This window comes from Pinus tabuliformis, chromosome Q, assembly GCF_031772625.1.
Source record: "Pinus tabuliformis cultivar Carrire ecotype Pingquan chromosome Q, CPIR1, whole genome shotgun sequence".
NCBI classification, from domain to species: Eukaryota; Viridiplantae; Streptophyta; class Pinopsida; order Pinales; family Pinaceae; genus Pinus; species Pinus tabuliformis.
The window spans coordinates 1,001,449,361-1,001,521,449 of record NC_142296.1 but is presented as its reverse complement, the minus strand read 5'-3'; the positions used below and the strand labels follow the sequence as shown (position 1 = coordinate 1,001,521,449).

Below are 72,089 nucleotides of genomic sequence, written 5' to 3'. Positions count from 1 at the left end.
ATCAAGGAGCAGTATTACCCTGTCAAGATCTATGAAGATAAGTACATAAAGTGGACCACACTACGACAAGGAAGGGACCAAGACAGGTCAAAGTTCACAAATACTTTTCATACCCTTCACAAAAAGTTGGGCATAAAGGATTCGATCTACATCTGGTACTCAAGTATCACAGTTGTCTCCACAAATACATCCATGATGAGATGGAGTTCCTGTAAATCTCCTCGCTTAGATCTGCCTACTGATATGTTGTCAAGATCAAGAAAAAGTTTAAACAGAAGAAGTGAGACTTTGGATCTGTGAATTTGAAGTAGGGGAAAGGCACCCCTAAACTACATAACAAAGGAAAAATCCAATCCAAGGTGACCCAGGACAACTTGTTGAAGCCACAAAAAAAGAAAAACACCATGAAGACAAATAAGGACACAAGAAAGTGGTGTGAGTTCCATAAGAGCCCCACTCACAATAAAAGTGAGTGTCAAGCCAAGCAGTCACTAGTGGCTGAGATGAAGGCTTCAAATTCAGATGCATGTTCAAACTCTAAGTCAAAACCCGACAAGGGGAATGAGAAAAGGAAGCATATTATTAATGCAGAGCCCGATGCCCTTGTTGCCACCACCAAGATCTAGAAGATTGAACCTGAAGATCCAAAGGAGGGGAAGCATCTCTTCCACTCACATATGTGGGTGAAGCATTCACCGCTGCAATTCATTGCCGATAGTGGGAGCCAAAATAACCTCATTTTAGAAAATGTCATGAAGTGGTTGGGCCTATCGACCATACCACACCTGTAACCATACACCATCGGGTGGCTTCACCAAGGAAAATATATCCACGTTAGCTAGCAATGTCGCCTTCCCTACAACATCAAACACTTCATGGATGAGGTATTGTGTGATGTTTCTTCTCTTGAAGTTTGTGATGTATTATTAGGTGAACCACACTTGTGGAAGCGTTATTCTATGTATGAATTTAGGCCTTGCACTATTATTATTTCTTTTGGAAATAAGTTATACAGGATAATGGAGGTAGCCCCACCTACCACCATCTCTTTAATCTCAGCTAAGAAATGCAGTAAGATCATCTCCCAGATCGAGAAATTTGTTTTCTTTCTAATTTGCTCTCAGAGTAAGGGGAAGATCATGGCCACATCCATGGCCCCCGGGAAGGGTTCTTCCATGCAGCAGAAGTAGGTGGATAAGGTTGTGGAAGAATACAGGGACATCTTCTCCTCACCCACAAGGGTACCCTTGCACTATCAGGTCAAGCATTTGATCGATCTGACTCTTGTAGCACCTATACCCAATGGGCCAATATATCGCCACTCCATTTGGGAAAATGAAGAGTTCAACCAGAAAATCTAGGATTTGGTGCAAAAAGGGAACATCCAACCAAGTTCCTCGCCCTGTGGGAGCCCGATTGTACTTGTACAAAAGAAGAATGGGACCTGGATGCTCTACACTGATTATTGAGAACTAAAACAAAACATTGTCTAGAATAGGTATCCAATCCCATGGATTCATGACCTTCTGGACCAAATCAAGGGGGGAAACTCTTTCAACAATATAGATCTTAAGTTCGTCTATAACCAAGTTTCAATAGAGCCGAAAAATGTATGGAAGGTTTCCTTTAAATCTAAGGAAGGCCTTTTTGAATGGCTGGTTACGCCCTTTCGGTTGACAAATGCCCCTACTACTTTTATGAGGCTAATGGATGATATCTGGATGATATCCTCATATTCAACAATATTTGGGAAGAACACTTGCAACACAATCAATGGGTCCTTGAAAACCCTACAACAACACAAACTATGTGCCAACTTGGAAAAATGCACCTTTGGCATGAGCCAAGTCTAATATTTGGGTTATAGCATAGATGAGTGATGTGTGCATGTGGGTTTGACTAAGATCCAAGTCATTCAAGATTGGACAGCCCTAACCACTCTAAAAGAGCTTCACATCTTTTTAGGTCTTGCAAATATTTATCGAAGTTTCATGTTAGGATTCTTCCATATCACTTGGACTTTGAGTCGGATTACCAAGGGTGGAGCGAAAGAAATTTTTTCCTAGTCCAAGTCTTAACAGAAGGAATTTATTGAGTTGAAGCGTTGCCTCTGCTCTGCACCAATACTCACATATCCAGACCTGCAACAACCATTTGAAATTGAGATAGATGCCTCCAACTATGCTATTGTTGCAGTCCTCACCTGACACGACATCTAGTGGCCTATCATAGTGAGACACTTTTTGATACAATTTGGAATTACCCAACCTACAACAAAGATATGTATTCCATCATGTAGGTTTATCGACAATGGAAGCATTACATTCTAAGAAAGGAGATGGTTATCCACACCGATCACTAACCTCTTCAGTTATACATACACAAGGGAAGTTTCATAACAATTTCCATTAGAAGTGGTCTACATATTTGAAACAATTCCACTTGAACATTGAATACAAAAATGGTAGCGCCAATCATGTTGTAGGTTTCTTCAACCAGCCCCCAGTTGTAGCACTGGCTATTGTTCTCAACTCTAGTGTCCACAATACCTCTAAATGGCTATAATTGTACAAAAATGATCCATGGTTTTCCTCCACATACAAGATTTTAGTGGATGGAAACCAAGTTCTTGATTTCCACCTCCAGGACATATTATTATGCTACTTGGGCCACCTTTGTGTTCCTTCAATTGAGTGTGACAAGTTGATTTAGGAGGCACACTACAGTTGTATCGCATGACACTTTAGTGTGGAGAAAACTGTGGTTGTACTATAACGTACTTTTATTGCCAAAAATCCAACAAGATGTTGGGAAATATATTAGATCCTCCATTTCCTACGCTATCACTAAGCCAATCATAAAGAAGCAAGGCTTGCACGCTCCTCTGCCTACTCCCAGCCATCCTTGGGAATCCATCTCCATGGACTATCTATCTGGCCTCCCTTCTACCAAGCATGGTAATGACTTTGTATTTTTGGTCGTGGATAGATTTTCTAAGATAACTATATTGGCGACCTGAAAGAAGAGTATCAAAGTAGAGAACACTGCAAAACTCTTCTTTGAACGACTGTGGGTACATTTTGGGATCCCACAGACCGTTATATCAAATCAAGATAGCAGTTTCCTAAGAAAATTCTAGTTAAGCCTCTGGACCCTAATGGACACCAAGTACACCAGGTCGACTCCATTCCATCCTCAGACTGATGGCCAAACAAAGGTTCTCAACAACATGATAGTTGACATACTTCGCATGTGAAATTCCAAGAATCCACAAACTTGGGATGAGATCCTTCCCTATGTGCAACACAATTATAATAGAGCTCTCCATAGCTCGAATAGTCCTAGTCCCTCTCAAGTGGATCTAAGATTTCAACCATTGTGTCTGATTGATGTTGACATGCCTCATGCGACTACATAGACATAATCTATACATGTACTAGTCAAGGATAATAAAGCAATCAAATTTATTGGAGGCATCCAACACATTTTCCAACAGGTTCAAGACATGTTGGAGAAGTCTAATGGTAAGTACAAGCAACGGCATGATCAAGATCAAGTGCCACACAAGTTTCAGGTGGGTGACAAAGCTTAGTTCCATTTGCAAAAAGAATGCCTTACCAAAGCCCATGGGAAGCTTAGACCACTCTGATATGGGCCTTACACCATTACCATGGATGTGGGGGACAACTCTTTTGAGCTCAACATTCCCCCATTCCTTGGCCTGCACCCAGTGTTCAATGTGGACCACCTTTGGCCATACTTTCCACCATTATTGGACACATCAGACATTACAAAACAACTCACACCAATAGAGCTAAACCCAAAGTACATGGAATATGCCACAACTAATTGTATCATGGACACATGGATCAAGAACACTCGCTAGCAGAATATCCAACTGTATTGGGTTGTAAAATATGGCCAGCTTCTACACCAAGGCAAATGGCTTACTAGGGACCAAGTTCAATAGAAGTTCCCCATCTCATGGAGGCACTCAATGTAATGGGGTCCATTTCTCCCTAAGAGGGGAGGAATGATATAGAAGCATATTGGTGGATACCCACCTATCTGACTTGGAACCCCACCATTGTACCATTATTTTTTCAATTTCTGTAATTGTAGCACAATTTACTATTTTTGGCAGTTTTTCAGGCCTTGAACTTCTGGAGCCGTTTTGAGGCCCTAAGCAATGGTTATTTTGCTGAAAAGTAAAATGTGTCTTTCATTAATATTTATAGTCAAAAGTTATACTCCTCGAATAGATATTTCTAATGAGGTATTGTGGACATCAAACGAAGATCATATGTCAAAGTTACGACCTCGGGAACTTGATGTGCCAATTTACCCCAATGGGGCCCATAGTTTTGGCACTTCATCTCCTAGGCTTAGTTTTTTGGATGCTTAGTGTTTTCAATTATTTCTCAATGATAAATAGACCTTTGAGCCTCATTTTAACACAGTTCAGAGGCATGTAGCCGCGACATCTATTCTCAGAGATAAGCTACCCATCATCCAAGCTAGTTTATTTCCATTACGTATGTAAGCATGTTTCAGTGCTCTGAAATTAATGAAATGAAGTTTTATTTCTCTTGTATCTCTATTTTTATGTTTATATTTGTATTATGTTGCGTTCCTACATAATTTTGGATCAATCTTACCTGAAAAGGTCTGTCACAAACAACATGTTTCTATCTTTCCTAACACTTGCTAAGGAGTTCGGTGTAGATGGACACACATCTGCGAGAAGCTTTCGAGGTTTGTTCAAAGATGGTTCTCATCGAAAGGTTAAGAATGTGAATTTTTAAAAATTAGTAACTACGACATATCTTTCTGCTGACACGAAATACCTTTAGTTTTTTGTGCAATTTATACAAGCTTTTATCTTTTCCATTGCACAACATTTTATATTTGTTTTAATCAATCACCTCTTTGTGATTGCAGGTTGGGAATAATTATGGTGGATACATTGGAAATTACATTATACGTGACCCCGTTCTTTTAGCTAGTTAGGTTAGGAGTAGGTTTAGTTTCATTTTAGTTTATCTGCACATTCATCTTGTATTCGTTTCCTGTAGTTTCTCTTGTGTTTTCTGGTTTTGGTTTCGCATCATGTTTAGGTTTAGCCACTTTCTATATTGTCTTTTGGTTTTGTTCCCTTATTGTCTGTTGTATTTCCTTTTTTTTTTGAGACCTTGCATGAAGATTCCCTATTGGATCAAAAGGGAATGTGGCAAAATAGAAAATGACTTTGTGAAACTACAACATTTGGCTAACTCTTTGTCCTTCTTCCTTGTCTTGGTTACATCTTTTAGTCAATGATGTTCTGATGGAAAATATGACCCTTGCATTAATAAATCCTTGTTTTGAACCATGACCTCCATCTCTATTTTGAAAACCTCATCCCTAAACTCGGGTTTTTATGTTTTAGTGTTTTCAGGCTAATCCAATTGAGTAAAGAAGGATAAGGGAAAAATCTAAACGAGCAAACCAAAATCAAAGGTCTCTGCATGTTTCTCTAAAGGAACAACCTCTCCTTCTCCCAATAAGTTGGGATCCGTCTTCCGCCCATAAATAAATAAGTGTCAATGCATAGTGCTATTTAAATAAATAAATAAAGACAAAAGAAGAGAAAAGCTTCCTACACAGAATGGTGAAGCAAGCAACTTCGCCAAGGTACTGTCCAGGCTCACTGGCAGTAGAGCAATGTTTGTGTTCCTGAAGTGACTCGTCTAGGGTATTGTCTAGGCTTGTTGGCAGTGGAGCAACACCAGAGATGAAAAACTATACTCTGAAAATATAAAGATCGCAAAATTCATTACCCTATCCTGATTCGAAACATTGTGTGATCACTGATCTTATGTTTGTGTTTAACCGAGTAAAGTAATGAAGGTGATTATGTTTATGCATGGGGTAATTGGGAAAGCCATGGTAATATTAATGATAAATCAGTACTTCCTAAAGAACTAGACCTTGCATGAAAGAATTGACCAAGGAAGAGAAGTTGGAGTTCTACCAATGTGTCGCCAAGTGTTTTCGATGCAACAAACACCCTCTAAAATTTTCCTACACTCAAATTTTGGATCCTACTACATAATTTTTGATTGGTTATTCTATAGTCACTTCTTGTTTATTTCATGCTTTTGAGCTCCATTCTTGGATTGGAAGTGTCGAGGATACTTGCTCACACATGCTCAGTCTATAATAAGTTCATGAGCGCATTCTTTCAAGCAAGCTTGAACAAGCATAGAACAGTCCATAAAGATTGTTCATGTGTGACTTCCAATCCATATCTATAGTAAGTGCACATTGACATCGAAAATTTCTCACTTCTAGTTGTGTTTGTAATTCTATTTCGGTGAGTTTTGCAAACTGCCGCTTTCACACACCTTTGTTTTCGTAAGTATCGTTTTAATGTTTTCGGCTGTCACTTTTTCTTTCTTTCACTCTAATTAGTATCATTTTCATGTTATCTTCACCGTGGCATGTGTTTCTTTCACTATCATTCACATATCGCAAGTGTCATTTGCACTTTATAACTTTTCGTCTTCTAGAATGTGAAGTATTGCACAATGTACATAACCTTGTTTTGGTGGTTTCAAGAGGGTTTCCTTGTGTAAATGAGTCAATCTTACCATGTAAACCAGTGTCACACTCATTTCCAAAGTTTTAAGCAATGACACACAAGTTCTGTTGTGGTTGTCGCAAAGTGTATCTTTAGTGTTGCACTTGTTGTAAGTTGTCATTAAGGTTGTTGCACTCGGGGAAGTATGTTTTTAATATGTTCTAAATGATCTATGTTGTGTTGTCAACCACTCTAAGTGTGTGATCATAGTCAAGTCCTATAACTATTAACATCAGTTTTGTTGATCCCACACATAGCCAATTTTTAGAAAATTCCCAGAACAACCTCATCCCTCAAGCTGCAATATTTCCTCTTGAAACTTCCCAATGTGTAGTTCATGCCTTCCATGATTCGCACTGCGCAATTTCAATGCTCAAGCCCAAGCCTTGGCCTCAAAAATTGCACAATTGAGCCCTCCAACCTAGCCCTAACTGTGCATTGTGCAGTATCTGAGCTCAAGCCAAAAACTTGAGCTCCTGAACTATGTAATCACCAAGTGTTCTTTGTCTCCTAGAACTGCACAGTTGATAGAAACAGTGCAAAACCCTGCAGCTTGACTCACAGAGCCTTAAAACTGCACAATTTGCCTACATAGTCTAGCTTGAACTATGTATTTCATAGTCCCAAGGCTCAATCCTAACTCTTGACTGCCTAAACTACACAATTGCACAATCATTGAGCCTCACCCTCATCCTGCCACCCATTTCTAGTTCAATCAGTGGATTAGTGTGCAACATCTTAAACTAGGGGCTTATCAGACTAATGTCATTGTGTCATGAATGGATTGAAGATGTAGGAAATCTATCATGCTATGGAAAGATGGTGATGAAGGATATGGAGAATGAGGACATGCTAGAAGACACATATGGAGCTGAATAGAAAAGAAGATCATTAGACAAGAATATGAAGGAACATTGGGCTACAACATAAGACCAAAGATTAGGACCGCATGAAGACTCCATCTAATTTACAACCCTTTGGAGGGTAGATATGAAGAATAAAGCATATCTCTCATGAAGATGAAGCATTGGACACATCCCTTATTGAAGACAGAAAGAAATATGTAGCAATAAGGACAACTTGGAACTGCCACACTATCATGCAGTCCTTATCGTTAGTTTCATGTCATGTCCTATCATTAGTCATCATGTGCCACATAATTCGTGGATTATGTAATTTTATATTGGAAAATGTATTGTAAAGTGGAAGTCCAAAGAACACATTCAAAATATGAAGAGTCATGTAAAGTTGAAATTCCATAAGAAGTCAAACAGTCATGGGGGTAGTCAAAGAGTCACAAGTGTTGAAAATGTAACAAGAAAATCCTAATTTAATTTTTTCCTTGAATTAAATTGTAATTCCACATCTCATGATGACTTGTGATAGTTAACTAAGTTAATTTGTCTTAGCTAGCTTAGTTAATTCGAGTTGAGGGTCTAACTAGAGTCATGTAGAGTGTCCCCTACTTTACAAAATCCCTGTTTGAGTTTATTTTGAGTTGTAATTATTTAATTCAGTCTAACTGAGTTAAATTCAGTTAAACTAGTTCCAACTGATGGAGGAATTAGTGGGAGATATAGTAGTGGGGTGTACCCTACAGTAGTGGGGTGTAAACAATAGTGATCAACTAGTAAACTGAAGATTAACTCATAATTAACTCATGCATGTCAGATCAGATAAAGACCCATTTGAGATTAGAGTTCTAGGGCATTGTACTGTCAGTTGTATAATTATTTGAATTGTACAAGTGGTGCATGCAATTAGAGGAAGGGCTATGAGTATTATACAATTTTGAGGAGCTTGGTAGGCAGAAGAATTGGCTAAGTATTGGCTTGAGCATGTCTGGGAAGCAGTGAGATAGATTGAGATAGTGCATAAGTTTCTCCGCTTGAGGAAACCATTATAATCTTCTCATATTTTCTAATTAATGCAATATACAGATAGTAGGGATTTTTAGCCGTGGCTTTCCCCAGAAATCATTGTGTTATGTGTGATTGAATTCTTTATCCTATATTCTTCTTGATTTCATTGATCATTTATTGTTTTCAATGGTGAGTAGAGTAGATTCAAGTCAATTGTTTTAGCATATTACAATCTACAGTTTGAATATACAAGGAATGTCTACATGGTATCAGAGATGAAATCACTATAGAAGAGGAGAACATGAGTTTGTATTTTGCACGAGAAAATGAATTTGCAGTATTATACTACAGAGCTAGCAGGATTTTGTTTTATGGATCGAAACTTGAATATGTCCTTGAGGGTAGTTCGAACTATATTTCTTGGAAGGATAGGATGGAGGTAGTGTTGGAAGACAACGAGATTAAGGAATTCATAGACAAAGATATGCTTCAGCCAGTTTATGCTCAAGATACGGTAGAGTGGAGAAATTGTGTAGCAAAGGCGAGAAGGATTATCCTAGAAGGAGTTCAAAATCATATTGTCTCAAACCTCCATGGTAAGGAAACTCCATTTGAAATGCGAAAATCTTTGACAGACCTATTTTAAAACAACAGTAACCACAGGAAGTTGGCACTAAAGGACAAGCTTAGAAAAATCAAGATGGAGAAAGGCAACACAATATCAAAGTACTTGACCGAGTTCACCCAATGTTGGGATGAGGTTGGAAGTGTCGGTGTTATAGTTTCTGAAGATGATCTAGTGAGCCTAGCACTTCTAGGCCTTCCCAAGATCTAGCACAACTACCAAGACTTCGTTATTGGGAGGGAGAAGATACTAGAGTGGGAGTAATTATGGTCTGACTTGGTACAAGAAGAGATTCAGCGGAACACTAGAGATGGATCCTCATCCAAGCTTGATGATGAGGAGAACTGTGCCTTAGATGGAAAGGCAAATAAAGGGAAGGGGAAGTCATCCCATTCCAAACCAGATTCCACTTAGGGAGGCAAGAAGAAGAACATGTTGATAATTAAATTCTTTCACTGTGACAAGTTGGGACACTATGCCACAAATTGTTCGCACAAGAAGGTTGGTAAGAAGCCCCCAGGAGGAGTGGTAGGTGAAGCTCTTGCTTCACAATTTGAGCTAGACTTCACCCTCATCGCTTGCATGGTGACATCAGTGATGGGTAGTGTGTGGTACCTAGATAATGGAGCAAAGAGTTCTTCAGTGACTTGGAGGAGAAGAAGCTCCATATGCACGTTGATATGGGAGATGATGGAGCAAAGAGTTCTTCAGTGACTTGGAGGAGAAGAAGCTCCATATGCACGTTGATATGGGAGATGATGGGAGGTATAGCATGACCGACATTGGTACTGTTACCTTTCAGTGGGAGTTTGGTTCTTCTCTCACATTAAAAGATGTCATGTATGTTATGGGTTTGAAGCAGAATTTGGTTTCAGTTTCCATGTTAGAGGACCATGGTTACAATGTGATATTTAGCAAGGGAAAGGATTTCCTTCATCACATAGCCTCGGGACAAGTGAAGCAGATTAGGGTTAGGGTGAAGAACCTCCACAAATTGGATGTAGAAGATTGTGCTGCTTTGAGAAAAAAACAAGAGAAGGTGCAAAATTGAGACATCGATGAGTTGTCACATAGAATGTTGGGTCACTTGCACCATGGAGCTTTGAAGATCATGCTGCAAATTTCTACAGGACTTTCCAAGGGTGCACTAGAGAAGAGAGACAAAGGGTGTACATTGGAGAAGTACACCAAATCTTCCTTTCATGATAAGGAAAGTCAAGCGTAAGAGATCCTTGATAGAGTTAACTCAGATGTGTGTGGACCATTCTCAATAGCATCCACGGCCAAGCACAGGTATTATGTACTATTTACTGATGATTTTTCTCGTAAGTGTTGGATTTTCTTCCTGTAGAAGAAAGATCATATGTTTGCTAAATTTTATGAATTTAAAGCACTTGTCGAGAAAGCTACTGGGAGGAAAGTTAAAGCTTCCATAAGTGATAATGGTGGAGAATATGTGTCGAATGAATTCAACAACTTTTGTGCATCAAAAGGCATTCGATGGGAGTTAATTACACCTCATAACCCAAAGCAGAATGTGGTAGCAGAAAGGAAAAATAGAAGTATTGTAGGAGCTGCACAAGTCATGTTACATTATCAGGACCTATCGTTACACTTGTGGGCTGAAGCATGAAACACAACTTTTTATTTTCATAACAGAAGCCCTAATCAAATTTTCGGTATGAGCACACCAGAATAAGTTTTTTCAAGTAAGAAACCAAATGTGGCACACGTCAGGATCTTTGGTTCATCAGTCTACTTTCATGTTACCAATGATGCACAGATTAAGTTGGGTATATTTGTGGGGTACACTGATACACCTCACAACTATCGGTTGTACCTACCATCCAAGAGGATGACAATGGTTCGTAGAGATGTGAAGTTAGATGAAAAGGAGGCCACGATATGTTCCCTTGAGAGGGAGCTTCAGTTACATGCAGATGAGGAGCTTTTAGCTCCAAAGGAGGAACCTCAGGATGATGTGGAGTAACCACATGCAGAGCAGTAGAGAGTGGAAGCACCCACTCATGTAGAGACTTCTAGAAATGGGAACAACCAAATACGGGAACAACAGAGAAGATGGAAAATTGATGCATGATGCTAGAGAGAATGTGGAAACACCCACATTGCAGCGTAGGCAAAGGAGGTCACCAGATCAATACACTAGCTACACGACTCTAATGAGCGAGAGTGTAGAGGTTGAGCCATCCTCATTCGAGGAAGCAATGTATCAACCAGTATAGGTTGATCCCATGGTTGAAACAGTGTTTAGGAAGTGGTCCCAAGACTAGCAGACAATTTAGTGGTGAGTTCTAGATGACTTTACAAGGTAAAGAAAGTATCATATGGGAGTGTGGAGAAACACAAGGCTATATTTGTGGCCAGAGCATTCTCTCAAGTGGAGGGAATTGATTACAATGATACCTTTTCTCCAGTAGCAAGGTACTCTTCAATAAGATCTATTCTAGCATTGTTAGTGAAGATGGGATGGAAGATACATCAAATGGATGCAAAAACAGTGTTCCTCAACAGTGTGATTGAGGAAGAGGTGTATATTGAGCATCCAAAAGGATTTGAGACCTTCAACAGAGAGTTTCATGTGTGCAGACTCAAACAAGCGTGGTATGGACTAAAATAAGCAGCCGGTGCTTAGTACACCGGGATTGACATCTATTTCACCAAGTAGGGCTTCATCAAAAGTGAAGTAGATGTGAACCTTTACCATATTGTGGTTGAAGGTAAATTTCAAGAATGGATGCTATAGAGTCAAGAGCAATTTGTCTTCCCCTTAGAATCTCTCATAGAAGCAACAGATAATTTTCATGAAAACAAGAAGCTTGGAAAGGGAGGATTTGGCACTGTATACAAGGTATTTACCTACCTATTATTGTTTTTAAGGTTTAATCCACGAAATTGTATGGCTTGGTGTGGGTTTTACCTTGGGTTATTGATGGGGCTAATTTTTTCAAGAAATAACAAGAGATGAAAAAGAAATAGCAGTAAAGAAGTTGTCTGTAAAATCTCGACAGGCCAAACGAGAGTTTATGAATGAAGTAAAGCTTGTGGCCAATGTTCAACACCGAAAGTTGGTGAAGCTACTTGGATGTTGTGCTGTGGGACTAGAAAGGTTTCTTGCCTATGAGTATTTGCCGAACAAGAGTCTTGACACTTTTCTGTTTGGTAGGTCATTTTGGATTATTTTTTTGTTTCAGGGAAAGGTCTTAAATCTGCCATAAATTTAATCATATTAATTATTTTAAATTTTGGAATTTGCTATTTTTGAAATACAAATACAGATCCAGAGAAGAAAAGACATCTTGATTGGAAATAGCTCGTGGTCTTCTTTATCTTCACGAAGATTTACAGTTGCGTATCATTCATAGAGACATTAAAGCAAACAACATTTTGCTTGATGAAAGGCTGAATCCAAAGATAGCAGACTTTGGGCTAGCAAGGCTCTTTTCTAAAGACGAGACTCATATCCAAACCAGAGTTGCAGGGACATAGTAAGACCATTTCTCACTGCCCTTCTCGATGCAATTTGTTAAAACTTATTAGTCAATTTGTTAACTGTTGACAGTGGAACATTTCCGCAATCGTATGCCACAAATACCCCAACTTATTAGAAGATTTTTGGAGTGTGCAGCGGTTACTTGGCGCCAGAGTATGCAATGCAGGGGAAACTATCCGTTAAAGTTGATGTCCATAATTTTGGAGTGTTAGCCCTCGAGATTGTGAGTGGGAGGAAAAACAGTGATATAAATTTTGCTTGAGAAATGCAAAACCTATTAGAATGTGTGAGACTTCAATTCATATTTTTTTGTATGAGTAACTGTGGATTGCTAGAAATCACAATATAAATGATTTACCTTTTATGGGATGCAGGCATGGAGATTATAAAAGAAAGGGCTTTTTGTTTGGATATGATTGATTCGACAGTAGAAGAAACATGCAGTCAGGAGGAAGCTGTAAGATGCATTCACGTTGCCCTATTATGCACACAAGCTGATGCAGGCATCCGTCCGGCAATGTCTAATGTTATACTCATGATCTCCAGCTCTTCTGTAACGTTACCAAATCCAACCCAACCAGCATTTGTGAAAAGTAGTGAGAGTAACCTGGGAGGATCCACAGACACCAGCTCTGGTAGTGGGATTGACGGGCCACACTTGTGATCCAACATTCCTAGCATTTGTGAAAAGTAGTGAGAGTAACCTAGGAGGATCCACAACCAGCATAGATCACACAAAGATAGTGATTAGACAGAGAATTATTAGAAAACAGTTCTAGACCTTAGTTGGGAAAAAAGATGACAAATATCTCTCCAAGGTTAACTAGAACTCATTCCCTGCCAAAATAAATTCATTTCAAGTCAAAAATAATTTAAAAATATGATGTAAATATATTTGGATTTTAGGAGTATTTGGGAAAGTTTTTAGTTGAAGCAGGAACAAATATTTTTCACTGTGTCATGTAAAGTTTTGGGATAATGCTATGTGCTCTATCCTAAACCTTCAAAAAATTATGATAGCTATAATCTTCCAGTTTAGGCCAGATCCTAACTTTATTAATATAATTTCAATACTCATTTCTTATAAAAAAAAATTAATTTAATGGAAATTCAATTAATTTCTTTATTTTAAAATTTATTATAATTTTTTAATTAATTTAATAATTTTTAAATTAAATATAATTATTATTTAAACATTAAAAATTATAAATAAAATATTTCAAAACTAACCTTATTTATAATTTAAAACGTCTTTTTGCAATTGATTAATAATATGTTTTGAAAGATGGTTTATTTATGATTCTTCCTTATCCTATTCAAATGCCAACATTGCAATAAGAGCATTTATGATCCTGTATTAGCTATGTGCAAATGTCCTAGCTATAATAAGTGTTGCTATAATGAATGCAATGTTTCTATATATATTTACAGGATGTTAAATTAATTATTTATAAAAATATTATTAGTGCAATGACATTAGTAAATGTGGTTGAAACTTATTAGTTGGCATATAAAAAATGGAAATGTTGTCAATCAAAATATATCAACAATATTTGCTAATGTAGTTATGTTAATTGGCAATTGACTTGATGCATAAACTATTGCTGACTATAATTAAAATTTAATCATAATGTTCAAGTTTGTAGTAGCTATAATGAGTGCAATGTTCACCTTTGTAATAGCTATAATGAGTGTAATGTTTTTATATATATCTACAAAATGTTAAATTAATTATCTATAAAAATATTATTAGCACAATGACATTTGTAAATGTGGTTGATACTCATTAGTTGGCATATAAAAAATGGAAGATGATTTCAATCAAAATATATCAACCACATTTACTAATGTAGTTATGTTAATTGACAATTGACTTGATTCATAAACCATTGTTGCCTATAGTTCACATTGGTTGACTATAATTAAAATTTAATCATAATGTTTAATTTAAATATTATGTGAAATTCCCAACAACATTAAGTGACATGATTTTTTATCACCATTTAGATTGAAAGTGGAACTATATCTACAAAATGTTAAATTAATTATCCATAAAAATATCATTATCAAAATGACATTAGTAAATGTGGAGGATGGAAGATGTTGTCAATCAAAATATATTAACCACATAGTTATGTGAATTGACAATTAACTTGATTCATAAACCATTATTGACTATAGTTCACATTGGTGGACTATAAATAAAATTTAATCCTAATATTTAATTTAAGTACTATGTGAAATTCCTAGCAACATTAAGTGAAATGAATTTTTATCACCATTCATATTCAAAGTGGAACTATGCCCCCACATTTTGATCCATTCTAAAATGACAAACTGTATAATGAAAGATAAGGGAAATTTTACAACACAATCCATAAGTCCTCGCGTCCATGACTATCGCAAAAAGTTAAAAAGAACTTAAGTTTTAAGCCTTAACTAATTGCGATTGCAATTAAGCTCGAACCCGACGGGATTCAAAAATTCAATCCATAAAATCCCACGTCTGCACGCTATCGCAAAAGTTTAAAATTCGAAGTCCATACTCCTGCCGAACGCCAATTGCGATATGCGATTAAGCCAGGACCCAACAGGATTATAAAATCCATTCCATAAATCCTCATGTATGGAGCTATCGCAGTTTCCAAAAATCCACGCCCCACTACATACTATCGATTATGATATGCGATATAACCAGACCCATCGGGATTATACAATGAAATTAAATTAAATATCATGTCCACACAATGTCAAATTTCCAAGGGTCATGCCTCATTTGAATAAGATTGTGATATCCTTCCTCATCCCAATTGCAATATGACATCATGAATGACGTCAAATCCATGTCATCCTCCACGACAACTACCACATCATCACCACATCACCCGCCATGTCATCTACCATGTCACCCTCCACGTCACATCATGACATCATTCGTGACATCACTGCCACGTCACCCTGGGACCTCGCAATCACAAGTTTCAAAGGGACACGACTTATAACAAATTCTTCATCCCGGCCTAAAAAGCGATTGTGATTTTGTGATAAGACCGTAAAGTCTAACTTGTCTTACCACAGACCTCACTCCACATTACTCTCCATGATGGTTGTATTCGAAATTTATTGTGATCTACGTTTTTCCTGATTTCCCACAAAACATGATTTGTTTCAAATAAAACGTGCTTATCAGTTTCATTTATTTGCAGCTTATCGATTCATGTTTTTCTTGTTCAGGTTCATGACAAAAGAGGACAGTTGTGCTAACAAGCAGTAGTTCAGCTCAAACAGACAAACAAGCATCCAGATAATCTAATGGAACAAACAAAGTTGATGAAGACAACAAATCACATTTAGAAATTTCGACCAAAAATCTGTTTTTCTTTAATCATTGTTGAAGGTATCTGTTTAAATGCCCTCAACGCTCTACACAATAGATTCAGTTGTTTTTTGTTATTTAAGCTTACTTGTTGTATCAAATAAGGGTCCCGAATTTTATGAACAAAGGCTTACGAAAGCTCGCACTATTGTACTTTCATACTTTTCTCAATACTCCTGGAATCATCTTTGTGGGAAGGAATAAACTGTTGCTATTTTTTTATGAGCTGAGTAAAGTACATCTGATATTTCTATCTTTGTACCTCTATCTTTTTCATGAATAAATAGTGAATTTATCTTTTTTTAGATTGCTTATTACACGTTATTTAAAGAACAATGTTACATGTATTCATTTTTGATCATGCTGCCATTGATATTTTTAAATACATGTTCAGCAATTTGCTTTGATATTCCAAATGTGATATGAGTTATACACATTATTTTGATTAACCATTTAATCAAAGTAATCATCTTGAAATATTTTCATTTCCATTGATGTTTGAGCAATCTATATTGTCATTTACTAACGAAAATCATTATAAATCGCATCCAGATAAATATTAAACAATCTCGGGTTATAGAGTAGATTAATACATAGGTTTTCCATTTTCATCACTGCAAATCCATCTATTTCACTTCACTATAAGCATTACACATTCATTCAATAACCTTTTATTGGGAAACTGGTCCCATTATCTCCAGTTAGAGCCACTGCCTAAACGGAAATTGAGTTGTCTTAAGGTCCTAACCGGGTGGTTTTCCCCCTGTGTTGAAGCAATGATTTTTTAGGCTTCAACAAGTCCTTAGACACAATGCTACAACTATCACCTACTATACTCAAGTACATATCAACTGTCTCAACATATATGTGTTAGTAAAATCATCTTAAAACAAAATCATTTGAACACATACTCATATTATGCAATTCATCAAACATTCAACCACCTTGCAACATACCATGTTAAATAAATTAACTAGACAACATAATCAAATAGTCAAGCACCAAATATACGACATAATAAAACTCATACCTTACTGTATCTTAGGGGAGGCTATCTTGTCTGCACAATCAAGCTAGTTAGCATGATATAACTTCTCAACACATCAGCTTAAACATAAATAAGATCATGCTATCCATAACAATCACTAACTAACATGTTCACATCCTAACTCATAAACAATTATCATTTATGCATAAAAATCACATATGTACGATCGGTCTAGATTAGTATGACACCAAATCACAAATATGTCGGCTCATACCTAAATATCACAATCATAACCATATGCATAGGCCAAGCCAGGTTAACACAATACATATAACATCAAGATCTTCAACGTAATGAACATAACCATCACGCATATGGCCAATCTAAATTACAACATCAAGATCTTAATTAGATAACCCTAATCATCAAGTTATCTATTGTAAAAAAACAATAGAAATGCATACAAATACATGTTACTATCATTCTTGACTATCTGACACATGTGCATATAACTACACTAATAAACTAACATCTATCATGAATGTAATCATAACATCAAAAGGCATGTAAATAAACCTAATGCATATAATAACCCTTAACTTACATACATGCATGCCAACATACAATACCTGTATGATGATCTTCTCTTACCCCAAAGTCTAATGTTGCAACATCATTATGATGATCTACATCTCTTGTTCTATCTCAGCCAACACATTAGCATCATAACATACCAATATCACCCTGATGACCTAAATTGCATACCATGACTTCATAAGGCATGTTTGACCTACTATTCAAGCATAATTATAACCAAGAGTATACATGAATGACAATTGCATATATACATATAACACATGAGTACCAAACTATATTCACATCATTCTAGCTAGAGTCCATTCATCAATGCATGACCATATCAACTTGACAAACCATGACCTCATGCATGAAAACAACCATTACTCCATTATACACATTACCATATGCAACCATCAACATGTATAAGCAATGCCTAATCAACTACACATACGCATGAATGCACGTAGTTGAGCATAAGCGATCAATTCTTGTAACCAACCAACTACAAGACTGATACATGTAATCAAACATACAATAATGTAGCCTAACATACAAGGATATAATTAGGTGACATAAAATCATCATGTAAGCGACATGTAACAATATGTAACCAGTCATATACTCATGACGATGCATTCCACAAAATCAACATCAAATTCTCCATGACAACCTTACTACAACCATAAAAATCATTAAGAAAATGCAACAAGCACATGGAATGCAAGTGTAAGAGACACACATTTAACTGACATGCATGCATGACCAACACACACCGCTCATCGAGTATGATGGGTGAACTTGGCTTTGGTACCACCCTATAACACACTCCTCACACATCTACCCAAGTAACTAGTTAACCGTGGTAAACATGTGATGAGAGGCTACTATGATTGGATTCGACCTCCTATGTGAACTTAAGGAAGTGGAATCGATGGAACACATCAACCAACCTATCCACATCAACAACCAAACCCTCAGTAGACATGTTAGACACTCAGACATATTGTACCTAGGTCCCACTAATGTTCTAGACATCTTAAGCCTCATTCACTCTCATGCAATAGGCATGAGAGCATCCAAAAACCCATATTCGCTCTCACAGGCTTTCTTTCCAGTGTTATGCCATCCACCCTAGGATTTGAGCCACTTTTTGAGGCCCAGAGCCTAGGTCACTACCCATAATGGAATGATAGCTTAATATTAGTCAAAGAACAGGGAAAAAATGATGCAAAAGCAATAAGTTAAACAAGACCTTAATCAGATCCCTACTAGCCGTGACAAGCATTTCCTCAAACATATCATCAATGTGTAACCTATAGGTGTAAATAATAGAATTAAGTGTAGGGATATCATACTTATATGAGAATCTCTATGAACCATTGTTCCCTCATGCCATTGGATGCATTACCATCTATTAGGCCATAGAAACATTATCCATTCATTTACAAGCAAAAACATGTTGAGATCCATACATAGTTGATGTCATAAAACACACATATAACCAACATAATAGCAATAGAAATACTCATGAAAGTACAACAATATAAACCACATATAATCCATCAAAATTCTCATAGAAATATAATGAGAAATATCATTTCATTAATGATGCAAAAACCAAACCCGGGATGGGATTTCCATGTTCCACGCAGCCATAGAATGGTTGAGCCAAATCTCTCTTCAGCCATTCACCCCCATGCCATATTCCAAGCATGAATGTGGGACTCAAACCAAAATAACCAACCAAGCCATACTGAGGCTAAACCACCTCACCCTCATCAATAGAAAACCAAGCTTTACCGTAATCCATCCCATATCACTAGGCCAACACAATGAACACATCATAAAATACTTTACCATGATCTCCACCAGATCACTAGGCCAACAAGCATGGATGCCACCAGATTTCTCCACTTACACCATGAGGAATTTTCCTATCTCCTAGTCTCTCAGACTTTACCAAAATCCAAACCCGGATCACTAGGCTCTAAATCGAGACCCACTCTCCATGATTTACCACATATCCCAAACTAGGGATTACTAGGTCCAACGGAGAAAAAACCACCTCTTGGCTTTACCATATATCCCACTATTCATCTACAAGTATTCCTATGCCCACTGAGGAAACATAATCATGGCTTTACCGCAACCCACAATATGGCTCAGGGGTCACTAAGCCAGTGGCTTTACCATGATCCATAGTCAGGTTCAGGGACCACTAGGTCATGTGCTCTATCATTCAGAGATCCACACCACTCAGCTTCAGATCCATCCGGCAATCCAGCTCAACCAAAACATGAGAACCCCATCACACCATGGCTATCCAGAAATTGAAAGGCTAGGATGAAAACATTGTTACAACTGGCAAAACCCATTCCACAATAGAAAAAAACCACATGCAATACCATGCATGCCAAATCTAGCAAGGAAAATACACATGCAAATTGATACCTGCAAAGAATCTTGTTTTAGCTACTTAGTATTGCCTTTCACTACTTGATCTTTGCTTCCTCTTGCCTTCTTTGCCTTTCTTGATCCATGCATAACCATAGAAAAACCTTAACACTAACTAGGAGCTTAACATTGACTAAGAAGCTTAACACTGACTACGAAGCTTGCCAACTAATCCTCAGAAGCCCTTTTATGAATGAGGCCTCTATTTTATTCATTTTCCATTTTTTTACTTCATTTTATTCCTCAAATGCAACCTTTGAAATTTCACCTTGTTTTTCTCCTAATTTTCATTATTTTCATAAATAAATGTGCAATAATGCCATTTTGCCTTTCCAAAGCCTTAGACATTGCCTTTGTCAATTTCCTTAGCCATAAACAACCAAATGAACACCCACACTAGGATGTCTTTCCCACAATTCAGCTTCGAATATCTGTCCCATAAACTGTGGTCTTATATATTTTTACATGAGTTTTTAACCAGGGTTGTTACAACATACGATTGAACACTCACCAGGCACACCCCCTTGTTTTTCAAAGGTAAATTTGCACTCCTCTCTCTTGCTGATAGTTAGAGTCTAGGAAAATTTGTAAGAATATATGGTAGTCAGACCGATACCCTAGATGGGGTTCCTAGTCTATATGGTGTGAGGTCTAATTAAGACTTCACATCAAGGAGACCCACTTGGTTGATGGATTTCCAACACCCTCAAAAAATGGCGCTAGAAGGAGGGAATATGACAAGTTTTGCCCATTAAGTTTGTTTTGAATATCCTATCTTAAATGACCCTTTCCCAAATCATAATCCTATAGTGTTTTTCTAACCTACATCCTAATAAACTTTCAATCTTCGTGGAACTTGTTCATGCCTTGTATCAATTCAAGTTTAATGGCAAGGGTGGTATGTTTTTATCCAGACACATAAATGATTTTCTTGGGTTTTGTAAATCTCTTGAAATCGATGATGAAGATGTTATCTATAATTTATTCACCCTCACTCTTGAAGGTCGTGTTGATCAATGGTGTCATACCTTACCATCTTCTTCCATTCACTTTTTTCATCAATTTACTTAGGAGCTTCACCAATATTTTGATTGGTATTATTTCTAAGATGTTCACAAAAGGATCAATCCATTTAGAATGGAACTTGATGAATTAGTTGAGGGTTTTTCAAATAGATTCCTTCATTTATGTTATGAGTTTCCTGAAGAAGATATCGATCAGAATTTCTGTAAACAAAAGTTTGAACATTTGGTTTGGATTTCTTTGAATCAATTTGAATCTAAACCTCCTAATTTTTTTACTTCCCCAACTCTTGTAAACCATGAGACACCTCTAATTTCAGAGGAGGAACCTATTACTCCATTTTTTCCTTTTCATCCTCCCTTTCCAATCCTGATGTGGTGCCTCCTTGCAATGATTGTAAAGTTGGGAATTCCACAAATAAAATTCATGATTCATCTTCTCATTCTTCTTCTTCTTTTCATGATTCAGATTCAATGAAGGAAATTCCAGAATGGCTCATGAAGCCTACTGTGAAGACTAACTCCTCCATTCTACAGGATGATGTTACTGTTCATAACTCTAGTCTCGAATTTGATTTGGATTCTGCTATCCCCTATCATCTACATGCCATGACTCTTTGTGCCATGATCTTCTTGAGCAATCTGTTCCACCAACTAGTTTCTCACACTCTTTTGATTTTCAAGTGGCTAGATTACAAAGTTAGAGGAGCAGGAATGTGAGGGCTCTTTCAATCTTTTTCAAAATCCTTCGTGTGAATATGGTGTCTCCTAATTCTTGGTTAATATCGAACATTTTAATCTCAGTAGTGAATCTAATGAAATAAAATTGTTTAGATCTGCAGTCTTGGGAAACAGTCATTCTGATTATGATGACTTTTTTGATGTATGTAATGATGAATGCCCAAGTGAATCAACTAATATTTAGGTATCTCATGAATATTTTAATTTATATCTAAAATCTAATTTGGTTAAAAAATATGTTATTATAAAAACTTCCTCTTCATTTCACTGTCCCTTGTGTTCTATTGTTTGCGATGCATATACTTGTGACGGAGATACTCCATGCTCTCCAGGTTCTTCATCTAATCAATTATCTTCTCAATTGACACAAGATGTGAGATTATCCATGATTAAAATGAAAAAATTCAAATCATTGAGTATTCTTTCCATCCCCCATCATCTCTTATCTTGCATGAAGACAACTCTTCAAACTAGCTTGCTCACGAAATTTCCCCAATTCATTTATTTTCGGGTTTGCGATAAGAAGAATATTTCGATTTCAGTAATTTAGTTGTTGAAGTTGAAAAATCCAGTCGAATCAGTGACAAATATGGTTGCCATCTAGTGAACAGTGGTCTTATTGAAACCAGTGGTAGCAGTTATCTTCACACTATGCTCGATTTAGTTCAATCTTTAGGATCCAATTTTACAATCCTTAAAATTTTCAGGACTTGTCAGGAATTCGAGGCACTTCATCTTCCATTGATGGTTATGTCAGGATCTCGTGACTCTGGTAAGCCTGTTGAACTAAGTAAGATCTGGTTTATTTCGCACAATCCTTCGAGTCTTTGCATGGTTTCACTCAATGTAAATCATTTTATGAAAGATATTTGGTATTTCTGATGTAATCTTTCAAACTTTCGAGATTTGGTTTCTGATTGGATTTAGGAATATTCTTCAGTTCATCCATCTTCATGAAAATATCTCGCATCAAACTCTGGGTTGGTTTGGGTATCTCTCATAAAGTCATGGAATTGCAAAGGTGGTCATTACAAAGATCATTTTGGATGAAGGAAACATGCCTATTGGATTCATTTTTTAATAGACAACTCCTAATTTTTCTTTCAAATGTTGTATTGCAAATATTTTCCTTCATCACACCTAAAATCCTCTTGAGTGATAATGAATGCACGATTTATCACACAAATCAAATTATTCTCCATTCGCTATGTCTTGACTAGTCTCATTGGTTTATTGTGTTGGCATCCCTTTTAAATTCGTTTGATTATTATGTTGCTTATACAATTTCTCACCAGTTATAGGAAAATGGTTTGTCACATTCGATCTATGAGGAAGTTGGTTCGATTATTCAAAGAATTTGTAGAGTTGTTCAAATTAATTCATCTTTGTTAATTACAAATTGAGAATCTGATGCTTAAATCAACCCATCTGATCATTATTCTCTCTTTGATGACTATCATTCAACTTATCATTTTCCCACCATCACATCCAGTGACAATTTTTTTACATCCTTTGATATTTATGGTTCAACATTTTACTATTCAGATATTTGTCGAGTAGTGGAGGCACTCCAGCCTTCGTTGATGATTATGTCAGGTCCTCACTATTTTGGAATGCTGCCTAGACATGATCATATATATTTTCCCTCACAAGATTCTCAGCGTAATCCCGTTCCTCTAATTGAAAATTCATCTTTTCAAAGATTAGAGGGTTTTCAAATGGATTATTATGAATTTATGGTCCAATCACTGAATGGTTGGAACTATATTACCTGGAAGGCTCTGTTACAAACAACAAGGTTCAATCTTTCCTCTCACTTACAAAGGAGTTCGATGTAGATCGAGACACATCCATGAGAAGCTTTTGAGGTTTTTTGAATGATGGTTCTCATCGAAAGGGTCAGAATGTGTGATTGTTTAAAAGTAGTAACTACAGAATATCTTTCTATTGACAAGAAAGACCTCCAGTCTTTTGTGCAAGTTATACAAGCTTTTATCTTATCCATTGCACACCAATTTATATTTTTTTAATCGATCAAAACTTTGTGATTGCATGCCGAGAAAAATTATAGTGGCTACATTGGAAATTCCATTATTCGTGACCTCGATCTTCTAGTTGGTTAGGTGAGGAATATCTCTAGCTGAATTTTAATTTACTTGCACACTCATCTTGCATTTGTTTCCTATAGTTTATCTTGTGTTTTTTGGTTTTGGTTTCGCATCATGTTTTGGTTTAGCTACTTTTCGTCTTGTTTTCTAGTTTTGTTCCCTTGTTGTGTGTTGTGTTTCCTTTCTTTTTGTGGGACCTTTCATGAAGATTCCCTATTGGATCATAAGGAAATGTGGCAAAATAGAAAAGGAATTTGTGACACTGCAACATTTTGTTAACTCTCTATCCTTCTTCCTTGTCTTGGTTACATATTTTGGTCGATGATGTTCTGACGGAAAATATGATCCTTGCGTTAAGAAATCTTTGTGTCGAAACATGAACTCCACTTCTATCATGGAAACCTCATCCCTACACTCGAGTTTTTATGTTTCATTGATTCAGGCTAATCCAAACGAGTAGACAAGGACAAGGGAAAAATCTAAACGAACATACCTAAATCAGAAGTCTCTATCGGATTATTTGAAGGAATAACCTCTCCTACTCTCAATAAGCCAGGATCCCTCTTCTGCCCATAAATAAATAAGTGCCAATGCATATTCATCTTTAAATAAATAAATAAAGGTGAAAGAAGAGAAAGGCTTCTTGTGCAGAGAGGTGAATCAAGAACCTTCGACTGGGTACTATCCACGCTCGCTCGCAGCAGAGCAATGTTTGTGTTCCTGAAATGACTTTTTTGGGGTACTGTCCAGGCCTGCTGGTAGCAGAGCAACATGAGAGATGAAAAATTGTACTCTAAAAATATAAATCTTGTGAACTTCATTACCATATCCCGTTTTGAAACATTGTGTGATCACTGATCTTATGTTTGTGTTTAACCGAGTAAAGGTATGAAGGGGACTATGTTTATGCATAGGGTAAGTGGGAAATCCATCCTAATATGAATGATGAATCAATAATTCTTGAAGAACTAGACCCTGCATGAAAGAATTGACCAAGGAAGAGAAGTTGGAGTTTTACCAATGTGTCACCAAGTGTTGTCGCTGCCACAAACACCCTCCAAAATTTTCCTACACTAAAATTTTAGAGCCTACTATGGATATTTCAATTGGTCATTCCATAGTCACTTCTTGGTTAGCTGATGCTTTTGAGCTCTCTTCTTGGATTAGAAGTGTCAAGGGTACTTTCTCACACATGCTCAATCTGTAACAAGTTCATGACCACATTCTTTCACATAAGCTAGAACAATCATAGCACAGTCCATCAAGAGTGTGCATGTGTGATGTCCAATCCATGTCGACAATTAGTGCGCACTGACATTGACAATTTCTCACTTCTAGCTACATTTGTACTTCTATTTTGATGAATTTTGCAAGCTGTCCCTTTTGCACACCCTTATTTTTGTGAGTATTGTTTCCATGTTTTCGGTTGTTGCTTTTTATTTCTTTCACCCTAATTAGTATCATTTTCATGTTATATTGGCTTTGTCATGTGTTTCTTTCACTATCATTCGCATATCACAAGTGCCGTTAACACTTTAGCACTTATCGTCTTATCACATGTTATGTATCACAAAATGTACATAAGCTTGTTTTGGTTGTTTCAAGAGGTTCTCCTTGTGTAAATGAGTTGATTTTACCATGTAAACCTTTGTCACAATCATTTCCACATTTTTAAGCATTGTTTCACAAGTTTCATTATGGTCATTGCAAAGTGTATATTTAGTGTCGCACTTGTCGTAAGTTGTCATGAAGGTTGTCACACTAAGGGAAGTATGTTATTAATGTGTTTCGGATGATTTATGTTGTGTCATCAAGTACTCTAAGTGTGTGATCATAGTTAATTCCTATCACTATTGACATGAGTTTCAAGGATCCCACACTTAGCCCAATTTCATAAAATTCCCAACAACTTAGCCTCATTCAACCTTCCTGAATTGTGCATTGCGCAACCCCGACCCTTAAGCTACAACCATTCCTATTGACACTGCTCAATGCACATTTGTTGCCTTCTAAGAATGAGCACTCTGAAATTTCAGTGCTCAAGCCCAAGCCTTGGCCTCCAAAATTGTGCAATTCAACCTTCCAACCCATCTCAACTGTGCATTATGTAGTCTCTGAGCTTAATCCCAAACCTTGATGTCCTAAACTTCGCAATCACCAAGTTTTCTCTGTCTCCTAGAACTGCGCAGTTGAGAGAAATAGTGCAAAACCCTGCAGCCTGACTCACGGATCCTCAAAATTGTGCAATATGCTTGCACAGTCGAGCTTGAACTGCACATTGCATAGTCCCAAGGCTTAAGCCTAATCCTTGATTTCTTGAGCTGCACAATTGCATCGTCACTGATCCTCTCGCTCAGCTTGCCACTTGGTTCTAGCTCAATCAATGGCTTATTATGAAACATCTTTGGCTAGGGGTTTATTGTATTGATGTCATCGTGTCATGAGTGGATTGCAGATGCAGGAACTCTATCATGCGATAGCAATATGATGAAGAAGGAGATGGAGAATGAGGACATGCTAGAAGACACATATGGAGATGAAGAGATAAGAAGATCATCAAACAAGAAGACGAAGGAACATTAGGCTACAAAAGGATACTAAAGATCAGAATTGCATGAAAACTCCATCTGATTTATAATCCTTTTGAGGGTAGATATGAAGAACAAATCATATCTCTCATGAAGATGAAGCTTTGGACAAATCTCTTATTGAAGGCAAAAAGAAAGTAGCAAGGACATCTTGGCACTACCACATCATCATGTAGTCCATGTCATCAGTGTCATGTCATGGCCTGTCACGAGTCGTCATGTACCACATCATTTGCGGATTGTGTAATTTTATATTGGAAATTTCATTTTAAAATGGAAGTCCAAAGGACACATTTAGAATATGAAGAGTCATGTAAAGTAAAAAAGTCATAGGAAGTTAAAAAATCATGGGGGTAGTCAAAGAGTCACAAGGAAGGTGAAGCATCATCCCTTGGTTACATATACACCCTCATTGCGTAAGCAAAGGAATTTTTTACCTTGGCTCCTCCCGCAAGGCATTAAAGATACAAAATAGTTCTTTTGGGGAGCAAGGAGTGGCTCCAACTCTCCAATATTGGAGCTAGTGGTGTTCATTGTATACATGTGTCTTGGAACTTTTACTTAATATTAGAATTCTTATGGCCAACATGATCTTCATGCATGGATTATGAATATTTGTAGTACTATTCTCTGAATGTTTGTAATTCATGTTTGCTTTCATCTGTGCTAAAGCAGTTGAACTATTTTAGTTATTTTGGTACTTATCATATTGAGAATGTGATGTAATGGTTTTTATCGTAGTCTCATCCTCGTAGACTATTTCGGTGGATATTAGACAAATATTTCTTGTTGTAATGGTTGCAATGAAATTCACATATTTGTGGACTATTCCACTGGATGTTGAGCAGATTCCTATTGTTTATGTGTGTCTCTACTAGGGTGGTACTATTACCTATCTCTTAGAGGCTCACTTCTCTTCCCCCTCTGCATTAAGAGAAATTTGACACACATATGATCGAACACTCACCAGACACACCCCCTTACTTTTCGAAGACACATTTGTACTTCGCTCTCTTGGTGACAATTAGAACCAAGGCAAACTTGTAAGAATATATGGAAACCATGCTGATACCCCGAATGGGGCTCTTATTCCAAACAATGTGAGGTCTAATTGGGGCTTCACATTAGGGAAACTTTCTTGGTTGACATATTTCCAACACCATCAACAAATTCAAATAATTTATTTTTAAAATCATTGTAATAACATACATGTTGATTGCACTAAAAGGCACTTTCTACAAGCTAATATGAAGCATATTTGTAATTCTTTCCATGCTCAATATTAAATTGGTACATGATATATTTTAGTTCATTTTAAGTATCAAAGTCTCGCATTATAGTAATATTGTACTTATATCATGTTATGACTAAGCTCTTGTAGATGACCTCAAAATAAATAAAATTGAATAAAACTTATTTCAATTTCATTTGTGTTTTTTAATTGAACCTTGAGATAATCAAGTAAATTTAAGAAAGTTCATATTTAATTATATATAAAATTATAGAAACATATATCTTTAATTTTTTTTTGGTACATTAAATTCCAATACATATAATAAAATATCATGTTATGACTAAGCTCTTGTAGATGACCTCAAAAAAAAAATTGAGTAAAACTTTTTTCAATTTCACTTGTGTTTTTTAATTGAACCTTGAGATAGGCAAGTCAATTTAGGAAAGTTCATATTTAATTATATATAAAATTATAGGAACACATATCATTAATTGTTTTTTTGTATATTAAATTCCAATACATAAGACTTAAATATCATTTTATGGCTAAGCTCTTGCAGATAACCTAAATAAATAAAATTGAATAAAACTTATTTGTTGTTTACCAAACATTTTTTAAAATTGAATTTAAAACATATTTCAATCTTATTTCTATTTTTTAATTCAACCATCATATATTTTAGTTCATTTTAAGTATCAAAGTAACTTGCATCATAACTTAATATTGTACTTATTTTCTCAGTCTATGAAACTAGAACTCAAAATTGTTATATTTTTTAATAAAATTTATACTATATAGAATTCTTTTAAAATAGCAAAACGATTTTAAAAGATCCATAAACTTAAAAAAATAATGAATATTCATTAACAAGATTTATAAATTGAAAATAAGCATCCATAAATTAAAATAATGTTCATTTACACCCATAAATTGTCCATGTATAAAAATGTACAAAGTCTATATCACATGTGAATGCGCCCTATGAAAAGGGCCTAAAAATATACAAACTATCCACTCCAAGTACCATCAAAACTCCTATGTGAGTTCTGCTGAACAAAGTAAGCATCTATAATCTGGTACTGCAATATAAAACATTTAAATTCAAACTAATTAGATCATTATTCGTATAAAATAAGCAATATGGAAATAAATGATTTTGACCCACATTTTTAATTACATAATGAATCTACTAATCTCACTCGAGTCCAAATGCAAGTCATCTAAGATGGGGGTTTGATGAATATAGGTTTGATACTCCTCTACATGTGGCTCAAAGATTGGGGCCTACATTGATGGACATGCATTATCAATGCCTCTATATCCAACATCCCACTCATGCATCCACATAATTGCGACATCAAAAACATTTTGCATATGGGCATGTGTACAAGTGGTGTTAGATCCCTATAATACTACTGATTACCCCATTAATATTGTAGTTTTATCCCTTATTAATATTGTTGTGCCCCTATTTCCCCCATATTGTTACTATTGTGCCCCATAGAAACCCTCTATTGTTATTTTTGGGGCTTTATAGTATTATTGTTAGGTCGGCTAAGTTATATTGTGACTCCTTATACTCCTATATATAGAAAGGAGGTTTTGTCATTTGTATCATCCAAGAATTATTCATTTATGTAATGTAAAGGAGGCTGCCCCCTCGAAGAGGCTGAATTCTAAGGTTTTGATCTATCTTTTCTATCTTTTCTTGAGCTGGTTTCATAACATTTGGTATCAGAGTTTTGGATTCTAGGGTTTCGCTGCTCCAAACAGGTCATCGTGGAATTTTCGCTATAACTTCTTTTTTTGTGATGTTTCAAAAGCTAAAAAAAAAAACCATTTGAGAATACATCACGCTAAATCTCGGGTCCAAACTTCAGAGATTTTCTCTCTATATTTACGGAGATATGATCTAAGGAAGTTGGTCTTTCTGCAGACTCCTGAATTACATTCCAAACAGGTGACCTGGGGAAAATCGTCATAACTTTCTCTCTAAGCATCGGATTTAAATTTCGTAAGAAGGTACAGAAAGAGGACGGACTGTAGTTTTCATGTATATATTTTTCAGAGCCAAAGGTAGAAACAGTGACTCGTGGCACGTCATACAAGTTCACTCTACTGAACTAGTCTATAATCAGGTCACTGTGGGAGATTTGGCATAACTCTTCCGTGGAGAATCCAATTTGGATAATACTGGTGGCATTGGAAAGAGGACACAGAAGGATATTGCAAGTTTCAATTTCAGAACTAGATGATTCGAAATTACAGAGATACATCAGATTCAATATCAAGGTCCTACAAAGTGAAAAAAGGTGTGTAGTTTTTTTAAATTTTTGCATAAGCTTGGTTTGAAAAATTAGTTTGAAGGAATTCAAAGGGCATAGTAAAGCATTATTATCGGTAATTGATGAACCGAGGGAAGAAAATGCAAACACCTAGTCGGCAACCTGAAAGCTCTAGCATGACTCATGAATAAGAGGAAGAAATGAAACATGATATATCAAAATTACGAGACCAAGTGCAACAAGTGTCACTTGCACAAAAAGCAACATAATCTAAGATGGATGGTTTAAAGAAAGATGTAGAAGCTAAGATGGATGGTTTAAAGAAATGCGTAGAAGCTAAGATAGATTATTTAAAGACAAGCATGGAAGATTTGAAGACATGCATGGAAGATTTGAAGGCAGATTTGAAGACAGATTTGAAAAAGTTTCTACAAGAAATGCTTACTAATGGTGAAAGGGTAGTAAAGGAAAATCATGACGAGAACAAAAGAAATGTTAATCATGATTTCATAGACTCTAATGTTGGATCGAACACCCACCATATTCCAAAAATTGATATGAGGAAGTTTGATGGCAAGGATCCCGCAACATGGATATTACAGATGGAGCAATTTTTCCATCTCAATAATGTGCAAAACCCACAAAAGGTACATATTGCAACTTTATATTTGGAACCAAATCAGTTTGTATGGTATCAATGGATTTTCTCTCGTAAAAAAATTATCACTTGGGCAATTTCTACGGAAGAATTGACAACACATTATGAGGATACAAAAAGCAACACTTTTTTTAGCCAATTGATAAGTCTCAAACAAAAGGGTTCAATAATGGAGCACATTGAGGAGTTCCAAAAATTGAACATAAGGGTAAAAAATATTCCAGAGGAGCATAGGATTGATGCGTTCATAGAGACTTTAAAGGATAATATCCAACATGATGTTTGCCTTTGGGAACCTGATTCATTAGAGAAGGCATTCAGGTTAGCAAGAAAAATGGAAAGCAAAATTATGGCAACCAGGAAGCATACCACTCACAACTATAAAGATGGAAGTGTTGTTGCCCCTAGTCTTCCACAACCTATAAGGTTGGCACCACAACAATTGGAAGAAAAAAGAGCAAAAGCACTTTGTTACAGTTGTGATAGCAAATACACCAAAGGTCATAAGTGTGCTGAGAAGAAATTATTCTACATAGATTGTGAAGAGGAAGAAGAAAAGGAGCAAGAAAGGTCAAAAGAGGAGGATATACTCCAGGAACAAAGCCTAGATAAAGAAGAAATGAATCCAACCATATCTTGTAATGCATTAGCGGGAATTACCACTCCTCAAACCATCAAGATAGAAGGACAAATCAAGAAGAAAAAGGTAATAGTGTTGATTGATTCAGGAAGTACCCATAATTTTATTCATTGTAAGGTAGCAAAAGAATTGAATTGCTTTTTATATCCAGCACCAGAGTTTCAAGTGATGGTTGCAAATGGAGGAACAATAAATTGCTCTGGAAAGTGCCATAATATCAAGCTATCCATGGGAGAATATGTATTGACTAGCCCAATGCTTTCCATTCCAATGGGAGGTGCTGATGTTGTACTAGGAGTCCAATGGATGCAATCCTTGGGTACAATATCTTTTAATTTTCAAGAACTTTTCATGAAATTTTATGCGGAAGGAAAGGAAGTTGAATTAAGGGGTATTGCAAGGAAACCGGGAAAGATAATCAGCTCTAACGGTATGACAAAGCTTCTAAAAAAGGAACAAAGAGGTGTAATTGCACAATTATGTTTGCTATATGTTTGCACATCGGAATAATATATTTCTCCAGATCTCCAAAAAGTCTTGGACAATCATTCCAAGGTATTTGAGACTCCCAAAGGTCTCCCACCTATTCGTGATCATGATCATGCTATTCATATGATTCCAGGAAGTGTTCCTCCAAACATCAGGCCGTACAGATATCCCTATGCCCAAAAGAGTGAAATTGAACATATGGTTGCAGAAATGCTAGAGGTTGTTATAATTCAACCTAGTCAAAGTTCTTTCTCTGCTCCAGTAGTATCGGTGCACAAGAAGGATGGATCATGGCGCATGTGTCCGGATTATAGGGAGCTCAACAAGCTCACTACTAAAGATAAGTTTCCCATTCCTGTCATTGATCAATTATTGGATGAATTGCATGGATCAATTTACTTCACCAAGTTGGATCTTCGTTCAGGATATCATCAAATCAGAATGAAGACTGAAGACATCTCGAAAACATCATTTAGAATTCATGAGGGTCATTATGAATTTTTGGTCATGCCTTTTGGCCTTACCAATGCACCTTCTACATTTCAAGGTTTGATGAATTCCATTTTCAAACCCTTCCTTAGAAAATTTGTGTTAGTATTTTTTGATGATATACTAATCTATAACAAGTCTTGGAAGGATCATGTTGAACATGTTGACAGGGTGCTACAACTATTGGAGGAGAAACAATTATATGCAAAAAGATCCAAATGTTTCTTTGGAGTACAAGAGGTGGAATATCTGGGTCATATTGTATCTCATGAAGGAGTTAAGGTAGACCCTAGCAAAATTAAATCCATTAAGAAATGGAAAATCCCCACATCCATAAAGCATCTGCGAGGATTTCTCGGGTTGACAGGGTATTATCGCAAGTTTGTTAAGAATTATGGGAGAATAGCAGCACCTCTAACAACATTATTGAAGAAAGATGCATTTTCATGGACTCCAGAAGCAACAAAGGCCTTCGAACATCTTAAAGAGGCAATGTGCCAAGCACCGGTCCTAGCTACACCGGACTTCACAAAAACTTGTATTGTGGAATGTGATGCTTTAGGAAATGGAATTGGTGTTGTTTTAATGCAAGATGAAAGACCCATTGCTTTTGAAAGTCGTCCAATCAAGGGAAAGTTCTTACACAAAGCTATTTATGAGAAGGAAATGTTGGCAATACTACATGCACTTAAGAAATGGCGACCCTACCTAATGGGAAGACACTTCAAGGTAAAAACAGATCATGATAGCCTTAAATACTTTTTAGAACAAAGATTATCCTCTGAAGAGCAACAAAATTGGGTCACAAAGATGTTGGGTTATGACTTTGAAATCATCTATAAAAAGGGAAGCAAAATGTGGTGGCAGATGCACTCTCAAAAAAGGATGAGGATGTGGAAGCATTGTTGTGCGCCATTTCTATTATCCAACCCGATTGGATAAACGAAGCAAGGGAGGAATGGAAGAATGATGAAGAAATGTGGGCACTTATTCGAAAGTTACAACAAGATTCCAATACATCTGATACATTTAGCTGGAAAAATGATTCGTTATGGTACAAAGATCGCTTATACCTCTATAAGAATTCCCAGCTCAAACAAAAGATTCTTATGGAATTGCACACTTCTTCCTTAGGAGGGCACTCAGGATTTTTAAAAACTTACCACAGGGTTAAGAAGGAATTTTTTTGGGATGGCCTTAAATCAGATATTCAAAAGTTTGTGGCGGAATGTTTGGTTTGCCAACAAAATAAAGTTGAAACAATTAAGACCCCGGGTCTATTACAACCTTTATCCATTCCAAGCCAACGTTGGGAGGAGGTTTCAATGGATTTTATCATAGGTTTACCCAAGTCTGAGGGAAAGAATGTCATCATGGTGGTAGTTGACAGACTTACCAAGTATGCACACTTTTGTGCATTATCACATCCATTTAAATCCAGTACAGTTTCTACTGCATTTATGGAAAAAATTCAAAAACTACATGGAAATCCAAAGATTATTGTAAGTGACAGAGATCTCATCTTTACTGGAAATTTTTGGACAGAATTATTTTCTTGTCTTGGTACTCAGTTAGCTCATAGCTCATCTTATCATCCTCAATCTGATGGGCAAACTGAGATAGTAAACAAATGTCTGGAAGGATATCTTCGTTGCTTTGTCTCTCATAAACAGACACAATGGGTCAAATGGTTGCCTCTAGCTGAATGGTGGTATAACACATCCTTCCATACAACAACAAAAATGACCCCATTTATGGCACTTTATGGATATCAGCCACCACCATCACATCATATTTAAGAAAAAATTCTAAGGTTCAAGCAGTGGAACATCACATCGAACATCAACAACAAGTCCTCCAACTCTTAAAGGATAACCTTGTGTTGGCACAGAATAGAATGAAACAACAAGCAGATAAACATCGCAACAAAAAAAGTTTTGATGTAGGTGATTGGGTATTCCTACGGCTACAACCATATAAACAAATGTCCCTGAAGCAAGCTAAGAAGGATAATAAATTATCACCAAAGTATTATGGTCCGTACAAGGTGTTGCAAAAGATTGGTACTATGGCATACAAATTGGAGCTTCCTGCAACTTCTCGAGTGCACCTAGTTTTCCATGTTTCATGTTTAAAGAAGGTTATAGGTGACAAGCTCCCAGTTCAAACAATATTGCCAGAACTTGACGAGGAAGGAAAAATTATATTGGAACCAGAAGCAGTCACATAAACAAGAACTAGACAACTACGAAATCAATCAATTTCAAAGTATCTCATCAAGTGGAAGAACTTATCCACTGAAGATTCCACATGGGAGGATGAGAATTTTATACAGAAGCATCCAGAACTACTCAAGTGTTGAGGACAACACTTTTTTGAAGGAGAGGGGCATGTTAGATCCCTATAATACTAGTGATTACCCCATTACTATTGTAGTTGTATCCCTTATTAATATTGTTGTGCCCCTATTGCCCCCATATTGTTATTATTGTGCCCCATAGAAACCCTCTATTGTTATTTTTGTGGCTTTATAGTATTATTTTTAGGTCGGCTAGGTTATATTGTGACTCCTTAGACTCCTATATATAGAAAGGAGGTTTTGTCATTTGTATCATCCAAGAATTGTTCATTTATGTAATGTAAAGGAGGTTGCCCCCTCGAAGAGACTGAATTCTAAGGCGTTGATCTATCTTTTCTATCTTTTCTTGAGCTGGTTTCATAACAAGTGGAAATGACAAATTATAGTTAGCCTACAAATTAATTAGCATGCATGTAACTTAAAAAAAGAAAATGTTGAAATCTTAGGAACAAAAAAGTTTACCTCAATTGTTGGTCCATTTGGCTATACATAGTGACTTTCCTCCACATGAGTGTTACGAGGTGGAGGTCTGGGTGGATGAAAATCCATAGAAACATGCATTGGTGGAGGATGTCCAAGCTGATCAACTTCCCCTTTGAATGACCTCATAAGCCCACCCATGTGGTTGGGTTGTGTCTACATGTTGTCATGAACTTATTAATATAAATGAAATCTAATATGAACTAAATTAATATAAATAATTATGCATAATTTGATGATAAGAGTCAAAAGTTTCATATATATGTCCCTAGAGTGTGTCACGCAAGTCGTGAAACAACTAAGTGTCACAGATGGTATCATGACACATACATGCATATGACAAAATATAGTCAACAACTAGACTGGCGAGAAATGAATCATCATATAAAGGAATTGGAAGGTCATGAGGATTTAATGGTGGTCTCCTTATCTCTCCATGTAATGCAACATTCACACTGGTCAATTTTACCCGCATGCTAGATGCAATGGTATCCCTGGTCTCAACGTTGAGCTATGATGACTCCTCTAGCTCTATCAGATAAAACTCAGATCCTATGCTAGTGTAAGCTGGCCTCATATGTAGTACAAACTCTGCATATATATGCTTTGCAAAGAAAAGGGGGACCTCTATATGGAATGTAAGAGGTGCTCTATGGGCCCGACCTTTGGTATGTCTCATTCAACCTATTAATGTTATCTAGCATTAAAGACAAACTATGCCTAATAGGTGAACTAGCAAAGCTTTTATCCAACTCTCGTGTTATCCATGTATGTTGGGCAGTAACATCCTCCAATGTGATACTAGCTATAATGTTGTCCCACGAAGGGATCGACCCTGCACTGTGATCCTCAACTTCGTCATGCTAAGGGTATGCAAATCATAAACATATTTTAACATATATATTTAACAAACTAGAAGCATAATAACGTATACATTATATTCAAACACGTTAGTTAAAGATGAAATTTAAAAATTAAAGACAATTCCAGGATATAAACACATAAATTTTAAAGATGATCTAAAAATGCACCTGTAGCAAGTGAATATGGTCCACTATCTATAAGATCATCATCAAAAAGACATAAACACTACCTCTAAGACTCTGAATAGTGTCTAAGGAAGGATCTGTGAGTGGAACTCACACTTTGGTTGGGCTATGTGATCTATCACGAGCACGACCATTTATAACATATCCCCCCACACTCTGACAATCTGCGGTTGGGGAGGGGTGGGGGGGGAGGAGGGGGTACAGGATCTGACTCTGCATATTACATATAATTCATATTTAATACATAAACTAATCCAAACAAAAATGTTGACTAAACTATTACATTTAATACAAAATTAGTACATATGATACATATAAACTATTCTAAGAAAAAAATCGTGACTTAGAAAGAATGGTGACAAGAAAACCATTTCTAAAATCAAGTAGAATAATCTAGCCTGAGGTCCTAAACTTAAGAGTCCATTTTTTGATAATTTATCAACCAAAATATTGAGTTCTATGTAAACACAATTGAAAGAAGTGATCAAATTTACCTTCAAACTTTTTCCATTTCTAAATAATGCTTTTTATTCATAAGGCATAAATATGTTTGACCTTGACACATGAGATGTACTAGTTTCAAGCACATGAAAACATTTTTTCTAGTACAACAGAATACACAATGAAACAATATGGTACAAATTATAAAAGATCCAAAATGTTATTATTCACTTTAAATGCACTTTTCATGATGGATTTAATGTATCTATCAATGATGCATTGTTGAAACTTGAACACACATAGTATGTTTTAAATAGTTATGATATTTTAAATGTTACAGTTATGTTATGTTATATTTATGTTGTACATGCTACACTATGTTATGTTATAGTTATAATGTTATTTTATACATAATTTATATATATAGAAAGAGAACAAAGTTATCGATGAAACGAGAACTCTAGCAAAAAAAAATGAAAAAATAACCCAAAAACGAAAAGTGTTGATGTTGTATCAACCTTTATTTATTTATTTTTGGGTTAAATTTTCAACATTTTTTAAAAATCGAAGTAAAAGTCAAAAAACACTTTGAAAACGACAAGTGTTGATGTTAGAATAACGTCTTTTTTTCAGTAAATTTTCAATATTTTTTAGAATAACGTCTCTTTTTTGGGTAAATTTTCAATATTTTTTAGTAATGTTTTAAAGATAAAATATCATGTCTTTGAAAGGTCTTAAAATTCCCACAATTTTCAGTCATGGTCCATGTTGCTTGGGAGCGGGAGCGGGAGCGAAAACGGGAGAGGGAGCGACCATTTTCATAAGCTCCCGGTTTGGGAGCGAATCTGGGAGCGATTTTTATATATATTTTATATTTTTTAATTTTTGATACATATATGTCAACAAAAACATGTAGAATGATGAATTAGACATAAAAACATAAAAAAACATAGATTGATCATTGAACCATATCACATCAATCATCTAGAAATTATAATCGTCATCAACCATGTCCACAAGTTAGTAAAATACATATTACAACTGCAACATATTGAGTCTCATGAATCATGATTCATCAAATTCAATCTTAAAGTTTCAACTTCAAGCTTTCAAAATTGAAAATTCAATAACATTTATCATCATTGATCACCAAAGTTGTACTTGTAAGCTAAGTTTAACCATTACAAGAAGTAATATCTAAGATATTTCTAAGTCCTAACTTCTAACTGTTAACATGATATGAAATGTTATAAATTTATAAAATGAAACATGAATAATGAAATGAAATGAAACAACTTTAGTCTTTCACGAAGCATCATATTCATAATTCACATCATTACCAATGAGTTATAATTGCCAAGGCCCAACTTCAAACTTCAAATTTTCATTGTCACAGTGATATATTGTTTACAAAAAATATCATTATGATATGAAAGAGTCAAGAGTCAAGGACTCATAACTCAACAGTTATGAAAACTAAAGTCTAATAGAAACTAAAAAAGACAAGTAAACTGTAAATCTACAAGTGGCCCTTGCCACGAGAGTCTCCAGGAGTATAAGCAGGTCGTGGGGGTCTTCTAGGAGTCTCCCACACAGACCAACGACCAGAACTAGAACCTCCACGTGAGGGTGTAGATGGAGGTGGCGACAGCAAAGGAACAAGACTCGGACCTCGAGCACTGCTACTGGATGGTGGAGGTGGAGGTGGAGGTGGCATGGCTGCTGCAACTGCTTCATCTTCATCCCTTACAAGTTCATCTTCCAGTTCTTCAATATGTACAATGCCATCCTCCAAATTGTCATCCTCTGGGTGATTGTCACAAATTTTATATGTGGGATCCTCATAAGCCCGATCACAGTAATGACTCAACAACCTCAAGTTGTAGTGCACATAAACCAAGCTTTCAGCTCGGTTTTCATTGAGTCTGTTTCTTTTCACATTATGTATGTAGCTATAGGTGCTCCAACACCTCTCTGCAAAAGAAGTATTTACAACCTGTGAAAGAACTTTTTTTTCCAATTTTGGCAAAAGTCTGTGGCCGCCATATGTTTCCCACCATGTGAGAGTATCAAATCTATCTCTGTCGTCCATTGCATGGAAGTTACCATACAAACCAGTGCCACTGAAGTATCTGCCTATTTCAAGGCGCACAACTGCACATTCCTCCCTGTCAGGTACCAACTTTTCTAATGCTTCCAAATATCCTTTAGTTACCTCTGGATCTAAATGGGGTTTGGTCCTAACCCCACCCCCTACTGCAGGTTGGCCCAACCAAGATGTAGAGTAGTATTTTGGCGTAAGGATATATGCCAAGCAATGTAGTGGAAGATTAAGTCTATTCCACCATTCACACACACAATCATGAATCAATTTGTACAAGTTGGGATCTCTGTTATGAACAATATCTTTTATTCCCCCCAACATGGTATCCATCTGCTCATACACCTCGCCAATCACTGGGTTGTCTATATCTGCAAACCGAATCATGTGATAAATGGGCTTGGTGAAATCCAATACTTGCCTCACACTTGTCCAAAACTGACCATCAAGAGTGGCCTACTCCACCATTTCAAAACCTCCCATGTCAGCTACATTTGTAGCCCTTTCCTTTAATACCTGGCAATGTGGACTTGATACCATGCTAGCCAATGCCTCTCTTACCTTCAAAAGGCACCTGAAGGTGAGGTAATAGCTACCAAATCTGGTCTTCGCAATTTTCAACAACTCCAATCTTGAGTGACTGCGGAAAAGGCCATGGGTATTGCTATGATTTGTAATAAATTTTATCATTTGTTTGCCTTTCTTGTACAAATCACCAATCCATTGGTATTGTTCATTTTTGTTCTTGACAATATCATGCAACAAAAGGTTCAACGTGTGAACCAAACATCCAGACCAAAATATGTTGGGGTATTTATCCTCAATAATTGCTCCCACTGCCTTACAATTAGGAGCATTATCAGTGATGACTTGGATGACATTGTATGGGCCAATACGCTCAATTGTTTCAAGTAATGCTTCTGCAATGTTGATGGTGGTCTCGAACTTGTCTGAGTAATCATGTGCAGTTAGAAAGATGGGACCACTAACAGACACAGCAAGAACACTTATCAATGGCTTTCCTTTTACATTTTTCCATCCATCAGATACAATGGACACCTCATGGTCAGTCCAAGAACTTTTCATTCTATTCAAAGAATGTGATATTTTTGCTTTTTCATGATCAAGGCCAATGGTTCCTGCCTTGTCATACCCAGGGCTATTGTATCCTTTAGGGGCATCATTTATGGCAGAAACCATTTCGTGCCAATAAGGTGAGCGAAGAACATTGAATGGTATCCCACATTTATAGAGAAACCTGTAAACCTTTGAATCCACATCATTCCTACACCCCTCATCAAGGAAATCTGATATGGTTCTACGCCTTAAAGATGATGACCCTGTGCCTCCATATCCACTGCCTTGGGAGGATGCTGAAGGAGTTCTTTGTGATTGTGAGCTTGGTTCAAAGAAACCCCTTGATTTTTTTTATCTGTATTGGGCTTCCTCCTCTTCCCTTATGTATTTGGCTCTATCTGCTGCTGACACCGCTGTACAAGTTTTGATTCCTATTTGTTTGTCTCCATCCCATGGCCTTTTCCCACAAAGGTGTCTTCTAGCACGGGTGTATGAACCTGTGTAATCAGTGTTGCAATGGGGGTAATGAAATTTAGTGGTTTCACCCCTTCTCCCTCTTTCAGCCCTGTTAACATATTTCCACAATGAAGTTTTGTCTTGTTTAATTTTTTGAGGGTCATGTTCACCCTCCTCCAGCTCCTCCTCACCAGGGTTTTCACCAATTTGACTTTCTCCAGCTTCTTCATCCCCCTCTTCAGTTTGGCCCTTCCATTTCCTACTCTCTAGCACCATAATAACCATAAAAGGGACTAGGAAGAGGAAAATGCCAAGAAATATAGCCAAGTCCATGGTGTTTGATGTTTGTAGGGTTTTGATTCTTGAATATGCAAATTAATTTAATTTATTAATTTAATTTAAATTCATGATTTTTAAACGCAATAAACTAAATTAAATTAACTAGATTACGAAGTTACTTACCTTTGCAGGCTTGCTCCTCGCTCCTCAGCACTTGCTCCTTTGCTCTTGCTCTTGCTCTTGCTCAATGAAGTGATAATGAATTTTGTTTAGGCCCATTGGGCTTTTAAAACAACAAAAAAAAAAATTAAAATTGGATTTTTTTTAGCGTCCGCAGATTTTTTTTTTCCGCCGGATCGCTCCCAGCGCCCGTCAAAACGCTCCCGGAGCAATTTTTTAATGGCGGGGAGCGATCGCTCCCCGATCGCTCCCGGGCGTTAAAAATCGCTCTGGGAGCGATGGAGCGACCGCTCCCTGCAACGCTCCCGAAAATCGCTCTCGTTCGAGAGTGATTTTGGGAGCACGTTCCTGAGTTGCTCTGGAGCCACTCCTGCCCTGAGCGTGATTCAGGAGCGGGTTCAGGGGGGAGGGCGCTCCCCCCAACTATGGTCATGGTGTTAAAGAGAAAATATTTATAATTGTTCATATAATAATAATTAAATAAAAATATATTTTGAAACATAAAAGATAAAAAAATCAAATATAAAACTATATATATATATATATATATATATATATATATAATATGAAATACTATTTTTTTTACTTATTTTAATGCTTTTTTTTAATTATTTTTAATGTTTTTTAATTATATATATATATATATAGTTTTATTTTTAAAGATATGGTAGGTATTAATCTCTTTATTTTTTTATTATTTTTACTTAAAATTTTATATGAACCAAAAAAAATCAAATGTCATCATTTTTGTAATATAAAATTCTATTTTTTCATTTTTTTTTTTTATTAATTTGTTCATAAAATATTTTATTTAACATGCCAACATCTCATTTTTAATGAAAAGGTGTAGAAAGACTCATTTGTTTAATTATATTTAGATGCAAAATGTGTATTTTTTTGTCAAGTGTTTAAAATTATTTTTTTAATGACAATTATTTTATGTATATTGAAGTATTAATTAATGATATATAAATATATAAAATATTTTAATCTCAAAATATTAATTTTATTATTTAATAAAAAAATCATTTAAAAAATATTGCAAAGAAATACGCAAATGTTTGAAAAATCTTTAAAAAATAAACATCTTAAAATAAAAAAAAAATAAAAAAAAATGATTAAATAAAACATTTAAAAATAAATAAAAACATAAAAAATTTAAAGTATCAAAATATATTGAAATTTTAAACAACAATACAAATTGCATACAAAACCCAATAACAAGTAACTGTACTAGGAAATGGGAAATATTTCAGCCCTAACGCAATGTATTTTATGCCCGAGAAAGCAAACAGCGTAAACTGAAATCAAAATTATGGAATAAGTCAATTAGATGGAGGAGCCATTTTGATTTTGGGCGGTCGAACATATCGAATATCATGAATCATCGGTGGTCCTACCCATCATACTTAACTATCACAAGAATAGGTATAAAACATTAATTTTTAAATTTAAAAAATGAAAGTAAATCAATTTATTTGTTTATGGTAAATGAATTTATTTGTTTGTGGAATGGTGGTAAACTATAATTGTAATTTTTAATTATTTAAAATATATTTTTGAACATATAAATAAATTTATTATTTTAAAGAGTTAGTTTAATTAGTCAATTTTTTTTAATTATTTAAAAATTAAAAGTTCGATTTTCTGCACACTTTCTAAATCAGGCTCTATTATGGTTGAGCAAGCAAGAAATGATCTTTTAAGCTAAACCTCCATATATACTTAACCCTCAAATGAACCTGCCAAATACAAATATTCCATAAATTTAACACTAAAATAAACCTGCCTTTACAAATATTTACGCTCACCAAATAAATAAATAAATTTAACATTCTAAAAAAATTAATTATAATCATTTTTATTATACAAATTACACATTTTAAACTTCTAATTTTTAACTAATCTGTTCCAAATAAAATTGATCACATTAGAAATTATGAGAAAAATAGACTACTGAAAAAGTTTGTCCCTGAAAATTTGTCTATTTAAACAAATTATATTAATATTAATTTATATAATCGCTATCAGACGGAATATAATTACTAAGGCTTTCGAATTTATGATCGAAATCAATCAAATCTTTAGCGAAAATAAAATAAGTTTGAAAAATATAATAATGAGACGATATCATATCAAACTGGCTCATTAAGCGCCAGCGTTTCAATAAAAAGCGCCAGTGTTTTTTTGTTGTTCACAAAAATATCGTCATTCAAATGTTAACTAATTTAATTAAAAAAATACGCTGTACACAGACTATTACTGAGATTAATTTGTAAAATTAAATGTCAAACTGTTCATTAATTTCATTAAAAGTTCCTGTGTAACGCGAACATTCAAATTATTCATTAATTTCATTAAAAGTTCCTGCTGTAGACAGTAGCATTCACATTAATTGGTAAATTGAATACCAAATTGGCTCATTCAAATGTTCATTAATATTAATTTTAACGAGTGAAGGTTATTTATTAATCTTAAATTTTTGGCAAATCTCAAATTATGAAAAATTAGTCAGTTATTATTATTTTTATAGAAATAGTTATAAGTCAATGATTTACTTAATGCAGTTGAATCTCAAATTTTCAATATCAATTATCTTTTAACTATTTCTCAATGTGTTTAACAAATCCCAAATTTTCAACATCATCAACATTTTAAATTTTTAACATCAAAATTTATTGGTGAAAAGTTAATTTATTATAAAAACATCATTTGTGAATAATAAAATTTTACTAAAAACATAAAAATCCAAAAAATCAAAATTTAAAATATAAAACCCAAAAAATTAAAAATTAAAATTATATAACCAATAAAAAGAAATCCAAATTCCAACCCGCACTTACGGGGCCAAAAGAGAAGCATGTCTCGTTCAATCCGAACTCATCATCTTGCCTTTTCCCCGTTGTGACGCCCAAATTGAGGAAAACAGTGTTTGCCGTCTGAATTTGGACTTCCTCAACACAACCCGATTGACTCAGAGGCGAATCAAAGTGAAAGCCGTGGGATTCGGGTCATGGAAACGGCCGAATCAAAGTGAAAGCCGTGGGATTCGGGTCCTGGGACAGGAGGCAGCATAGTCAACCCCAAGTCATCCGATGACCCGAACCTACAATCGGTTAACGATAAAGCAGACAGAGTCAATCCGCTTTTCTCTGGTTATGTGGGCTTCCTGAACTGATTCCGACACAACCTCAACCATATCTTCCTCGTCTCGAAGAAGTGTATGTCAGTACAGACCGACCATTTAATCTCGATTTCAGAGTTTGTGCCGACGTATTAGTTCGGCATTCAAATTGTTCACTGCCGTATTAGTGTGGCATCTGATGATTTCCCTTCCCCATCGATCCGAGCTGTTGCTTCTAGTGTTCCAATTGTGTAATTCTACCAACGTTAATCAGAATCCTTGACAGAGCCTACCAGTTGATCGAACGTCATGAGCAACCTCAATATGTATATATTTGTATACTTTGCTAATTCTAGCAAAGGAGGAGCTATTCTATTTCATTTCATCGCTTTACTACTCATTACCAGTTTTCCTACCGTTACATCACAGGTTAGCTCATATAAATGCAATAATGCCTCTACTTACGCCGATGGGAGTACATTTTCCAGTAATCTGAATACGCTAATGGGTGATCTAGTGAAGGACACACCTCAGACAGGGTTCAACACTTCTTTCTATGGCAAAAGTCCTAACAGAATCTATGGCCTCCTCCAGTGCACAGGTAACATATCTCTCCAAGACTGTTCAATCTGTTCACAGCAAGCATATGACAACGTTCTGCAACTTTGTGGAAATGACGTCGGCGGTCGAGTATGGCTGGATAGCTGCTCCCTGCGATACGAAAATTTTAGCTTCTTTTCAGAGGTAGACACCAATGGGACTTATCTGGTTAACACAAATAAAATGAGCACAAGTAATCTATATGATTTCAGGACCACTACGTCAGATCTCCTTTTCAACCTGTCTAATGAGGCCTACAATTTTGCAAACAAGGGATTCGCTCAAGGATCAGCTACATATTCTGTTAATGGCACCGTTTACGGTTTAGTTCAATGTTGGAGAGATTTATCCCTAAACAACTGCAGATCTTGTTTACTATTAGCAACGAATAAACTCCATGGGTGTTGTTCCCTGAATGAAGGAGCCCAAGCACTGTTGGGAAGCTGCAGGGTACGATATGAAATATACCCTTTTTTTAACACTAGTACTCAAGGGAGTAGTAGTGCTAGTCCACCCCCACCACCTCCCTCCTCCAACTCCTCAGGGGCAAACCCTCCAACAACAGCTGCCCACACTCCTCCGGCGAGTGGAACTTCATCCACCACGTCAAGTAATCTCTCTCTGCTGCATCTTCTTTTATGATTTTGCCCTTTCTGGGATTATACAGTTGTGTTGTAATTTGAACTTTCTGTAATAACAATACAATACATTATATGATCTGCTTTACAGAAAGTTCTTCAAAAAGATTACCCATAATATTGGGGATTGTGGCCGGCGGCATTGTAGGGTTAATGGTCTGTTTGTTTGCCATGCGTAGCAAACTGAAATCCGCCTTTTCACGGGACCGAGTAACCCGTGGGCAGAATGAAGGTAGAATCTGCAGTTTGGCCTCTGTTTTGAACATCCAAACTTATGTTATCAAATGCAACTAGTTCGTATTTACCTTTTTTTTTTCTACACAGAAACAAATGAAAATGATCCAGAATGGACGCTACAGAATCAAGAGCAATTTGTCTTCCCCTTAGAAGCTCTCATAGAAGCAACGGATAATTTTCATGAAAACAAGAAGCTTGGAAAGGGAGGATTTGGCGTTGTATACAAGGTATTTACCTACCTATTATTGTTTTTGGTTTAATCCATGGAATTGTATGACTTGCCATGGGTTTTACCATGGGTTGTTGATGGGGCTAATTTTTTCAGGGAATAACGAGAGACGGAAAAGAAATAGCAGTGAAGAAGTTGTCTGTAAAATCAGGACAGGGCAAACGAGAGTTTATGAATGAAGTAAAGCTTGTGGCCAATGTTCAACACCGAAATCTGGTGAAGCTGCTTGGGTGTTGTGCCGAGGGACTAGAAAGGTTGCTTGTCTATGAGTATTTCCCGAACAAGAGTCTTGACACCTTTCTGTTTGGTAGGTCATTTTGGATTATTTTTTTGGTTCAGGGAAAGGTGATAAATCTGTCGTAAATTTAATCAGATTAATTATTTTAAAGTCTTGGAATTTGCTATTCTTGAAATACAATTACAGATCCAGAGAAAAAGAGACATCTTGATTGGCAAAAACGCTATAACATCATAATGGGAATAGCTCGTGGTCTTCTGTATCTTCACGAGGATTCACAGTTGCGTATCATTCATAGAGACATTAAAGCAAACAACATTTTGCTAGATGAGAGGTTGAATCCGAAGATAGCAGACTTTGGGCTAGCAAGACTCTTTCCTGAAGACGAGAGTCATATCCAAACCAGAGTTGCAGGGACATAGTAAGACCATTTCTCACTACCCTTCTCGATGCAATTTGTTAAAACTTATTAGTCAATTTGTTAACTGTTGACAGTTCAACATTTCTGCAATCGTATGCCACAAATACCCCAACTTATTGGAAGAGTTTTGGAGTGTGCAGCGGTTACATGGCGCCAGAGTATGCAATGCAGGGACAACTATCCGTTAAAGCTGATGTCTATAGTTTTGGAGTGTTAGCCCTCGAGATTGTGAGTGGGAGGAAAAACAGTCATATAAATTTTGCTCGAGAAATGCAAAACGTATTAGAATGGGTGAGACTTCAATTCATATTTTTTTTTGTATGAGCAACTGTGGATTGCTATAAATCACAATAGAAATGATTTATCTTTGATGGGATGCAGGCATGGAGATTATACAAGCAAGGGCGTTTTTTGGATATGATTGATTCGACAGTAGCCGAAACATGCGTTCAGGAGGAAGCTATAAGATGCATTCACGTTGCCCTGTTATGCACGCAAGCTGATGCAGGCATCCGTCCGGCTATGTCTAATGTTATACTCATGATCTCCAGCTCTTCTGTAACATTAGCAAATCCAACACAGCCAGCATTTGTGAAAAGTAGTGAGAGTAACCAGGGAGGATCCGCAGACACCAGCTCTGGTAGTGGGATTCACGAGGCACACTCGTGATCCAAAATACCCAGCATTTGTGAAAAGTAGAGAGTAAGCTAGGAGGATCCACAACCAGCAGGTATGGTAATAGGATGCACAAGCCACGGTGCTCTGCCACGACATCATCTGTGTCGTCTGCCTCTCCTGTTATTGACGATGCCACCATTTACTGAAATAAAAGCGAGAGAAGTAAGCTTCAAAGTTGAATATGAATAAAATTGTGGAAGATAGACCGGCCGGTCAGGTGATTGAAATTACCTTATTAGAGGTTTGTTGATTATACTGTTGGAGGTTAATTAATTGTAATGATTCATGGTGTATTCTAATACATGAAAGTGGATTTTTCTAGCGTTGAGAATCTATCGCAAAATGTCTTAGACGTGTGCAAATGGCAATTCATTTGAAAAACCCCTGCCCCTGTCGCACTCCTTTGTGGTCCCTTTTCTGGCCTGTGATCGAGGTTCTGCTTATGGCGAAGTTTAAAGTTTAAATGTGAAGCTAATTTTTTTAAATCGGATTAATCTGCATGTTCAACGGTATGCGGCCAAAGTTAGTTGACCTCCACTCTTGGATTTCCGAGCAGTGGAAACCGTTAATCTCAGACACTGAACATCTACCCTCTGGCTAGAGGTTTTTTTTTATGTTAGTTTTCAACAAAGTTGAGGACAGAGGTTTGGTTATTGGATCTGGTTTGTGGTTTTGAGGCAGTGCAGGGCTATCTAAGCAGCCTTGGATTCTCTCCTTCGACTTGCTCATGGCTTCAACTTTGTCTGCTCAGCTTTGAGTAAGACTCTCCAATCTTCCGTTGTATTTGTGGAAACTTGACTCGTTAATTGCAATTGCCTAAAGCATTAGGCAAATTCTATTTGCCGAAATAAAGACACAAGACTTTATTTGAAGCTCAGATATGATGCATGGATATGGATTCCAGTAATGGAATTCTTACCTCAATAAAGTTAACAAGTCCAGAATTCTCATGGCTGCAAACGCTGGATTATGAAAATATATTTTTTTGTTCCAGAGGCTACTATGAGACTAGCCATATCCTCAAATCTTGCCCTAAAACAAAGATGAATAAAGCAAAGAAACCCAATCGAAAACCTCAATGGTGGGAGGTTACCAACTTTGATCACTATTCAATTTCTAACGAGGATCCTCCTCCACCTCCTTGCAAAGAGGACAAGTTGCAAAACGAAAGAAACTGTTTAGTAGCTAGTCAAGAAAAGTTAAGCACTATTGCAGAGGCTCCCGTCATCTCAATTAAGGATAGCTAATTAATTGATTCTCCAAATATTCTTGCAGAGATCTTAGTGGAAAAAAGGGCTCTCTTGCGGAGCACTCAATCACTATGGAAAATTTGAGGGCCTAGTATTCCATGCTTTTTCCAAAAAAGATTGGCCAATTTCTATTTTTCTTAAATTTATTGGCCCAAATTTTATAGTATAAAATTATTTTACCTAAAAGATCGCCAAACTTTTATATAGAATATTATAAAATTATTATAAATCTAAATATTTTTACAAAAATTATCCCAAATAATTTGCCCATTAAAAATTAATAAGATTCACCAATAATTTCCCATCTTAAAATTTTCCCTACCAATCACAGTAAAAAGTAAAAATATACCAACCCCATTCCCCTGGTCAAAACTAACCCCATTCCCCTGATATGGCCCTTTTGCAGTTCCTCATTGGGCAGACCACGTGGATGCAGAAGAGTTTTCATTGGTCTCTACAAAATGAAGATGATAGCAGAGATCACACAAAGGATAGTGATAAAGACAGAATTATTAGAAAACCTTAGTTGGGAAAAAAGATGAAACGTATTTCTCCAAGCTTAAGTAGAAGTCATTCCAAGTCAAAATGAATTTAGGTTAAAATGAGATGCAAATGTATTTGGATTTTAGGAATATGTTCGAAAAAATTTAGTTGTAGCAGGAACAAAATTTTTGTACTATAAAGTTTTCAGGTAAGGTTTTGGGATGCTAGATATTTTATCCTAAGTTTTCAAAAATTTATGTAATTATTGTTTTCAATTCTATTAATATAATTTCAATACTCATTACTTTAAAATAAAATTGAAATTAATTTAATTGAAATTTAATTATTAAATTTTAAATTTCAATTAATTAATATTTTAAAAATTATTATAATTTTTAAATTAATTTAATAATTTTTTAATCAAATATAATTATTATTTAAACATTAAACATTATAAATACAAATATTTCAAAACTTACTTTATTTATAATTTAAAACATCATTCATTTCTAATGGATTAATAATATGTTTTGAAAGATGGTTTATTTATGATTCTTTCTTTACCTTTGTTCAAATGCCAACATTGCAATAAGTTCATCTAAGATCATGTATTACCTATGTGCAAATGGCCACCTTTGCAATAGTTATAATGAGTGTAATGTTTTTATATATATCTATAAAATATTAAAATAATTATTTATAAAAACATTATTAGCATAATGATATTAGTAAATATAGTTAATACACATTAATTAACATATAAAAATAAAAATATATTATCAATCAAAATATATCAACCACATTTACTAATATAATTATATTAATTAATTATTGAATTGATTCATAAATTATTATTAATTATAATTCAGATTAGTTAACTATAATTAAAATTTAATCATAATATTTCATTGAAATATCATGCGAAATTCCTGACAACATTAAGTGAAATGACTTTTTATCGCCATTCAGATTCAAAGTGGAACTATGCCCCCACATTTTGACCCATTCTAAAATGACAAACCATATAATGAAAAACCACAAAACCGTATGATGAAAGATAAGGTCGTCCGCTTGCAATGTCAAACACCGTGCCAACGCCGAGAGAGACCGAGGAGCCCAGAGACGAATTGTTCCCACACAGATGGCCAGGCCTGGACAAAAGAGTGTTCACCGTGTGAACTTTGGATTTCTCCAGAGAAATCTGCCAACCTCGACCAGATTGGCGGAACCTACAGTAAGATATGGAGCAAAGTCAACTCTGAACCATCGGATGATGACCCGAACCTACAATCTGGTTACGATAAAGGAGAGATAACAGATTTCCTTTGGTTACGATAAAGGAGAGATAACAGATTTCCTTTTCTGTGGACTTCGTTTGTGTATATATGATCGTCTTAGGGATTTGATCTTCGGATTGTATAGAGTACACAACTTAAATTTGCAATTTCAACAAATCTTTGTTAGATTTTAGTCAAATTTAACACAAAAATATAAGTGCAGAAATACTGAGAGTAGTTGAAATACTTTAACCCTAATAATTTTTTTTTCCAATTGCTTTATATAATATATGCATAGTTTTTTTTAAACATATATAATATAAGTAGTTGATATTGAATAGACCATAATGTGCACATTAAAATGTTATTTTGTTATCATTATATTTTTAAATACACATCAATATTACTTATTCATGCATTTCAAATATTCTATTTATTATACATATTGGATTTTTTTATTATTAATAATATTTTATAATGCCACATTTCAATTTTATATTAAAATTTGAATGAATTACAAATCTCCATCTTATTAAGAACTATTTGTATTTATTTTACTTTCAATTACTTATTTCATTTGAGCATTGAAATATTTTATTATAGATATAGAAATATTAATTTATGATTGAGAGAAAGTGTGAAATGTTTTTTAAATGAAAAAGATATACAGGTTGCAATATCAATAATTAATGAAGCCAAAAAGCCAACACAATAAGGGTGGTAGGTATTATTAATGTTTTATAATACTTTTAATTAAAACTAACCAAATATATATATATATATATATAGTGGATATTTTTTTTTTAATGTGGTTCATAGATACTAGAGATCAATGATCGCTCAATACATGGAAACAATCCTGGGTAGATCCACCTAAAAGGATCACTTTGACTAACCTAACCTCAAGAACATCAGGGAAAATTGACTTCGTGACCTCCCATTAAAATGGAAACAATCCTGGGTAGATCCACCTAAAAGGATCACTTTGACTAACCTAACCTCAAGAACATCAGGGAAAATTGACTTCGTGACCTCCCATTAAAATGGAAACAATCCTGGGTAGATCCACCTAAAAAAATCACTTTGACTAACCTAACCTCAAGAACATCAGGGAAAATTGACTTCGTGACCTCCCATTAAAAAGACGCTTATACAACAAGACTCGACCCATCAAAATAACCATTAAAAATAGACATTATTTTTTTATTTAAAAAATATTTTATTTTTATTTAATAAAAATATGTATCAATTCAAAAAAAATTTACGCATCTCCATTGCTGAAAGATATTTCTCTTGACCAATGCACGAGATGTCTATCTATCACAATCATCATATAGTCACAACTTATGCCGCATGTGATGGAGTTGAGGCTTATTTTTGAAGCGGCAAAGTCACTATGAAAGCTCCACCCTACCCTGTCAACAATGCTTCAAACAAAATACCCATAATTTTAGGTGTTGGGTGACTTGCTACTCGTGTCATTTGTGTTCCTGTTGGCATATGGGAGAAGATTGAAGTCCCCTTTATTTCGAACGATGCAAAGTATTGAATATCTTAATGGAAATGCAAATGCTAATATGGATATTTAAATAGTTTATGAATATTTAAATAGTTTATTATATTTGTCGCAGTTATGGTACTATTGTTTTGTTTTTTAATTGTGTATCAGTTTGTTTTTTATTAAAAATTTATGTTATTTATCTTTAGTTTAACATTAAGAATTCAATTTTTATTATTTTTTATTATTATATAAATTTACTTATTTCGGAGGTGATTGGTTGAAGTCTTATTATGGGTTGTTTAGTAATTTCTATTTCTATTACTTACTAGTTTTTTATTTTTAGTTTTATGTCTTATTTATTTATTTATTTTTATTTCCATTTTAATGACTTATATTTTTTCTCAATATTTTCAATTTAAAGTGACTTATTATTATATTAAAAACATATTATATATATATTAAAGTGTATATATGTTAATATAAGCAATATTAATTAGTCATTTTTCTTAATTTAAAGCGATAACATTCAACAATATAATATTTTATTAATTGCTTAATTTTTTTGTTTATTGTTTTTAATTTAATTAAGTTATATTGCATAAAGAAGGCTGGTAAGACTCTTCCCTGAAGACGAGACTCATATCCAAACCAGAGTTGCAGGGACATAGTAATACCATTTCCCACTACCCTTCTTTATGTAATTTTTTAAAACTTAACAGTCAATTTGTTAACGGTTGACAGTTGAACATTTCTGCAATCGTATCCCACAAATACCCCAACTTATTGGAAGAGTTTTGGAGTGTGCAGCGGTTACATGGCCCCAGAGTATACAATGCAGGGGCAACTATCCATGAAAGCTGACGTCTATAAATTTTGCTCGAGAAATGCAAAGCTTACTGAAATAAAAGCGAGAGAAGTAAGCTTCAAAGTTGAATACGAATAAAATTGTGGAAGATAGACCAGCCGGTCAGGTGATTGAGATTACATTATTAGAGGTTTGTTGATTATACTATTGGAGGTTAATTAATTGTAATGATTCATGGCGTATACTGATACATGAAAGTGGATTTTTCTAGCGTTGAGAATCTATCGCAAAATGTCTCAGATGTGTGCAATTGACAATTCATTTGAAAAATAAAATTCCAAGAATGAATTGTTCGAACCACGGATTAAGTTTAAAAAATGTCTTTAACTGGATTTTTATTAAGAAAACAAAAACCAGTTACATTAAGATAATATTTCGCCCGGCATATATATGAAAGAAGAAAACAACTTTTCCAATAATGACGTACATCTAAGCTATGCATTCGGAGATAGAAAAGAGAATTTCGCTCAGCATATATAAGAAAGAATCAAGTAGCCTCACGCATGTCCCCGGCTATGAAATAGCGGTATGGCCTTCTTCTCTCACAAAGCCATATATGTATCTTTCTCAATTGCTTAGGCCAATTTTAGAAAAATGAGTCCTTCTTCCCTCACAAAGTCATTTGAGATAAAGCTGTAATATATGTATCTTTTTGAATCCCTTAGGCCCATCTTAAAAAAGGGAGTCAGTTGTCTTGTTTAATTCCCTTGAACATATGCATCATCAGTGCCACCATCCCCAAAGTTTTGGAGGATTGGAGGATCAAATGTCAATTTACCCGATTTACCCAATATACCATCTATGATTGTTTTTGAATCTAGATAAAGATGGATATTCTGGATTTTTTTTTCTTGACAAACCAGAATAATCCCCACAGAGTCACCATTTACATCTTTTTATCCCATTTCCAAATAACTACCAAGCGAAGGTCTTAGGACATAATTTCTAACATAGGTGGATGGTCCATATTTATTTTAACCAGTTTGTGATGTTTTAACATATTGTAGTTTAGATGTTAATAGTAAAAATTTTGTGTCAAAAAGGTCCTTCTCTTATAAAGAAAATAAATAATTTTGTATTTTAATTTAATGTTTTTTCAATTTTAAAATTAAGTTATTATTATTAATTAAAATTTTGAAATCAATTTGCTTAGAATTCAATTTAATGGTTCATGCACACTGCGCTGCCATGACAGCTAGGGTTCGACCTTAGCCGAGCATCGTTTCTCTTGCTTTTCTTCTTCATATTGCGCTCAATCAAAAAACACAGAACTGAACACAAAACACACACATCTTGTCCATTCCATTACCAAAGAAGGTTTTTTATACACAGTGGAGAAGCTTCTTGATCGGCTAGACCATCGATGGTGATGGCTTCTTCAAGAAGCTAAAGAAATCTTTAGAAGCTCCAAGATGGTTGAGCATTTAATGATTCAGGTGGTTGGAATTAATGTTTTCCAACAATCCCCCTTAATTCCAACCATAATATAAACACAAAAAATATCCTATAGCATAATACATAAGACACATACATACTCTTAATTGACATGCTTGCTGGTTTAAGTCTTAGCTAGGCTTACAACATAATCTAGATTTTTTATAACACATAACTTTTACAAAACTCAAATTTTGCCTTCCCAAGAGGCTTAGTGAATATGGCAGGTACATTTTCATTTTCATTACAATATATTAAGGCAATTTCTTGTGATTGAACCTTTTCTCTTACAAAATGATATTGTGTGTCTATATGATTTGACCTTGCATGACATATAGGATTTTTCCCCAATTTGATGGTGCTTTGATTATCACATCTGATCACTATAGGTTCTTGTTTACCTTCACAAACATCTTCAAGTATTCTTTTGAGCCATATAGCTTCACAAGTGGCATTACATAATGCTTTATACTCTGCTTCTGTTAATGACAAGGAAACTATTGCCTGTTTCTTACTACTCCATGATATAGCTCCTGATCCTATATTGAAGATGTATCCAGTGGTGGATTTCTTGTCATTTGGATTTCCGGCCCATTCAGAATCAAAATGAGCTGTCAATTCAACATTACAATCATTACTATATTCAATACCAAAATTGATAGTTCCCTTTAAATATCGAAGGACCCTTTTTGCAGCTATCCAGTGGCTTTCATGATGCTTAGCCATGAATTGACTAAGTATGCTTACTGCATAAGCAATGTCTGGTCTATTGGTAGTGAGATAATTCAGACTTCCCACTAATTGTCGATACAATGTTCCATTCACCTCTTTTGTTCCATCATCTCTTCTCAATTTGATATTTTGTTCCAATGGATTACTCACTGCTTTACATCCATTCATATGAAATCTCCTTAGTACTTCATTTGTATATTTGTTTTTTGTGATTAAGGTTCTTCCATCATCTCTCCATACTTCAAGACCTAGACAATAGTGTATCTGACCAAGATCCTTCATCTCAAATTCCTGTGATAGCTTCCTCTTTATATCTTTTATCAATTTATCAGCACTCCCTGTTAGTATTAGATCATCAACATATATAGAGAGTAATACTATATCTCCATTTCTATATGTCTTGACATACAAATTAGGATCAATTTTTATTTTGTTAAATCCTCACTGAAAGAAAAAATTATCGATTTTCTCATACTAAGATCTAGGTGCCTATTTTAGTCTATATAAGGCCTTTTTTAACTTGCATACAAGATGTTCTTGTCCCTTCTTTACAAATCCTTCTAGTTGAACAAGATAAATCTCCTATTTTAAGTCACCATTTAGAAAAGATGGCTTCACATCTAATTGATGTAGCTTCCAATCATATTTACTTGCCAATACTATCATTATTCTGATTGCATTCAGTTTTGCAACAGGGGAAAATGTATCTTCATAATATATACCTTCTTTTTGTGAATACCTTTTGCAACCAATCTTGCCTTATACTTGTCTATGATACCATCTGCATTAAATTTTATCTTGTACAACCATTTTGATCCTATAGGAACTTTATTTTCAGGTAATTTTGTTAATTCCCAAGTTTCATTTTTCATCATAGAGTCATATTCTTCTTTCACAGCTTCCATCCATTCTTTATGATTTTTAGCTTGTTCATAATGTAAGGGCTCAAAAATAGTCATTACTTGAGACATTAAAGCATAATATTTATACCTAATAGGGGTTTGAATCTGTTGTGTTGACATTCTTAGAGGTTCATTACACTATGGAGTACCTTCGCCTCTTCTTCTTATCTGTGGAGTGCCTTCATCACTTCTTTGTGGACTTTGAATTCTTGGCATGTCTTATGGAATGCCCATGCTTTCTCGAGCTTGAGATAATTCCACAACTTCTTCTTCTTCTTCCTTAAAGTTGTAATAAGGATGTTGCCATATATTATGTTCATCTGCTTTTATTTGTTTATTTGCATGCTCATGAAATATAACATCTCTACCTGCAAAGACCTTGTGAGTACTTGGATCGTACATTTTATATGATTTTTTATCAGTACAATATCCAATAAAAATGCATTTGATGGCTTTGGAATCTAACTTTCTCCTATCCTCTTTAGGAATATGAGAAAAGGTCTTACATCCAAATATCATTAAATGACTAACTTTAGGTTTAAAACCATGAAATGCTTCAAATGGTGTTTTTTGCTCAATATACTTAGTAGGGCTTCTATTTTTAAGATAGACCGCTGCATTAACTGCTTCAACCCAAAACCTATTAGAAAGTGCTTTACTTTTTAACATACTACGAGCACATTTAACTAATGTTCTATTATTTCTCTTAGCTACTCCGTTTTGCTGAGATGTATGTGGTACCATAAATTGCCGCATAATTCCATTTTGTTTGCAATATTTGATAAAATCTCCTGAAATGTACTCACCACCTTTATCTGATTGAAGAATTTTAATTCTCTTTCTTGTTTTCTTTTCAACCATACTCTTGAATTCTTTAAAGTATTCAAACACATCACTTTTGTTTCTTATAAAATATACCTAGGTGTATCTAGTGCTATCATCAATAAGTATAAGAAAGTAATATGCTCCACCAAGTGACTTAGTTTTCATTGGACCACATACATCAATATGCACTAGTTCAAGTATTTCACGTTTTCTTCTATTTTCATGCACAATAAATTCTTCCCTATGTTGTTTTCCTAGTGCACAACCTTCACATTCAAAGTATTCACCCTTAATATTTGGAAGACCTTCTACCATCAATTTCTTTTGTAGTAACAATGATTTAAGTGTTCATACCTTTGATGCCAAAGCTCTATATTTGACGTGCCAAAGCTTGATGCCCATTCTTCATAAAATCCAACTTGTATAATCCTTCAACTCTCATTCCTTTTGGAACAACCTTGTAGTTTTCCTGCGCATCATTTACAAAACAATGTGATTTCATAAATTCAACTTTCAAATGTTGATCTGTAATAGTAGAGATTTAAATTAAGTTCTTCTTTAATCCTGAAACATACACCACATTTTGAATTTGTTTTTCTTGTCCATTAAGCATCATAATACTTATATCACCATATCCTTTAATTTCATGTGATCTATTATCTCCTAAATAGACGTGTCCACCATTATTAACCTCATGATAAGTATCAAACCAATCTCTTTTGCATGACATGTGTATTGATGCACCAAAATCTATAAACCAAACATTATCATCATCGGTTTCTATTGATAAAGCAACATTGGACACAAACAATTTAATATCGCTAAATTCATGACTAATTGATTCATCTCTATCAACACAATTTCCAGAATGCCTTCTTTGTTTAAATTGATCAGACCTTTTTTTCATGCAATTCTTAGCAAAATGACCAAGTTTTCCACAATAATAACACACATCATCTCCACTTGATTCGGCATTTGTCCTTGGTAAACGTGTGCCTTGAAATGATTTTACCTGTGGATTTTTTCCTTTATTTTTCTCCCATTGTTTTCCTTTGAAGCATTGCTTCCCTTTAGCCATAAATGATAAATTTGAATTTGGAGATTTTTGTTTAAGACTTCTTCTCCGCTCTTCTTCCTGCATAAATATACCCTGCCAAATCATCATAAGTAGGAGCCTTCTCTCTAGCTGAAAGACCAGTGATAAAAAATTGATATTCATCATGCATTCCATTTAATGTGTCATAGTAATAAAGTCTGTACTAAATATTGTTTCACCAATGTCAACTAATTTATCCTTTATATCCTTATTTCTAGAAATAAAATTACTAACACTTTCATTTTCTTCCATTTTAACTGAAAGAAGCTTACTCTTTAAATACAATATTCGATTTGTAGTCTTCGTCTCATACAAATTTTTTAGAGTGTCCCATGTCTCCTGTGATGTTTTGCACTATCTAATGTGTGGAATAATATTGTCCTTAACGGAAATCCGCAAAAACACCTTCACTTTGTTTTCCCGTCACTCCCAATCTTGAATTGCAGCATCTGTGGCTTGAGGGGACACTAGCTTGACTTCAACCCCAGACACAATCACCCATATATTGTAGCCTTCCATCAAAGTCTGCAACTTAAAATTCCAATTTGCATAGTTTTCACCATCTAACTTGTTAGAGTCAGATAAGTAAGATTCCACCAATACATTAGCCATTGTCAATAAGCTTCTAAATCCTTAAATATCAACCACCAAGATACAAAATTTTCACAACTTCAATAATTAATTTCCTTAATCAATCACCAATAATAACACCATTTTTTTTTACTTACTCCTTAACAACCACTAATTTTTTTTTTTTTTTAAACTCCATAATCCCAAAAAAAAAACACAAAACATTATATAACCAGGTTATACGTTACGAATCTTTCCTTCCAAATCTACCTTAGAGAATTAGCCCAAAATTATAAAGTCACTTGAAAAATGAATCTTTTCTTCCAACACGGCATTAGAGAATTAGTCCCCAATAAAACATGTTTATAACTAGAACCAACTTCTCAGAAATGTTCTCATTTTCTACCAGAAATCAGAGAACCCATAAACAAGCTACAGGCTATCATTTTCTCACAAAAACATATGTTGCAATTCTTTCGTTACAACCATATACAACAGTCTTCAAAGGAAATATATGCCACAAAGTTTTATACAAGGAGAAACACAAACCTCCTTTCTTCAACCGAATAGAAGCTTTGCCCTCCGGCCAGCACACCCTTTCTTACCTGCACACAAGCAAATTTCTCCTCGAAGCTCCTTTGAAATCCTCGGCTCTATTTGCTTGAGAGAAAACGGCTCCACCCAACTCCTTCAGCCAACGAATTTCTCAATCTGACTCTGCTTCTCCTCGCAGCTCCTTTACCAACGACTCTCTTAAACTTCCAGTCAGTGCCCCTACACCCAAACTTCAATTGCACTCTGCTCCACTTGCAAGAAAAACTCTCACAGTCACACCACTTGCATCAATAAACTCTAAACACTCAACACTGGTCTCTCACAAGCTCACACATCCTCACGCTCTCAACACTGGTCTCTCACAAGCTCACACAACCTCACGCTCTCAACAGTAAACGTAGCTCTGATACCAAATCAGAGAACACAGAACTTAACATAAAACACACACAACTTGTCCATTCCATTACCAAACAGGGGTTTTTATACACACAGCTTGTCCATTCCATTACCAAATAGGGTTTTTTATACACAGTGGAGAATCTTCTCGGTCGCCTATACCGTCGGTAGCGATGGCTTCTTCAAGAAGCTAAAGAACTATCTAGAAGCTCCAAGATTGTTGAGCATTTACTGAGTCAAGTGGTTGGAATTAATTTTTTCCAACAACGCTCCTCGCATGTTTCTACCTCTACTATTGTCTTGACTCTTACACCCTTCTTGCCTGTGGTGTCTAGCTTGATTCATTTTGCATTAGCCACTGCGACCTTTTTTTCTCTCGTCACAACTTCCTCGGGGATTAAAATGGCGTCTCAGTCTACTGAGGCTGCGGGCTCGTCCTCATGTTCTCAGGATGTTAAACATGCTTCTGCTTCTTGTGTCCCCCCTTTAGTTTCCTCTGTTGCAGGCTTTGTGGTGACTATGGCTCCTGGTGATGGTTCATTGTGGTCGGGCTTGGTTTCAATGCCGAGTTATTTGAGTTCCATTCTCCCTTCAAGCCAAGAATACTCTCAATTGGTGGTGCCTCCTCTGTCTTTCAATGATGTTGTAAAGTCCACTTCACATGCCACGCTTCGGGTTTGTCTACCCCTATGTCACACTCCGTTGTGGTCCTTGTTCTGGCCCGTGATCGAGGTTTTGCTTGTGGCAAAGTTTAAAGTTTATATGTTAAGCTACTTTTTTTTAAGTCAGATTAATCTGCATGTTCAATGGTATGCAGCCAGAGTTAGTTGACTGCCACTCTTGGATTTCTGAGCAATGAAAACTGTTAATCTCAGATACTGAACATCTACCCTTTGGCTAGAGGTTTTTTTTTATATTAGGTTTCAACAAAGTTGAGGACAAAGCTTTGGTTGTTGAATCTGGTTTGTGGTTTTGAGGCAGTGTAGGGCTATCTAAGAACCCTTGGATTTTCTCCTTTGACCTGCTCATCGCTTCAACTTTGTCTACTCGTCTTTGAGTAAGACTCTCCAATCTTCCCTTGCATTTGTGGAAACTTGATTCCTTAATTGCAATTATGTAAAGCATTAGGAAAATTTTGTTGCAAGTACAGACACAAGACTTTATTTGAAGTTCACATATGCTTACATGGATATGGATTTCATACCTAAATAATGTTAACAAGTCGTGAATTCTCATGGCTGTAGAAGCTGGACTATGAAAATATATCTTTTCCTTGCAGGGGCTACTAGGAGACTAGCCATATCCTCAAATCTTGCCCCAAAACAAGAATGAATAAAGAAAAGAAACCGAGTCAAAAACCTCAATGGTGGGAGGGTACCAACTTTGATCACTATTCAATTCCTAAGGAGGATACTCCTCCAACTCCTTGCAAAGAGGACAAGTTGCAAAACGAAATACACTGTTTAGTAGCAAATGAAGAAAATTTAAGCACTAATGTGGAGGCTCTCGTCATCTCAATTAAGGATAGCAAATTAATTGATTCTCCAAGTGTTTTTCCAGAGATCTCTAGTGGAAAAAAGGCATCTGTTGCAAAGCACCAAATCACGGTCAAAGGTAAGAATGTACCGAGGCCCATCCCCCCTGAGGATGCCCTTTCTGGATTTCCTCATTGGGCAGACTAGGTGGATGCATAAGAGTTTTCATTGGTCTAAAAAAATGAAGATGATAGCAGAGATCACATATAGGATGGTGATAATGAAACTATTGGAAAAAGGGTTGGACCTTAGTTGGAAAAAAACAATGAAATTATCTCTCCAAGTTTTACTAGAGGTCATTCCAAGTCAAAATGAATTTATGTTAAAAATGGGATGCAAATATATTTGGATTTTATGAGTATTTTGGAAAGTTTTTAGTTGGAGCAAAACAATTTTTTTTGTAGTGTGGGGTTCTCATGTAAGTTTTTGGGATGATCTTACGTGTTCTATCCCAAACCTTCAAGGAATTATGGTCGCTGGTTCGAAACATGTCAACAAACAAATTTTGATGTCATTATCACTAAAAACATCTCTAAAAAATTATAATAGTTTGGGTAAAATCCCAATTTTATTAATACAATTTCAATACTCATTTTTTTTCGAATTGAAATCAATTTAATACATTTACTAATATGATTATGTTAGTTGATAATTGACTTGATTCATAAACCATTATTGACTATGATTTACATTGATTGACTATAATTAAATTTCAATTGTAATATTTAATTTAAATATTATGTGAAATTCCCAGCAACATAAGTGAAATGATATTTTTATTAGCATTATTCAAAGTGAAACTATGCCCCCACATTTTGACCCATTCGAGAATGACAAACCGTATAATGAAAAACCACAAAACCGTATAATGAAAGATAAGGCATCCGCTTGCAGTGTCAAACATCCGTGCCAACGCCGAGAGAGACCGAGGAGCCCAGAGATAAATCGTTCCTAGACAATAAGAAAAGCCATGTCTCGTTCAATCGAAACCATATTTATTTAAAAAATCCCCTTTACCTATCCCTAGTGATTTAAATAATTAAATAAATTAATTTAATAACCAAAGAAAAACTTTCTAAAAACCCCCTTTACTTATTCCTGGTGATTTAAAAAAAGAAAAGAAAAGGAAAGAAAAGAAGAGAAATAAATTAAATATATTAATAACCAAAGAATAATAAATGAATAAAATAAAATGGAATTATATTCGAATTTATAATATCTTTAATTATTTATTAGGAAGAAAATTTAATTATTATAATTATAATATTATTAACTATTTATTATAATTATGTGTCCCTTTATAATTATAATAAATTTTCTAACCCTTGAATTCTCTAATATTTAAAAACTTTTTAACTATTAATTTAAAATTGATTTATTTTATAATTAATTTATGTTATTATATATTTATAAATATATGTCGCCTTAACTTATTATTTGATCAAAATATATTTAACTATTTATAGATTATCTAATTTTACTTTTATAACTAACTAATATTTATATATAATAACTTTATAACTAAGAATTTTAGATTAATTTATTTAAAATTAATTTATTTTTAATTAATTTATTTTAATATATATTAATTTAAAATTAATTCAAGTTAATTTATTTCAATATATATTTATAAATATATGTCCTTTTAACTTATATTTTGATTAAAATATAATTTAACTATTTTTAGATTACTCTATAACTAACTAATATTTATAATAAGAATATTAACTTATTTAATAAAGTTTTTAACCCTTATATAAGTCAACTAGCCGTTTCCCGGTTAAATATAGCCATTGTCATTATAGCCATTACTTGGTCTAGAATGTTCTGCTGTTTATTTAATATGCAAAGCGAGAACTGTTCATTCAACTTTTCCTGACGATGAACCACATTAGTTGGTTCGAAACGCATCGACAAAGGTTTTCTACATTTACGCCGAAATTCTTCTTATAATTGTTATGGATCACAGAAGCTTCAATTCAACAATCGAAACCATACTCTTTAACCTTTCAGTTCTAATGTGATGGCTAAAGCAGGACAAAAGAGTGTTCGCCGTGTGAACTTTGGATTTCTCTAGTGAAAATAGCCGACCTTAGATTGGCAGAACCTACAGTAAGGTATGGAGCAAAGTCAACCATGAACCATCGGATGATGACCCGAACCTACAATCTGGTTACGATTTCCTTTTCTCTTGTGCTTTGTGGACTTCGTTTGCGTACAAATAACAGAGTTTGTGTACTTTTTTTGAGTTGCCTTAGCCTAAAGCTCTCTTCATATTGATTTCTTTTTTATAAATAAATAGATTGAAAAAAAAATATATAGATAAATAAATAAAATGGTGGAAAGTAAATTCACAAATTGAAAGGCTGTAATTATTTGATTAGATGTTGGGTTGAGAAGTTGAAATTATCATATTGGAGGGTGGTTTTATAGAGCTTGAAATTATTAAGTAGTTAAGTGTATCTTTATTGAATATTGGCAAATTAATTTTTCTTTTAATTTAAATCTTTATCTTAATCTTTATCTTATGGTCATAAATGAAAGATATTGGCATACTCACTTAGTCTTCTTTACATCAATAGTTGGAATTTCAAATATTAACTATCCAATATAATTACGAAATTACCATGAATATTATCAAATAACAAAGAGTATTATACAAATATGAGGGTTTATAAAATCAATGACTTTTAAAACGAACAATTGTGTTAGAGCCATTCATTTTAAAAAGGGAAAAATGATATCTATTGACAGTACATCAACGACATTTACTAATATAGTTGTGCTAAATTTATTAGAGGTTGGTTAATTGTAAGAATTCACGTCCATGTATAAAGTGGAAGTGGATTTTTCTAGAGTTTAGTGGCTCTGCTAGAATGTCGTAAATTCATAAGCGTGTAAATCCAGTAGTGATTTTATGACAAGTATAGATCCATCTTAGACAAGAATCTCGCAAAGCTTCCAAAGAAATAGGATCTCTTGAGGTACAAACCTTTTTTTAGGGTGTAAAATTTGAAAAAAAGGTTTTCAACTCAAGAGTTTTGATCCTTGTAGGGACGCCATCCTTGGATTGTGTAAAGTACACAACTTAAATTTGCAATTTCAACAAATCTTTGTCAGATTTTAGTCAAATTTGACACAAAATATAAGTGAAGAAATAGTGAGACTAGTTGAAATACTTTAACCCTAAGAATTTATTTTTTTTCAATTGCTTTACACAATATATGCATAGTTCTTTGTTTTTAAACTATTAACAATACAGAAGTAGTTGATATTGAATGGACCACAATGTGCACATTAAAATGTTATTTTGTTATTATTATATTTTTAAATACACATCAATACGAAGCGATCACTTTAAATCTAGCTAGTCTATTTGACTAGCCTAACCCAAGAGCATCGAGGATAATTGATCTTGTGATCTTCCATTAGGGAGGTGCTTAGATTGAGTTAACCATTGGGGCTAGAGTTTTTTTTGTTATATAGAGAATATTTTATTTTTATTTTAAAATGTATATATGTCAACGCAAAGAAAGAATTACACATCTCCCTCCTACTCGATTATAGAATGTGTATCTCGATATAATAATTTGTTTTAAAAAATTAGGAAATATATTTTTTAAAGCTTTATATTTTGAATTAAGATAAATAGCATTTGATTTTATTTATTTTAATATTTTATGGTTTAGTTTTTCTTTAATCTCAATCAATTCAATATTGAAATTTGATGCGTGTGCATTGGGGTTCATTTATGTATTGTATATTGAAATTTGATGCGTGTGCATTGGGGTTCATTTATGTATTGTATGTTGTTTATATTGATAATGATGTCATTTGTTTAAACATGCCATTTCTAATACATAGATATTAAATCAAAATTATATTGTGATAAATAAAAATACATATTTTAAATGAATGTCACTATAATTATCCCAATAATTTAATTTAAATAATCGGTAAGTAGACATTTACTTCATGATATATTTAACATTTCAAATATTAAAAAAATAAAAAGTAATCAAATTATTATTTATTTTAAATTAATATTATTAATTATAAAAGGAATTAATATTATTAATTATAAAAATAATTAATATATGAGTTAAACATATATACATCTAAAAAAATGTAACAAGAAAAACATAGTAAAGCAACAATAAGAAATAAAATTTTAAATCCGAAAATAAAAACTAATGGAAATCGGAAAAGAAGAAAGGCAGAAAATTGAAAAGATATAAATATTTTCTTATGTTGATAATTACTTGTGATATCTTTGTGTTCCTATTAACTTTCTTATATTCTTATTTTATCTTTGATTCATAAAGCAAACATCAAAACAAAACAAGAAGATCAATGATCCCAGATATAGGCACTTAGCCGAGGCTAAAACCTCTCTATAGGGGAAAACCCAGTCAAACTCTTCCGCTCGAAAATTCAAGTTGAGATAGACCAAGACCCTAGACCAAAAGACCTTCCTCCTCCACCAAGTGACCTATTCCTTCCAATATATGATCTCTCCCAAAGTCACCAAGTGTCAGCTTCTCAAATGCAACTTCAATCCATAATTTCGACCTCCAACTACAAAACTTCAACTTCCAGCTTCATAATTTCAACCCAACTTCAGGGGTGGAGCTTTGACCCTCCTGCAGCTTCAGTTCCTTCGCACATGTGAGATAAGAGAGAGAAGATTTCGACTTCCTTAGCTAGATAATGACCTCCTTATCCTTCGTTAGACCTTTCCTTCTTCCTTCTTTAATTTTGCACTTTTTCGGCTTCCATCTACAACAATTCGAACTTGTTGAGTGAGTGGTCCAAATGAGGTATACTTGCTCCAATATATAGTGAATTTACGAGGTCGAATTCCCTTGTTGAGGCCTACTTGTACTTTCTTGAGGACAAATTTGTGGAGGAGGCTTAGAAGACCTAATTTACATAAAAACAAATTTCTTTCTTGACATATGAAACCCAAAAAGGATATTTTACATTATGAAATGAACATGGACACTTGACATAAACCATAGAAACCTACAATGGGGGCTTTGACCTATAAATAATTGACCAAAGCATGAAACCCATGCTTTAATAATTCATTTTATTTAATAATATTTTTTTTCTTTTCTTTCTTTTGACAAATACATTTCATCATGACTCAAATACAATTATAAAGAAAAACACTACTTATATTTTTCAACACTCCCTCTTAACTAGGGAGGTATTCATAATTACATATATATAAAGGTATATGGAAGATCTCAAAATGATATGCTCTATGAAGGGTCACAACACACATAGTGCTACAGATTAGATACTTGACCAGGGTACTCTAATTAGGTGGGACTAAGGTGAGCTCAAGCTTTAGCCATTCTAGATACCATCAGGCTTTTAAGGTCTATCACCAACCTAGGGATCTAGGTATCCAAGGTCAGAGCTCCATGACCAACACCACCCTCCCTACTTTAGGATCTAGACATATACACATAGGCTGACCAGATGTCCTCCCAAGCATTTTGTATTATACAAGATGCTTCATCTCTCCTTATAGACTAAATCATATATTTCCACCAGTCCAAGCATACTTCAAAATTTTCAACCTTCTTATGGAGAGATTTTCCTATACACTCACAACCCCAACTAGTAATAAACCTTCAAATACAAGTAAACAAAAACCTTCAGGGTCCTCAATCATTCAGATGTTGCTTATATCATCACTAAGTTATCCAAATACATATTGTCAGAAGATTTCTTCTTCCACTTCTTCAGTAGCATAAAATACAACCTCAGTACTTCTCAAGACTTTGTTTGTAACATCATAAATCATGAACATATATCTATAGTACTTTCAATCATTCTTTCTTCAAGGTGTTTATTATAACTGTCATAACCTGCTCACCCTCTTAACTGGGGAGATATACTTTATCTTTTATCAAGACTCCCTCTTAACTTAGGGAGATCAACAACTTCATAACATCAAAGAAAATTCATTCTTTCAATGCTTCATTTCTTTCTTATGGAATCAAGGTCATCTTGATCATCATGATTCTTATAGCTTCCTTCATCATGCTCATCATTATCATCTTTAACTATGAACATCGTATGTACCTGCAATACTTTAATAGCAAGTACAACCAAATACAAATAGAGAGGATTTTATTTTTGTATCCATTTGATGATAGAGCACTCCATCTTAGATTAATACCCACATAAGAAAATCAAACAAACACATCATTTGGAAAACTACACATGCAAACAAATGAAACATTAGTCCAAGGCTTGGAAACTAATGGGCCTTAAGAGTAACCCCCCTCCAAACTTTCTAACAAAATTATAGTCTGCTACAAGTTCATCCCTACTCGTTAATTCAAAGATCAATTATCAAGCAATGTAGTATTAACATTTGAATAACCATGAATTTTTGAAGAGAAACATGTGGAATATCATCATATCTCTTATTAATACTATTAAACCATTCTTGCAAGTCTTGTGTATAACATCATAGATAGGCATTACTGATTTAAGCCTTTCCTTGGTAATTTCAAGTAAATCATAACAAATATCAAAGCACATGACATATAGGATAAACTGCTCTTATTTATCACAAGCAAACTTTCCTACCATTATGTGTTTTTATTTTTTGCTAATATGTGCACTACCTAATACAAGTGGCTCATATGCTTGTTGGCTCTACATGAGTCATTGCACCTTCATCATATTCTAGGAATATCCCATGTGACAATCTCAAAACCGTTAGGTAAATGGAAAAAAACACCATTACATGTGGTTTCTATTGTAATTGAAAAAGGAAAGGGCAAATGGCCCCATGAACAAGCTATAATATAAATAAATGATGTCATTTAATAAAAAATGCAGGTATAAGACACCTATTTTGCTTGTGGATGGATTTCCTTTTCAACGACTCTTTCATGACCAAGTGAATTTTGATTGTATGTTGACTTCATATTGAGTTTCTAAACAATTTATTTCAAATTCATTCACTTGATTTTAGCTTCCAAGTAGATTCTTCCTCTAGTTTTCAATAATATAATTCTCACATACCTTAGAACTAACTAATGAAATTTTCTAAATCAATTTTTTCTTTTAAAAAAGTCATTTATATTTTTATGTTAGCATTTTTTCCACATCCTTATAGTTGAAGTATTGGAAAATCAGGAGACTTGTGTATTTAGATGATTTTGCTTATATCTGATAGTTACTTGTGATATGTCTTGGCATTTTATTACTTTATTAGATCTTTTTTCATAAAGAAATTACCAAAACAGTGAATATCACAACAAGACAAAGTAAAAAAGATATATGCTCCAAGCTAGGAAAAAACCTTGCCAAGGGGAAAACCTAGAAAATTATTCTCTTCTTATTTAGAATTTTCTTAGAATAGTCGACTTCCAAGACCTAAAGATGAAATCCAACAAACCCTCCAAGCCCCAATCTAGCCCCTAGCAAAGTCTTCCTTAAGATAATTTCCAGAACTTCAATATTGTTTCCTTGATGCTGCAACTTCGGTCCCTATAACAGAATTTCTGCCTTACAATTTGAGCCTCCTACAACTGACAACCTCACAAACCCTAGCCAGACAAGGAAATAAATTCTTTGATAGACTTTGACTTATGATCCTATTCTTCATCCTCCCAGCTACTCTTCTTCACCTTCACTATAGTAGATCGAACTTGCTTGAGATGAGTGACCAAATGAGTATAGCTTCACTCCTTTATATAACCTTTCTTAAGGGTCGAATTCCCTCCCTCTAAGCTGACTTGACCTTCTCCTTGGGTCGACTTGGCCTTGGCCTTATGTATGGCTTTTTCTTGACAAAATAGATATTTTTCTTCATTACAATGAGTCCAAATGGGATTATGACACATGACCGATATCATTCTTTACCCTAGAAAGACCTAGAAAGAAATAGAAGACCTAAAAGCACGAAGAACATGCTTTTAACTCAAACTTGAGTATGAAATCCATACCCTAAAAATAAAATATAATTTATGTCTCTTTATTTTTCTTTGTTTATAAAGAATATACAATTTCATGATTACAATTACATCATAATGAAGACTGAACCTAGTTACAATTTTCAACACTCCCTCCTAATTAGGGAGGTATTCATGGTACAAGGAATCTCAATGTTGAATCATTCTCATAAGAAGAGTCAGATTGATAAGCCATACTTTTGTCAAGGATATTTATCATAACCAACAATGTCCTTGAAGGCCTTAACTAGACAAGCTTATCTTTTAATTATGAGCATTATACTAGGAGGCTTTACGTGAGTTTCCACACTACCTCTCAAGGCACATACCCTATCTGGATGTCTACAAGGTATGTCCTTTAAGGAATATTCTTATATTGGATTCTCAAACCTGGATCCTCAAAGAATATGGGTCCTCTTTGACTACTCTTATCTTGGATTCCCTACCCCATCCTCAAAGAGAATCGATCAATAAATTATTTCCTTGGATTACAAAATCCATAAGAAGTTCCAATCTAGATGCTTATCCAATCCTCTATACTCCATTATTTCTTTATGGGATTCACTAAGACTTACGATTGTTAGCCCTAGTCTAGTTCCTGACCCATAAAGACGAGAACTATTTGATACCATTCCCTCTGAATCATGAAAGATGTATCAACTAAACCAAGCTTACCTCTCCGGTACTGAATCTTCTTTTTTGGTAATGCTTTAGTCAATATGTGTACTACTTGTTCATGTGTAGGTAGATAGTGTAGATCCATGACCCTATCTCATATTGTTATGCTCTTAACCTGTAGGAAATCTAGAACACTAGAAATATGAAGCAATATAACCCAAAACATAGAATTATCGCATGAAATGAGACAAACTGCAAGATATTTTATTATTTAGAAACATAATACAATGTTCACTTGCCTCTTCAAGGGGAAACCTCCAACATAGCAGAGCTCAATTACAATAAGACTCGATGATATTTCCCCTACTAACTAAGATTATTTATAGCTTAATGACATCCAAAACCCTAAGTACTAGTGGTCCCTTGCATAACACAGGTTAACTACCTTATTTATTAACTATGGCCCACTTACAACTAATTGTGGTCTCTTTTGTGTAATACAGGTCAACCACTTAGAATTATTATTAATGTGGATACCGCTTACAGGCTTTATTGACTCTCTAACTAACTATGCCTCTTGAGCTTATTACATAAATAAAGGGACTAGGGTTGGACCCTAACATACCCTCCCTTATAAAAAATAGTCTTTTCCTAACAGATGAAACTACAGAAATGTTGAAGAATAGTGGTTGGTCCCCATGTCGCATCTTCTCGAGAGGTTTTTTTTTCCACTTGATGAGCACTTGATCGGGCGGTCGCGGAGATGTCTTTTGCGAGTACCAAGGACCATTTTTGGTCATAGCCAAAGTGATCCTTCCTCATCCAAATATGGCAGATTTGTTTGAACCCTACTGTAAGTGTCAGTCTTTGCAACCTTCCTCCAGTGATCAAAAATGCTCTTACACAAGTGATTTTAAAGTGTCAAGGTCAAATTTTGTCATTTTAGTGAGTCTTCAAGTAAAATTTGGTCACTAGGCATTAGGTCTAGGGTTTGCTTACACTCCTTTGAAAGTTGTCCAGATGTTGGTCTATGTCACTATTCAGCTGAGTCTACCATTATTCAGAGGGTTTTCATCATCATGTCAAGTCCCATTGGGTCATTTCACACCTTGTTCATGTTTCAGGTGTGCCTAGGAAAGGTTCATTTCCCTCTCCTAGGGTTTTGAAAGCTAATTTCTCTTGGATGGTCAAATCATCGGAAAAAATTGTATCCTAATGTTCATACACCTTCCCCTATCCATAATGTACCTTATCAAACTCTTCCCATCACTGAGATCCCCCAAATTCCGCATTTTCGCACAAACCCTAGTTTCTTGCTACAACCCGGCAATTTTCTATGGTTGGGCCTGTGTTTTTCCTTTTTAGACCCCTTCCCCTCACTCAATTTCTGAGATTCAACATTCCCCTACTTCCTAACATCCATCCATACTTCCCAAAATTTCCTCAAGAATTTATAAACTCCCTATCCCCTTCATTTCGCTTCGTTTCGGCAAATCCCTTGTCCCACACATTGGGATATGTTTCACTCAAATGATGTTTCAAAGACATCAAAGATGAATTCGGGAAAACTGAGAGAGGTTTTTGTCCAAAACAGACCAAGGAAGAAAAACCTCCTTCACTTTTTACACAGGTGTCATGGTTTTTAAGAGATGTCAAAAATACAATTGCCTCGGGAGAATTGATGCACCTCTGGAGCGACCTCGGGAAAATCAAGTTTTCTCCTAGCCGGGTTGGCCAAATGACTTGCTTGATAATCCAAATGATAACTATAGACAAGTCAATCTCCAATGCGCTATCATGATCTCAATTTGGAGTTGAGGAAGGCATTCAAAAGTTTACTGTAACAGCACTCTGCCTTTAGGCATCCTCATTTGGCACAGTTCGACCAGTCATGGGAGATGTGATTTTTGACAGGGAAAATGAACTCAAAATTGCAAAATTCGGGTTGGGTTGGAAAGTAGATAGGACAGGATTTTCAATGAGCTATCAAGAGCTTAATTTGAGATTGAGGAAGGCATTTAAAAGTTGACCGCAACAGCACTCGGCCTTGAGGCAGCCTCAGTTGGCACAGTTCGACCAGTCTTAGGAGATTTGTTTTTTTATAGGGAAAATGAACTCCAAATCGAAAAATTATGGTTGGGTTGGAAAGTAGATTCAAATACCTTTCCAACAAGCTATCCTGAACTTAATTTGGACATCAGGAAGGCTTTCAAAAGTCACCTAGAAAGGAGTGCGATGCACAAGAGGAGGAGCACGGCTGTTTTATAAATATTTCCACTCCATATGGTCAGTTATACAAGTGGAAAAGGAAGGCAAAGGGTCACCCAAGCCATGTGTCATGTTTTTGGTGCTGCACTTGTAGCTTATGCTTGGCTCTCCACCTTCATTTTGTGACCCTTGGGGGTTCTATCTCTTCATGGCACATTCTATATATTGTATGCAAACCATTTGCAAAGCAATTGGGTTGGTTGGCTTGTAACTTCTGGGAGACTGTGGAAAAGAAAATTTGTTTCTTCACTATGTATTTTTGATAGAGAATTAATGAAAGGAAACAACTCTGTTTCATGAGATTCTTGTGGTTGTGAGTGTAGCAAGTGTATTTCTTATGTGTTCATATGTATCTAGTTATGTTTCATAATTCATTTCATGCTCATTTTCAGTGAAGTTTTTCAAATGAGATTAGGTAGAATTCAATTTTATTGCTCTACCTGTGGCAAAATTTCATGTTAGTGTTCATTCTTCTGTTGAAAAGGATTCATGTGGTCCATGCCTTTTTCACTCTCTTAATCAATCCCTCCATTCCGCCATATCTTAAAACTAAATTGCTATAATTTCCGCCTACCTTGCCTCACGAAATAATCTATTCCTTTATGTTACGTTCTCTATTCATTGAGGTCCAATGATCCCATAACATCCTAGAAACACAGTCATTCATAAAAATCACTTCTTGTTTCCATATTCACTTACTAGCCTAAGATAAATTGTTCGTTTGAAAGTCATCTCATTCCTTTTCGTTCATCTATTCACTGAGTGTGACTCGGAGAGAGCCCTCTCCCGTTCTGGTAGGGCTAGCTACCAGACTGAGCGTGGTTTGTGGTTACCCTGAATTTTGCCTTCCTTCAGCCTAAGGCAGATTTAGGTGCTAACATAGTGACGACCATACTGGGGAGAAAATAGTTTGCTTGAAAATTGTTTTGCCCCAGGACA

At 35.0% G+C, this 72,089-nt stretch overlaps 1 protein-coding gene across 1 annotated transcript; it reads left to right on the top strand.

Moving 5' to 3' along the window:
- The first annotated feature begins 43,871 nt into the window (after positions 1-43,871).
- LOC149222870 (cysteine-rich receptor-like protein kinase 15) lies at positions 43,872-47,116 on the top strand. Its single transcript, XM_089385654.1, has 7 exons — positions 43,872-45,027; positions 45,147-45,287; positions 45,380-45,519; positions 45,618-45,828; positions 45,946-46,180; positions 46,321-46,471; positions 46,562-47,116. Exons 1-7 carry the CDS (start codon positions 44,127-44,129, stop codon positions 46,847-46,849), a joined length of 2,067 nt encoding a protein of 688 aa, XP_089241780.1. The 5' UTR covers positions 43,872-44,126; the 3' UTR covers positions 46,850-47,116.
- The last annotated feature ends 24,973 nt before the right edge of the window (positions 47,117-72,089 follow it).

What these genes read in the sequence shown, in the direction of transcription:
- LOC149222870 (XM_089385654.1), top strand. Translation starts at nt 44,127, where the DNA reads ATGAGCAACCTCAATATGTATATATTTGTATACTTTGCTAATTCTAGC. An exon ending in AACTTCATCCACCACGTCAA is followed by an intron (nt 45,028 to 45,146) that starts GTAATCTCTCTC and finishes TCTGCTTTACAG; the next exon opens with AAAGTTCTTCAAAAAGATTA. An exon ending in TGCAAAACGTATTAGAATGG is followed by an intron (nt 46,472 to 46,561) that starts GTGAGACTTCAA and finishes GATGGGATGCAG; the next exon opens with GCATGGAGATTATACAAGCA.